A 72,089-nucleotide genomic window follows, 5' to 3' on the forward strand; every position below is an offset into this window, starting at 1 on the left:
ATATAACATTTTTATTTCTTTCAATTATTAATTAAATACAATACTTAGTTGCTATATATAATAATAATAGGGGTAATCGAACAGAAGTCAAACTTATTATCTTCAGCGTGTAATACTGATAGCCTATCACCGAACCACTTTACCATCATAAAATAAATTGAAGTTTTTTTCTCGGAAATTACTGGCTAGTGCACGCTGGAACCTTGCCATACGAATATCTACCGTACCACTACAAGAAACCACGTTACAACATCAATTCTCGAACCTGTAGCCTGTCCATGTAAAACGATTGCGTCGTAAATATAGTAGATTTTGCTTAAATGTTTTGTGACATTCATACCACCTTTATTTCATTTGCTACAAAGGAGCGTTTGGGTGTGTTGTTTATAAAGAGGCGGGTGGGGATTATATTTCTAATGCATATTGAACGATTTAAGGAACGAACTCGTGGGGTAGTGGTTATCGCACTGGGTTGTCACTGTAATGGTCGTAGGTTCAAATCCGCACGGTGGCAAAAACTTTTCGTAAGCTTTATTCGTTCCCATTGTTACTATTTGAATTAGTCTTCTTTGAAACTAACAACGAAAGATTATACAATTAACTCTCTCTCTTTCAAAATGGTAATATGAGGACAGGTTTCTTATTATAAGAATTGGAAATTTTAGTGGTCTCAACGCATCTAAAATCCAAAATACTAGATCGACGTTATTTTCTACTGAATTCTAAATCCACGTTATACACAGATAGGCTAATGGGGCCTGGACCTACAGTTTAAAGTGAGATACGAACCACTATATGTCTCCACTTGTTATCCTGCACTGAACGTAAAACAAACAGCTCCCCGCCCCCATTTTTAAAACAAATTTACATTAAATATGGTATTTATAAGATAATCATCATTGATTTGATTGTTTTTATTACTGAACGTCAAATAAAACAATTTCCACAATTACCTCTTCGTCCCATCTCTCCCAATATCTTTCTGCCCCTCTCTTTTCCCCCTTCCCCACCCCCGACACACATGTATCAAAATAAATATTTTCTTAGGTTTGTATGTGTATAAATATAACATTAAATACCCCCAAAAATACTATTTATTTTCTACTTTCCGTCACCCCTCTACCACTCCTACAACCCCTCATTATTATTGGCGTTCGCCAGACCAAGTGGTAATGTATCGACGTCTTGTAATCGGTGTGTCCTTTTCCGAGTTCCAGTCAGGTCGCATAATGTTTCAGATTCCAATTTAAATGTATCCCGAGTCGTGATTAGCCTATGTGTGCAAAAAGTGATGTTAAAACGAACTCTTGACCTCAATAATACAAGTTGTGTATTCTCTTTCAGCTGTGGTTCCCTCTTTTCGCGAGAAATAAAGAATTGACCTAATCATTAACTCAACAAATGAAAATGCATCTCTAAATTAATTAATGAAAACTGTTATTACACCCAAACCACTATTTTATCGTAAATGTAAATGAAATGCCATCTCACGTAGTGAAAACAATGTGAAAATTGTTTTAATGAGTGATATATCATTGTCAAACACATACATGAATACATTATATTAAGCTCATTAACTATAATTGGGACAATTTAATACTAATTTGAAACGATTAAAAGCATTAAAACGACAAAGTAAACTTTTGCGCAATCTTTCTGCCGATTCGCATTATTGAAACAATATTTAACCAATGGGGACGTTATCTGATATTTGGAAATGCTGCATTGGTTGAACTTCCTGTGGACAAGACCGTGAGTCACGCCCTCCTGCTCCTCAGAATCGAACTTCACTCTGATTGGAGGATCGTATATTTCACAACACTTCCTTGTTTCAGAGCTACCACCATAATTTCGTAAGACGTTGGACTTAGAAAAAATCCATGCGACAGATTTTTTGAACATGACTGTACCATTTCCACAATAACTTAATTTCCGTGTATATAAACTTCCCATATCTTTCATTTTCGGAATCTTCAAATTTACCTCTTTTGAAATAGTCAATTTAATTTTTATTGCTGAACAAGAGACAGGAGACAAGCCAGAAGAAAGGTGTGTTCAGATTAAGGCATCTTGTCAACTACTTGTGCTTCTCATAATTGGAAACACAGAAATGTCTAGTATATTCGCAATTTCTGTCTTTGCAATGTAATGTGTAAACAATCCCGGCAACGCAAGATTTCCTGTCGTATTCTAGAAAATTACCTTTTCTACGTTCAAAACTTCCTCATTCTCAAGCGATAAATTTAAAAAATAACACTTATTAAAGGTTTATCTCGAGATTTCGATCTAGGAGGCTCTACGAACGATTGTAGGGTATGTGGAGACAAATTTAGCTTCAAATTAGGCTTTTGTGAACACATTTATTGGTGTGTATGATGTTAATTGCGGTGGATAATCTTGTATTTATACTATGTACTAGTTTCGTTTTATTTTTATTAGACATTAAATTTTCAAGATTTGATTTATCTTGATTCAGTTGGTGCAGAAAGTCCAACTGAGACTTGACCTACAGTTTGAAGTGGGATCCCAACCACAATGTGCCTCCACCGAATGTCGAACCCGGGACCCTTGATTACAAGGCGACGACGTTATCACTACGCCATCGGGGAGACACCGCTTTATCTTGAGTCTTCAGTATTAATTAAACTTAACTTGAAGGATTTTACACTTTTCATTACAATTAATTAGCTGAATTCAAATTGGAACGAAAGACGATATTTCAGGAGCTTAGCAGGTAAAAAGAGAAGCTGCCGTGAGTCAGAAATGAGCAATTGTGTAGTTCATTAACGCATAACGCTTAGTTGCCGTGTTTCTTGCACATTGTTTAGTGTTTCTGCTCTTTGTATCTTTCATGTTATTCTCGGCTCTAAAATGTCCCGTTTCTGGGAAAGTTCGCTGCTGGTAACATCACATAAAAAATGTATACGTATTTGGCTTGCTAAATCATTGTATTGGCTGTGTAGTCTGTCACAAAGGGAACTCTGGCTTCTGACAAGCGAAAAGATGAGAACATCTTGTTGTACGAGACAACACTTGAAATTGAATTTTCTGGACAAGGCGATCAATTGTGATGTTCCCATTAACTATGCCAGTTTATGTCTCTCGTGACCAGTATGAATATTTAACATTTTCAGAAGAATGGGCTTCGCAAATGTTTTGCGGATTGAATTCGGTTAAGATAAATAGCCAGGATGAAATTTACAACGGAATTTAGTTTATCTAAATTTGTGGATCATATCGGAGAGCAGTATTAAATTTTAGATAAAACTTCAGCAAAACGATAGTTACATACGTAACTGCGGAGATACGTGGGTCGTTCATATGCTGTAAAAAAAAATATTTAAATACATTAGAAAACTATACATACATGTGTAGGAGGATCCTTCCTCACTTCTCCACATAATCCCCATAGAGATTCAGGCATTTGTTCCACCGTTGCACCAATTTGTCCATCAATTTGCAAGAAAATCAGGACTCTGGCTTTTGAGCACTATTCTCACATTCCGCTTCACTTCTTCATCTGTTATAACCTTGCAATTCAGACTTTAACTCCGGAAAAAGATGGAAATCACTCTGCGCTAAATCGGGGCTGTATGGAGGGTGGGGCAGCCATTCCCACTCCAATTCTTCAATTTTGTGTTGTGTTTGCACTGCTGAGTGGGGGCGAGCGTAATCGTCAAGAAGAATGACACCAGCGGACAGGAGACCTGGTCGCTTATGTCGAATTGCGTTTTTCAGTTTATCCAATGTTTGACAATAACGGTCAGCATTAATTGTTCTTCCTTGTTTCAAAAAGTCCATTAGCAGAACGCCCTTAGCATCAGTGGCGATTTCTCTGGGTGTGTAAGTCGTGTGTCAACGGCCAAATGAAAATGAAATTAAGAAGAAAGTATCTGTACTCTTATAAATTACGATTTTGAGCGTTTTTCTTTAATTGTCAGTTTCGAGCGGCCGGTAGTTTTCGAACGCGGCGCAGCGCGCAGTGGTTGTCAGGCAGGCAGATCGGTCCGTGACGGGCAGGGCGTTGCGAGGAAATCCAACGTCTTACCACTGCCAAAACATAGCATGACCGCGCATGCGCACCCTGCCACCCACGAGCATAGTTAGCACTGGTTAGCTTCTCAAGGCGTTGTATTTGTTCCCAACGCGTTGGCTTTCATTCACCCCGCGTTCCGCGTTGTTTTGCTCGTGATTGTTGTGCATTATTTTTTAAACGTGTGGTGTGAAGTGATGTGATTATTTTAAGATGAAGAATAGTGAAAGTGTTGTGCAAAAGTATTTAAATAATTCATTTTCTTCGTTTTCGTATTCAGAGAAGAAACAAGTGATTGACAATGGTCGACCACGTCCGAATCTCACGATGTCAAGATGTGTTAAAGGAAAAAGTGGTGCTGGAAAAGGTTTTGAGAGACATTTTCGAAAAGAAGTCTATGAAATTTCAGACTGGCTTTGCGGGTGTGATGTGGTGAATAAATTTTACCGTTGGACATATTTATTATTCTAGACTTAAAAAGGTGTTGGGAATTATCAAGGATATGCGGATTTGAATCATCTCAATACTGCAGTGAGAAAACACAGCGAGTCTGAATTGTATCTTTATAGTTTCTTTAAATTTAGTAGTTTTGTTGCCACCCCTACTAGAATTGGCGTTCTTTTGGATACTCAACGAAAAGCTGAAATAGTGCTACACGATGAAAAAGTAAAAAAGAACAGGGAAATATTAAAGAGGTTGATTATCGCCGTCTGCTATTTATCAAAGCAAGAATTGCCATTCCGAGACCATGAGGAAAATGCAGCATCTGTAAATAAGGGCAATTACATGGAATTCCTTATTGCAAGTGCCGAGTTCGATCCCTCATTAAAAGAACATTTATTAAATTCTACAGTTTTTCGCGGTACTTCGGCAGGCATTCAAAATGATTTAATAAATTCAGTTTCGGATGTTCTGAGAGATGAAATCTACAATGAAATTCAAAACACAGACTTTGTGGCTATCATCGTCGATGAAACATCAGACATTAGCAAAAAATCTCAGGTGTCAATAGTGTTACGTTGTTTTTTTCGGCCTCACAGAAAAAAAGTCATTGGAAGATTTCTTGGATTTCATGACATGAGCGCCGATAAAACTGCAGGAGCTCTTTTTAGTCACGTAACTGAAATAATGGATAAATATAAGTGTGGGTATAAATTAATTGCCCAGACATACGATGGCTATTCTGTAATGAGTGGTCATTTTAATGGCCTTCAAAGTAAAGTTTTGGAAAATTATCCGAAACCTTTTTTAACGCATTGTTATGTTCATGTCATGAACTTGGTGCTGCAATAATCGTTGGAATGTAACAAAGAGCTTAAGGTGTTCTTTTGTGGTCTTAAATCACTGTCTACGTTTTTCTTTCATTCTCCAAAGAGGTTTCACGAACATTCTGCTTTCATGTTCAGAAAGCTCCCGTCATTAGCTCCTACCAGATGGAATTTTACCTCTAGTCTACAGTGGACAGTCAATGACAACAGAGAAGCACTGCTTATGTTTTTTGAACATGTTAGTGAAAGTGGAGACTTCGATCATTTGACTGCAATGACTTCAAGAGGATTTTCTAGCTTCCTGAAGGATTTCGAAAATATATTTTTAAAAAAGGCTTTATCCAACTTGCTTGCCTTTTCAGACGTATTATTCAGTATATTGCAGTCCAAAAATGTTGATATTTTGTATTGCAGTAATAAAATAACTGAATTTCAACGACAGCTGGAAAAGGAAAGTGAGAATTTCGAAACACTATGGAATTTTATAACTGGTGCAGTAGAAGAGGAAGAGGTTGTTGAAATGAAAAGGAGGCGACTGAACAACGAATCACAGAAAGACCACTGCCGGAGGCTTTACTTTGAAATCATTGATAATATCAGCAACCAGATAACAATTATGATTCGCATCATTTGAAAAATTGCAATATTTTGATTTACTAAATCCCACAAAACGGGGCTACTTGAATAAAAGAGAGAACTTTCCTCATCATCTCGTACATAAATTGCAGGAAATTTATGGCAGTCTGTTTAATTTATCCAAACTGCAGAATGAACTTTATGTTTGGTATGCTTCCACTGAAGGATCAGAGAAAACACCAATTGAGATTGTAAATTATCTACTGGACACGAATCTGAGTGGATGGGTTTATGGAAATATATAAATTAGCAGTGTTGATCGCAACAATTCCTTCCACGACGTCATCTGTCGAGAGATTGTTCTCGTCACTGAAGAGGATCCACACATTCTGCCGCTCTACTCAAACTCAGAACCGGATGACGAATTTAAGTCTTATCTCCATCGAGAAAGAATTACTTCCTAAGCTGCGAGAAGGGGATAAATCCAAATTTTATGAGGCGGTGATCAGCGCATTTCTCTCTAAAGAAAGAGGAATAGAGCTGGAATTCAAGTAACTGTAAGTAATGAGCAGTTGATTTTTCAAAATTTACTTTTTGGAAGGATAAATTAAGGGTAAGGGGAAAAACCGGGAATGTGCATGTGCATTTTAGCGATTTTTCAATGAACGGGTCATTCTTATGTCCACGGTGTTTTTTCTAGGGGTGATGGGAGTTCCACCAACCCCTCTGGTTGCAAACTCGTGCTTTAAAAATTGATTGTATGGCGAAGTATTGAACATATTAATTTTCTCCTTACCCTTCAAATATATTAATACTTTAAATGAAGTATTTACTTCATTTAAAATAATTTATGTAATTTAATGTTTTTCTAAATATTTATAAAATTACACGAAAAAGGTACGGAAAAAATTTGTAATATTGGTTCACAGAAATCAGGGGGTGGAAGGGTTAACATTTCTTCTTTGCCAACGCCTGAAGCTCAGGGTCAGGAGACGCCACTGCTTAGCATCCATGCTTCTGAACTCCTTATGACGCGAGCCCGCGTTTTCCGAACAAGCATTTACTTTTCGCCCTTGAACGCATGCGTCTTCACGTCTGTTAACGAATTGATTGTTGTTACTTGTAGACGAAGGATGGCGCTTGTCAACCATGTGCTTCTTTTTAATGACATTGCTTTATACAATATTTTATAGCACAGGGAAACTTATATATTGAACGTCCCTAGTATGTTCAGAAAAGGAAAACTTGTCATCAAGGACTCCCAGGTTTTTCTGTGCGGCAACTTTTTGAACACAATTATTTTCTATGAAGTATTTTGTGTTTAATGTGTTTTTCTTTAAGGAGAAGCTTATCATAATACATTTTAGAGCGTTAAGTTTCTTAAGTTCCATAATTCACACCACGTTATTAGAAAATCTAAATTATTTTGCAGAAGTGTCATGTCACTGAAATTTGAGATTTTATATATTTTGCAATCGTCAGTGAACAAAATAAGGTATTTACATGGGTCGGAAAGATATTCTGCAAGATCATCAAGGTAGAGGATGAAGAGAAGAGATCCAAGAACACTGCCTTGGGGTCAGTGGCGGCTCGTGGTGAACCAAAGTGGAGGAGGTGATAGCTCACACATTTGCTCTACTAGTAATGTGAGTTTAAATGATGAATTTCGTATAACAGCCAACGTGATGAGAAATTGATATGTTCGTGTTTACCGAATATCATGTTTTGCACGTTTGCACATATTATAATAAATTAATAATTATTTAACTGTAATGCGAAGAAGATGGGAGAAGAAATAGAATTCTAACAGATTTAGACGTTAGATTAACTTAACAGAGGGGAAAACTCATAAGAAGGGATATCAATTTTTGCACAACTTGATAATCACAATGACGAATATTTACGTGCATTGATCCTGAATATTTCTAGTAAAAAAGTTACACAGAAAAAGTTTCCTGCCCAACATGACTAATTGATATGTGAAATAAGACACCAAAATAAATAGCTCACTGGAAAGGTGATATCTGCGTTACCAGAAGCTCTAAAGTAAAAATTTCAAAATTACCAGAAACATTCTTGAGATATGCTTGTAACTGAAATTCATCCTTCTGTCCAACGCGAAATTTGCGAGTGAACTCATGACCTCCCTTCTTGGACACTTGTTGTAGATTCAAATTCGGCCTAGGTTTTTTATGTTTATTTTTTCATCCAGACTTCTGGTAGAAAAACTTCGCACGAACAATTTCTCCACACTGTTTCTAGCGACAAATGCAAAATTACAGCACACAACTACCGAAAAAGCTTCACTTCTCCATGGAAAAGGAAGAAACAACAAGTGCCAATACTATCGTCTTTCCATCCGGTTGTTTTATTGCTTCTGGGTTACCAGACAATTTTGCAAATTTTCAGAAATTTGTAGTTTACAGGTACCTGTAGCGGCTCTTGGTGAGTTTAGATGACGAGTTTCTAATTTATTTAACAGAAATTGGACAAATTTTTCACATTATCAGAATTTTTTCAAACGTGCTAATCTAAACATGTAATTAAATCTACATGATGTACTCCACATCATTGTAATCCGAATGTACTTTCCACTAAACTCAGAAAAAATACAACGCATATATGCGATAATTTTGCGAGTAACATGAATCTATAGCCGACTTCTGTGGCTTACATACCGCATTACAAAGCCAGGGCTCCTGGATTCGAATCCCGGCATGGGTATGTGTGTTCTTTGTTAGTGCCCTTCCATCAGTTTCATTATATGATCACTCATCCTCAGCGTCGTGATTACCGAAAAGTAGCAGAAAGCGACGGTAAATGACAAATATCAGTTATCGATATTTTCTTTCCTAATTGGAAATTGCGTAATTTATTGCTCTACTTTTATGTCATAAGTGAATAAGATTATGGAATACAGAATGATTTTTTTTAAAGGTTGGTAATTTTCTATCTTCTGTTAACTTCATTGCTTCTGTCAACTCTTCATTGTTTACAATTCTCCGGAGAGAGAGGGCCAGTTTCGCCTAGGGGGTGGGTTTCGGATGACAAAACCCTCCACCCTCCCATGCACAGGACCTGTGCGTGTTATTCCCCCAGTTTCCTTGCCTTTTTCCCTCGCGACCGCGCCTGAGAATGCTCTACGTCTCGTAAAGTGGGAGGACGGCGCCCCGCCAGATTTTTCTCGAAGTTGCGTATTCGCCCGCACGATGGCGTGTAAACTTCACAATTGTCGCAGAAGAATTAATACAGAACCGACTGATCAACGATCTATAAGCAATGGAATATTTGCAATCCAGACAATGTTAAAGCTAATATATAAATGTTAATGTAATGTTTGTTCACTTGTGGTTACACACGGCAGTGTGGCGTCCGTATCATCCTTATGCTTCGGGTACATTAGAAGATAGAGCTTGATAAGAAGAAGAGGTTCCAAAAAGTACAACTTTTTTCCTATTTTGAAGATAGTGTTTCAGCATGGAGAGAAATTTTCCATGAATTCTGAATCGATGAGATAATTATTGCATGTAATTGTGACTTGCAGTCAAAAGTTAGCCCCGAGGCTAATATTATATACAATTTCAGTTTAACTTTTAGACCAGATTATATCAGATAGTCAGTTATGTATTTCTATTTGTACCACATTTAAATATAACGCTTGTATCATTTTGTGGCCATTTTCAAAGCAATTTTCCCCGAGGTACGTGGCACCCAAAGTATCACCTAAAATCGGGCCAGAGCAGTTATTTGTGTTTCCTCGGAAGCAAAATGCACGATGACCTAGAAAGCAATATAATAAAAAAGAAACGAAAGAATTACTAACTACTAACATTAAACTAACTAACTCTCTAGCCTTCCTAAACCAGAAAGATTATGGCTGCAGCAACACAAGCCTTCCATCTGTCCCTATCCTGGACAAGATCAATCCAATCTTTTCCATCCTTACCGATTTCCTTTAGGTTCATCTGAAAGTTAACCCTCCATCTTGGTCTTGGCTTTCTTACAGGTCTCCTAACAAGAATCCTGTAAACTCTTCTTTCCTCTCTCATTCGTGCCACATGGCCTGCCCACCTAAGTCTTCTTGATTTAAATATTCTAATAATATATGGACATGAATACAAATTATGTAGTTCTAAATTTTGTAACCTTCTCCATTCTTACGTTCTGTCTCCTCACCCCTTTTAGGTCCAAATATGTTTCTAGTATTTTGAAAATAAATTTTTAATACTCCATTAATTAATTAATACTAAAATTAAACAGTGAAAATATACTTGCTACTCATTTCATATATAATAGACGGTTATCGAGTTCCTCTGAACTTATTGAAAGGGATCATGCGACATTAGGACATTAATCTGGAACTTTCGTCAACTGGATCTAACATCCTTTTTTTTATTCAATAAGTATTCAATTCCTGACATTATTTTCCTTGCCAGGACAGTTGTCTTTACACAAATTTTGGCGATCTTAACAACATGTAAGCTACAGAGCATTCCCTGACATTCGCTACGAGACTCGGCGGCAAGCGGCCCGGCATCAGCGTTTGTCTTTCCCGGTGGACGGGTCCGCTACAGTTATCGTAAAAAAGTTTAGAGTAACAGGGTCAGTTCTGAATAAAAGTGGAAAGAAAAATGGGGAAATAAAGTATACAAAGACAATCCGCACACCATCCGTGAGTTAAAAGAGAGTATTGTACCAAAAATGGGGAGAATTACAGTAGACGAACTTGCACGTGTCAATGCCAATTTCCTTCTGAGATGCCAGGAATGTGTTGCAGCAGAGGGACATCATTTTAAACACATTCTGTAGTCAAGGTTAGTACACAATATGAAAACTGTAGTTTTAATAGCCGACTCTAGCGACTGTCGCTGACCCGTTCACCGTTAAAGACAAGCGCTGATGCCGGGCAGCTTGCCGCCGAGTCTCGTAGCAAATGTCAGGGAATGCTCTGTAGATAATTAATGCATGCTGTTATATCTCTATTCTTATACCGTCTTTTTTCCTCTTAATGTAATAATAACAGTAAAATATTAATTAATTTACATATTTTTAATAATATTATTTTAAATTTAATTTAATATAATTATAATAAAACAATTTAATTTTAACATTATTATTATCTCTGAGACACTTGGATAGGACACCACCGAAATACAAAGGATGTCCACATGAAACCTCCCTGATATCAAATTACAATTATTCCTCACAATTGTAATTTGAAATCAGGCAGGTTTCATATGGAAAGCCTATATATCTAGATAAGATTATTGTTTAATGATTTATCACGAAGGATGGAAGTGGCACACGTGAGGAAGGATAGAAAAGTATATGGGCTGCTTGTTATGAAACCTGATCGTAGAAACTTGCAGGAGGGCAAGACCAAGGTAGAACAATGGTGGTGTCAATCTGAAGGATAAGAGAAAGTGTGGTAAAGAAGGAGTTGATTTTCCTATGACTGGGAAACATAGAAAACTTATGTTTCTGTGGCAGTAATCGTCCGATGTATATTTTACCATTCAGTAAATGAAACTAGTGACTTGCGGTTAAAAGTATCTCAGAACAGAACCTTTGTTCTAACTTGGGTCATAAAATCTTATGATAACATTTACACGTCATTTTGATATTTTTAGTATATTTACATTCTAACAAAACCCAAAGAGTAACACCGAAAACTCGACCAAATCTCCTATTGCCAAGTTTAAACTTAATCTCCATCTAACCCAGGGGTCCCAAACTTTTTCGTTTCACGGTCCCTTAGTGTTTTGAGATTTTTCCGCGGCGCCTAAGTCAAAATGTATAGGCCTATCTAACAGGTGAAACCAGGGATGTTAAAGGTCAACGAATTTTATAATAAATTCTATTCCGGTCCAGGAGAGAAAATCAGCAAGTGTAAATGGGTTCTAGACCGTAAAGAACCTTATGTGTGAAATATTTCAATTCCGTACAGGAACCTTTTTCCCGGATCAATTTAAATGTCTTCCAGGAACCTTTCCTCAGGTTCAATTTACGTAAATACGGTCCTGGAACCTTTTTCAATTAAACAATATGCAACTTGTACTGAATTTAAATTGTTCGAGAAAAAAGTTTCCGGTCGTGCAGCGAAACCCAATAGAACCCATTAGAATTTTTGCGTTCCTGGGCGTTTAACAACCCTAATTAAAACGCTCAGTTAGTGTAGTTAGTTTGTTATTTAAAATTCAGAAACATTTTTCATGTAAAAAGTACTAAATGAGCACATATTTGTAACAATCATATCATTTCAGTGAAAATATTGAAACATTTCGCAGCGCCCCTGTAAGCCAGCCACGGTGCCCACTTTGGGAACTTCTGATCTAATCTACCTACAAGTTTATTGTTGAATACTTTAATACATGTAAAATATCAACACTATGCCAAGATAACGTAAGTGGATAACAGCCAACTGTATCTTAGATAGGTGAGGTTGTTCAGTTGCAGAATAGCGTCCTTCTTTAATCTACAAGGCTGCATACTTTTGGACAGATAAATCTTTGATGACTGGACTACTGAACACGAATGATTTTTCAGTTTAATAAATTCCCTCGGGTTATGGACCAGGTCAATCCTGGGAAAGTTTCCAAAACTTTCGAGAGCTAACGTCAATCTCAACTTATAGCCTGTGTAAGATTTTGGTTTCTCTCTCTCTGAATGAAAGAAGGTAAAAGCCAATAGATGGCACTGATCGCAGGTTACGTCATTCAGTTTGCCGGTTGGATGTAAGAATCCTAAACCGACACACTTCACTTCCAGCTGGCACACGTTCAACATCACAATCCAACAGGGCACTCGACGTGACGGGAGAGGTCAACAGGGGACTTAGACGAACGTAGTGGTGATGGTTTAATTTCAGTTCTTTTGTAGATAATTAGTTTAATATTATTTAATTTTGTAGAGTTGTTGGTAGTATTATATTAATTTGCTTGTTGATCTTTACCGAGTGATCGTCATTACAGACAAGTAGGAAAAGGGGGAAATTCAACATAGAAATATTCTCTTAGGCAATCATTTGAACATGGATGAATAATGAGACCAATTAAATAGTCAGCACAAGGAGAGAAAGCCAATTATTAGTTAAGAATAACTAGTAAAAATTATCGTGATATATATTGTTCTCGTTGAGGTCATAATTATTAATGACAGTTGGTGTATGTATCTAATGTTATTGTTCAATACAAATTTAAGTTTTGTTAAATAAACTGTCATTCAATCCTATCCAGTGAACTTCATATTCTATTAATTAAATTACTTGATGCATGGTGTACCACGTACTTATGGGGCTCCAGTATGCAGGTTCATAGCTATCTTCCATCTGTCAATCGGAAGGGTATGTTTAATCCCAATTAAAACAAATAATCTTAAATCCGAAACAGAGCAACAAAGAAAGGGCTATAAACTTCAGTATAGAAGGGTTAGCTCTCGAAAGCTCGGAAACTTTCCCAGAATTGACCTGGTCCATAACCCGAGGGAATTTATTCATCATTCATAACCAGGAAAGCTTTAAGATTTTTCAGTTGTCTTTGTTACATAGTTATGAATAGTGGCGGTGGCGGCGATTTGGTTCTAAAACTGGGGGGGGGGGGGGCGAGGTGCCAAAACGGGGGGAGAACAGTTTACTTTCAATTGATACATGAAGTTTAGCACAGTACGGGAGCGAAATTTGCAATAAGTGGGGGGCAACCGCCCACCTCGCCCCCCCCCTTAATCAACACCACGGTTTACTATGTGCTTTCAATTCCATTATCTTTGAGGGGGGTAGAAACATCCCTGGAAGGGATAAAAATAATTTTCATTTGCCGGGGATAATATTTTCTGTGTGGGGAAATCCCGGGCATACCCCCCCCCCCCTCCCCGTTAATTCGCACACTGGCTAGCCGCAAGCTAGCGCATAGGCTCATGGATGGTTTAGTTCAATTCTTGCTCCAACATGGCGAAATACTCCATTACTGCAATCATGAAGTTGGTCCGTTTTCCGCTAGATGGGAGATGAGTTCATTCGCAATAATTTTTATGCAGGCGGTCCCCACCGCAAGCAGCCTCTTCTTAAAAGGCCATGATATAACTCGTCATGCTAGAGTGCGCGTCAAATCTCCTGCATATGGCCTTGAACTGCTGAACAGCACCAGCGAATCGCAGACGTGCAGTGTTGCCTAGTTCAGAACCTGTTTCACCTCGCTACTAAATCGTGTACCTGGCGCTCGGATATAAATATATTATTTCAAGTGTCAGTAGTTCAACAGATGGAAAGATGATGAATTTGCGAGTATGTACGAAAAACAAGCGTGATTGTAGCTTATACCGTTCCCTCTGTAGAAGCAATGTCATTATAAACGTATTTGCATTGTATCGTTTTTGTTCTCCCTTCGTTCCTGTTGCATTCCGAAACTTTCCGATTAGCGAAGGGAACAGGGCAGGTTCGTTCCCAGTGATGGTAGAAGGAGAAATTGACGAAGAGGATTCCGTCACTGTTCGTTTTTCCCACGTTTTTAGTGTGTGTGTGTGTGTGTGTGTGTGTGTGTGCAGCATGTCGTTGAGTAAACCAAGTGGTAGTGATAGCGAGAGAAGAGAGAACAATACAGTGTTGTACGAAGCCAGGCACGACGGGTGATTTTTCAGGTGTACAATTTTTTTTAAAAAAAAATGTTCGAGTGAAGAAGAGAGAAGTAAAATTGACTTTAAGAAGTGCCAGGCTCTAACAGCTCAAGCGTGTGGTGTGAATCAAGCTACCGGTTCTCGGATATGTTCGGGGGCAAAACAATGTGGATCGGGGCCTGCTCAAATGTTTCAATCACCTAGAAAACACATTAACGTACCAAAAAAGAACGACAAACTTAGATAACTTTGAAAAAGACGTAGTTCGTAGAACCGTCTTTGAAATTTACGATTGTGGCGAATTTTCTACTGCCAAACGGATAACGTACTCTTTACGGGGCAAAATATCTTACAAAGGCTGTACAACTTCCACTTTGAGAATATTGAAACAATTATGCAGTCCCTCTGGCACAATCAGGTATGTTCTATTCTTCCATTAAGTTTATTATATGTTATATTATCTAATGTTCCGTGCTCTCCGTGACAAGGCGTTTCGCTCAACCACGCTGTCTCTTTTCCGTGTGAGATTTCGACATGGCACCGCTGCAGTGCGCTGCTATTGGCTATCGCCATATGCAGGAGATTTGACGCGCACTATAGTAGCAGAGCGTATAGAAGAGGAAGTGTGCGCACTTCGGTTTCTTCCCGTAAGCCAAGTGAATAGAGCGGTGCCCCACCGAAACACTGGCAGCACCTTCGCTTGCGACGAGCGTCTTCTGCTTGCAGTGCGGCCGCGCATTATGTAGAGCGTTGTGTTTTGTTGTGCTAGAATAACATTGTGTACTTTTATTAATGACAACGTTGTTACGTTATTCAGTTTAGTGTCGTTAGATTTGTGATTGATCCGTTGTGACTAGTTTGTGTTGTGTTCAACGCATTATTATTGTGTTTGAGACAGCAGCGAGCGAAAACTACAAGATGCCTACGTGTTTCGTACCCGGCTGTAGATCTGGATATGACTCCTGCACAGGCAATATATAAAGGATCAGAAGCACATACAACTTTAATAAAATGGAATGCTGTCCTTAGAGATAATCGAAATTCCTTCGCTTCAGAAAAAAAACGCTAGAGTCCTTAAGAGTGACTTTAGAAAGTACTTTAGAAGTGTCCGAATATTTGTGGAAGAACAATTACAAGTACGTTTTGACAGGAAAATTTAATCAAGAACCTCTAGAACGCCATTTTGGTATATTGCGGTCGTTCACTTGTGATGATCATCCCTCCACTGTGGATTTTCTGCACTTACATATGTGCAATCAATTTACGTACCAGCAAAACTTGCTTTATTTTCGGGCGGAAACTGTGAATACAGTGTCCTCTGACGTCTTTTGTTAATGAAATGCGAACTCTGGCAAGAGCAACCGAAAATAAAAATCTTTCGGTGAAGAAGCAACCTGCAAATAAAATAAGGGAAAAAATTTCCATTGTTGAAGATGAAATTCAAATACCGGACTGGGAAAGCAACATACCGTACTTAAATGAACAAAGTGTTGGTAAAGAATACTTGGTGTATCATTTGGCAGGATACACAGTGCGGTATATTTCAAAAGTGACGCATTGTAAACTGTGTACAACTTTTCTGCACGGGGAACCAACTAACGTACCTGCCTCACTTACGCTAATCCAAGACCATAGGCGCCGACTCCATGGGGCTTAATTGTGCCCTATGAACTTAACTTTAAATTCACATTTGAAATGTTCTAGACCATCAACGTTGGGGGGCTGAGACCGCTAAACCATCAACTTCGGGGGGGGGGGGGGGCTATGACCAGAGACAGCAAAACACATGACTTATATACTAAGTATGTAATTATTAATTATAAGTATTGTTAAAATTGATATTTTTGAGAAATTCATGGGCTTCTATGAGATTCCGAACACTGAGGCCAAAACTTAAAAAAGGGAGAGTGATTCATTCATTAATTTATTTCAGTGATCAGAGGCCCCCCCCCAATAATTTTGACAAGTCGGCGACCCTGTCCAAGACTATGGTTCGGGTGACGGCTGTAAATACCTTACCTATGCATCGAAAAGTGTTTATGATGTGCTGTTACGAATGGAAGATGTTGTTGCAGAGAAATTATCATGTGCTAATAGTTTATGGGGGGATATATTTTTTGAGTGTTGGGCAATTTAAATATAATTGCTGTAAAAACTTCGCAATTAGGATGCTGTGAAGATCATGTGCTGCGTACGCTACCTAAACTCGTATTTCACTATCTGAAATGTCGATTTTTCTTCCGCACCAAGGAGATAAGAAAGGAATTAAGTGCCTCGAAGACAGCAAAATCATCTCCGAAATTCTTCAAACTATCCAGCTGCTGAGCTCTTCTCCAAACGTAAGTAACATGCATTTTTGTTTCTTATGTAGTTAGCTATGTAAGCAACGCGAGCATCTTCCGCGCAGTCTCAAACGTCACCACTGCCATCTAGGCGGTGGACCACGGCAACTCAGGGAGTGCACACACTATTCCTTCTATACGCTCTGCTAGTAGTATCATGCCATTTAAGGTGGTACTTCATTTGTATCAATACATACTTTGAAACTGTACTCTATTTCATATTCATACAATGGTTGACAACCTGCTCACACTAGGGGGGAAACGTATGTGCTACAATTTTGATGTAAATAAAAGCAAAGAGACGCCTTTCAGAAACGAAGCCAGTGATTACATAGATACACATACACGTGCCCGAATATGTGTCCCGGGTTCGAATCCCGGCCATAGCATGGGATTAATAACGAGACATGCATCTTTGAGCGTGTGCCTTCATCAACTTCACCATATCATCTATTATTCTCATCTTCGCAACTACCCAAGAGTGGTTGAAATGTGAGAAAGAAACACGTACAGTCACAGGTAATAAAAATGGAACACCTAGATCCTGAAATACTTGCTTCCCTGCAATGCGTTACGTGTGTTGCCTAACTCTACGGCGATGAGTGGATTTTAATAGCAAATATTCAATTGTAAGTTCCACCACCGTCGTAAAGTTAGATAACACACATAACGCCACGCAGGGAAAGGATATTCCAGGATGTAGGTGTCCCATTTTTAATGCCGGTGACTGTACGTCGGTTAGCCATACGTATGAGAAATCGCTTGGTGGAAGCTACACGAGAAAGATCTGCTCAATTCTTAAGCACATTGTCTTCTAAAGCAAGAACAGTACTTATTTTATATTAATAAGATGGACACTCAAATAAAAAAGATCAGGTGATTGCAATTTTCTTTTCGAAACATTTTGGAGCAGACTGTTTTGCAAGAAAATATTTGTGGCGCTACAAAACATATTCTCGGCTACAAAATGTTGCAATGTACGTACTTCGTTATTTTTAGCCATCCAGTGCTCGAAATGAAGGGGGATTCGGGCGGATGATATTCTCACAGTTACCAAATTTTCGCAAGTTCTAAAGAGCCAACTACTCTTAATTTTTGTGTTATGACAACTAAAGAACACAGAAGTCATACTTCACACATACAGCGTGTCCAGATATTAACTCATCTTATAAATGTTGCCCATAAGAAAATATCTATGCAAGTAGAGTGGATGTCGTAAGTAATAACATGAGGAACATCTCAAAAATATATCATCCATGTACTTGGCAACACTCGGTACCATCATGCATTGGGGCAAAACAGTAACACCGTGATAATGGTGGCGCTGCAGGAAAAGGCGCAGTGTGTGGTTGTTGGAAACAAAATCTCCTGTTCAGCGTCGTTATAGGAAAGAATACAATAAGGACACGCCTACGAAACAATCACTGGGACGTTGGTTATAATAATTCCAGGAAACTGGCAGATCTTTACACCAAAATAGGACAGGTATGCCAAATGTTTTAGGTGTAACCGTTGGAAAGACACAGACGTCATTTTCACTAAGGGTGCCCATGTAGAGTTTTATTAATAATGAGAAGTATGTTCACCAAAGATTCCTTGATACAATGAATGTAATTCCATGTTTGTTGTTTTCGAGAAACATTTTACGTTAAAGATATTTTGATCTGTTCTGGGGATAATACCGTTTACTTATCAACAAGATTCTACTTAATTGAAATGCACCATGAAAAGGATAATTGAATAAAACGGAAAAGTAGATTCAACAATGATAACAAACAATAGAAGTATATATTTGCTTATGTGTTCTGCTTATAAAGTCTATCCTTCTACAATAAAGCTAAGATATGTCATTCAGTTTTAAGTCGCGACTTGGCTTCCCAATCATTCACTCTGTACGCATTGTACGCAAGATTGTGCGCATCGGCAGCATCGTGCGTCTTCTCTTGGTCTTGGAAACTCCTCGACCAAAAAGTGCCGGTGCTGTCCGCATGCAAGCCATGTCCCGAATGAATCGTGTGTCCACCAAGTCCAGAATGAACCGCGTGTCCAGAGTGCCCGGAGTGTCCAGAGTGTCCGGAGTGTCCGTGGCTGGCGTGGTGGTGAATCGGCGGTGGGTGCGCCAGCACCTCGTAATAGCTTCTGCCTAATATCTTCTTTATGCCGAGCACTGACGTCAGGATGAGGGCTGCCTTGCTCAGGATAAGGGCCTTGAAGGACATCGCCAGAAGGGCACCGAAGAAGATGGGTGCCAGGGTAGCCAACTTCAGTTTGAACCCAACGAGTAGTGGTACTAGGAACTTCTTTATGATTAAGCGACCTGGAACGGAATACAATAGATTCAATTACCCATCACTATCAGGTTTAAAGAGCTTAGTGTGAAATACATTGGAAAGATAATCTACAAGTACGATATCTGATTGGTAATATATATATATATACGTATATATATATATATATATATATATATATATATATATATATATATATATATATATCCCTGATAAAATGATATCTCACCAATTTGACCAAGATTTCAGTGGGTAAGATCTCTTACACATTTAAATTGGCCAGAACATCCATATTTTCTATATATTTCTTACACTAGTTTCTATGACGTGAAAATATAGAGTTAGTGTAAAACTTGTAATTCAACAATGTGCAGAGTACAATCACTGCAAAACACTGAAATTACTACAACTTACAAACTTACACCCCATCCTAAAATAACACATACATGCATCATGTATGCCTTTCGATTGCTTATCTACCAAAGAAACATAATTACTGGAATTACAAGTTGTTTTAAAGATTATACATATATATCAGTGTGTGGAAGCAACTAGTAACTTGCAACCTAGTTGCAAATAACAATCACTTTTTGGGAGAATTCTAACTGTAATTAGTTACTGTTACAAGTAAGTAGCGGCAACTGTAATACAGTTACTTTCTGCAATAGAAATACGCTGTGAACAGTTACTTTTACAGTTGCTCTACGACACTTTAATTGTTAACATTTAACACAGTGGAAGAGCAAAGTTTGGTAACTCTGTTTCCAACTAAGTTCTTCCCCTGGGTGCCAAGGTTAAAGAAATTTCCTGCAATCATTGATGCTTCGTTGCATCCTAAGTTTAGAACATCCACGTTTTATTGCAATTGTCACTTCTAATTGTGTTGGAGACTACAGTGTTTTGATTTAAGTTTGTTTTTAAGTCTACTTGGTGAACACAAAGGTTAATCGAGACTGGACCTACAGTTTAATGAGGGATACGAACCATTGTGCAAAGTGCGTTCAGGATTTTTAGTGGATTGCTGTTCTCATATGGAACGTGATAGATTGGTACATTGCACAGTGGTTCGGATCCCACTTTAGACTGTAGATCTAGTCCTGATTGACCTATTTGTGCATAAAGTTGACTTAAAACGAAAATTCAATCAATTAATAAATCCAATCAATCTTGTTGAACTTGGAATGAAAGAGAAAGAAAGAGGTGCAAGGAGAATGGATGTATTCACATGCAAATTACCATGGCATGAAAATGGTTTTAGAATATTAAAATCATTTAAGAAAAGCTGACTTACATGAAAACACATTTTATTAGAAAGATAAATTAGACTACCATAAAAACTAACTAAACTAACTCTCTAGCCTTCTTAAACCAGAAGGTTCACGGCTGGAACAACACAGACCTTCCATCTGTCCATATCCGGAGCAAGATCTATATATTCTTTTCCATACCTACCGATTTCCATTAGGTCCATCTCAACGTTATCCCTCCATCTTCGTCTTTGCCTTCCTACTGGTCTCTTACCATCAGGTTTCCAAACAACAATCCTGTAAACTCTTCTTTCCTCTCTTATTCGTGCCACATGGCCTCTCCCATTAGAGTACCATAAACATGGTAATATATTTTTCTGTTTACTAAGCATATTGCAGTAAACATAAAAGGTTTTAAATATAAGATAAATATTATTATTAAGTATTTAATTTTAATTAAATACTATTTCCTACATTTTAACTGAACATGCGGATAGGATTTTTTATATTTTGATGAAGGAATTTGTATATAATTTATTTAAATGTAGAGGATTATGTAAACATTTCGGAAAATAATCTGTAGTTCCTTTTCTGCATAGATATTTCATACAGCTTGATGGGGATTATCTTCTCCATAATAATTATTAAATGTACTAGCTATCATAGAACAAAAAATATATATAGTAATGAAATAAATATGCTCCCATTATGAATGAACAAATACGAAAATTATGCAAATACAAGGCACGTATTGAAAGTCGTGAGCCATCTTCGATTACTCTTAGACCTTGACCATTTTAGTTGAAACCACACATATGGCAGGTACAGCCACCTGTTGTCTACTGCATGAATCACATGCTGGTGCATGCGCACTTTCGCTGGCAGTGTTGTCGTTAGGAGAAAAATGGCATCCATAGAAAGTTTATTTTGTCAACGTGCTTGTGGAATTTCTTGTTAACGAAAACCTTGGAGCTGCAGAAATTCATCAGCGTTTACAGTACCTCTATAGAGATACCTGCATGAGTTACAGGACTGTGAAATGATTCGTGAAACTTTTTAGAGATGGTAAAACAGACATCGCTGATAAGCCTCGCAATGGCAGACTTAAACCACCTTGCACACGGACCGGATTGACGAGCTTATCCAAAGTGACAGGAGGATAACTGTATGAGATATTGCACATTATCTGAACATTGGACACATTGCTATACATGACATTATAAAGACTGTTGCTTATCACATTCAAAATGTCATTTTGCAACATGACAATGCCCATCCCCTTACAACTTGGCGCACAGTACAGGAAATGGAAAAGATGGGCCGGTAATTAATGTTCCACCATCCCTACAACCCAGACCTAGCCCCATCCGAATTTCATTTGTTTGCTTCATTGAAAAACAGCATTTAGGGTATCAAGTTTGACAACAATGACGAGTTGAAGGATGAGATTTGCAGCTGGTTACGTCGTGACGAAACGGACTTCTAAAAGAGCGACATTTTCCAGCTGTGTTACGGTGGCGCAAACGTGTTGGCCGATCTGGATGTTTTGTGGCAAAGTAACGACAAGGTCCAAATTATGTATTATCTATCATAGGTGGAATAAAACTCATGGTTTCTGACTGAATAATATCACTTGGTTCACTACTTTCAGTACATGCCTTGTAATTCCCAGTTTCCAAAATAGCAATAAATTTGTGAGGTCCTTTAAAACATTGCTCAATTTCTTCGATCTTGTTTACTTATTATTAATGCAAATGCAATGCAAAATGTATGCTAAACCACTTGGTAGGATTTGGACCCGTTAAAATCTTAATTCTATATTTTTGTATTTAAATGGAAGGCAGAAAGAATGAGTAGAGCCATCAAAATGTTCTTCCTTAATTAACATCTGCTATGGGCTATAAATAATTATGTAAATTTAGAATTTCGTCACCTAATGTCACTAACTATTAAACTGAGCCATAATGAATATCATTTGACCCAAAAAAATAAGAGGAAACCTGAATTTTCTGACATTTACATCCCATTGGAGGGAGTATTTTCACGAAAGTTACCAAGTGTTTGTACCTCAAGTGTTTGAGTACCTCTCTTACTTTGTTCTCTGCGTCCCTTCCCCCTCCTAGCCTCTTTAAAAATATAAGTTGCACGTTCTCAGAATTTTGATTATACTGTACTAGTGAGTAGGCATTTTCGTGCCTTCCCGTTTCGCCTTATGAGCAAATAAAAACCGGTTGATCCACAGTAGTCAATTTAAGTCGAGAAGCGAAGTGTCCTTTCGCCTTAAAATCGCAGACAATGAAAAAATTCATATGAGTGATATTCCAGAGATTCTATTCCATCCTTCATCAAATGTTCGCTTGTAAACGTAGAGTAAAGGAGGCAAATGTGTAATGTTCGGCCAAAGTGGAATACCATGATTTTTACGTACAACTACATACATCTACGATCTTTCGGGGTAGTTTAGAAATATCAGACGGTGTGTACAAATGGCAGCGCTGATGCAACCTACGCCGTCCACTGTGAATGTTTGTAGACAGAGTACATGAAAGCTGTCTTAAAGGGAAAGGACTTTTTTCGTTACCGTCGTTTTGTACACACAAAGCAAACACAAGGTAAGATTTCTGCAAGTGTTCTATGTATCATTCTTCACCGATGTCGTAGCTAAATAAGCATTATCAATTAGGTGTCCTGGAAGTTTCCGTTCCTATCTCATATAACATAAAAAAAGAAAAATAGTTGGCGGGTAATGTGGAATAGACGAGCGTGGTTAATGTAGAATGCTATTCCACATTATCCTCTCTTTTTCAGGCCTTGATACAATTTTTTAAAATCACATGTTTATAGTTTTATGTCTTCTTGCATGCTGTTATAAGGTACAACTAAATGCCAAAGAATGTTTATCATCATGTTGTCAGGTGAGTGTGTGTGTGTGTGTGTGTGTGTGTGTGAGAGAGAGAGAGAGAGAGAGAGAGAGAAAGAGAGAAAGAGAGAGAGAGTAAATGTTTATCCTTGCATAGACCTAAAGTATTCCTTCCTATCTAATTTTTAAAATTATAATCGTGTAACAATTTGTGCTAGTATGGTATATTAGTCTATGGGAAATAAAAAGTCTATTTATAGGTTATATTTGCCCTGAGTGTGATATAAATACTGGTGTTTAACATTCACCTGCCTATTGAAAAATTATGAAATTATGCTTGAAAGAACTAAAGAACAGCTTGATTTAAATGCATAAGATACATTGCTCAGCCTGTAATTCTAGATAAATTACGATTGTGCTGTTAATATAAACATTATTAATAGTCTATTCATGGTCATGGGGGGGGGGGGTGGTTGTAGGGGTCCAAGACACTCTCCAATTACCTCCTACTTTCATTTAGTTTACATTTAGAACTTTATTCAATAATGTTTTTTCATCAAAAGCACATTAATTATTTCAAATATTCTGAGTTGGTTTTTAAAAAAGGAACGAACGTGTATTGTATTTTTTTGTTGAATTTTCATATCAAAATGTGCAAAATTTAAGTAATTACAGTTAAAAACAAAAAGGATATTCCACATTTTCCTCTTCTACTCTATCTATCCACATTTGCACACAACCCGTAAGGCTGCAAATAACATTGGTTTACAACTACAATGAAGTTTTTTTGCATGTAAAATGTTCGAATATTTCATTGATTCAAAACGTGGTGGTAAAGAGTTCTGCTAAGAATGGCCATGTGTATCGCATTAGCTACTGTGTTAGAAACAAATCGTGCTGGAAATGTAACTATGGATACAAAGCTTTTGTTATTCTTGTTGGAGAGAAGGTGAAAAGACTACTGGTAATGTATGCACATGAACGACAGGCGGCATCAATTGTAACTAAAGGAATAATTAACCAAATGAAATAAGCGGAGCAGAAGAACAACTGGTTTCAAATCCAAATACATTTAGGTGAGATATAAATGTTTGGTTCTTTACTATAATAGGACTTTGTAACGTTCAAACAGTTTTTAAATTAATTTACTTTATAAACACACATTATTTTTAGTAACTTATTAAATTTTATTACGCACACAGGTAGGAAGTCGTTACAAGAAAGTTAAGCCACGAATAATTGGCTGCAATGCCAAGATATGCAAGGGTGAAACACAATCCATGTACTTAAAGCTCTACAAATCGACCGCCTATACCAGAAATTTAATATTGGGTATGAAAAGTAAAGACAAACTATGTGAGGTGAAGATTATCTTTAAATAATTATTTGATAATTGCGATGGACATGGTCGCTTATTTTCAGTGGCGTAGCATAGGAGACCGCCGGGGCCTCGCACCTGAAGGTGCCTCTCGTCCCATGGGGTTGATACGGCAAATGTAGCCTAATAAACAGAAACTAGAAAAATAGGTAAAATATTAATTTTTGTGGACGATAAAATTAAAACATTCTGTTTTTATTTAGTTTTAATTTCTAGTGAAAAGTTATAATTGGAATGAATATGTCATAATATGTAATATATGGCGTAATATACAGACAGGCTAAGCCTAAGGAGGGGTGAAGAAAGTAAAATTTATTGTCGTATTTCTCATATGAAACATTTACGCAAAATAATCACCGATAACTTGCTTGAACATTTATACCCATATATTCTTTCAAATTATTAATTAAAGAAACAAACATGTCTTGTGTTTTCTTCTTTCTCTTGACTTTGCACTCCCTATTTGAATAAGTGAACAATAAAGCCAGCTGTCACGAAGCAAGTGTGAGGCATTTAAATGCTTGCGTTTTTAACTTCCTTCCTACAGCAGGCGCTTACCCACGATTTTTTTGAGGGAAGGTAGGGCAGAATTCCTGTTGAATTGATTGAGTTACGTTATTTTACATCGATTTTCTGACACTTTTGGCTAATCGCGACGATGAGGATGAGTGATGATATGATGAAACTTATAAAGGAACACTTACAAGAAAAGAACACCCATGCCCAGCTCGTGATTCGAACCCAGGACCCATGGCGTCGTAGCGCACTGTACTAACCACTTCGGCACGGTGGTCGGCGAAATGCTGTTTAATATTAGATGTGACCACCAACGTTATGGTAATACCAGCTAGTGTTAAGTGTACACCTGACGGCAAAAGTAATATGTCCATTCCTATTTTCATTCAGTCTGTTTTCCACTGTGTGATGATAATGGGTTGAAATAAAAAAGACCACTAATCAGATGTCAACATCAGCTTCGCATCAACATAATTCCAACTCTTAGAACAATTCCAGATCTAGAGTAAAAACAAAATGAAAATATTGATAAACAATTTGCCTACTATTATCTTTGCAGCTACCTGTAGCCTACAATTGTAGAGTTGCAATGTTATGGTCCAAAGTAACGGAAAAAAACTCACCCATAGACACCCCCCTCCCCCGATTCGACAATCAACAACACAGTCTCTTACAGACAAAGGTTGTCACATGTCGTATAGCTTGGTGCTTATTGTTAACATTCAATTCTCAGTAGTATTCGAATTGTACAGTGTTTTGCAAATTAACATTGTTTTCCTTAAGAACAAATTATTTTATACCAGCACCATTGAACAGTCATGATAATTCTATGGTTAGAAATTAATATAGTTATGAATTAAATGATACGTATCAGCAATGATTATTAAAATGAAGAACATGTCTAAATGTGAGTTAACCCAAAAAATCGAAACATTTTCACAACACGACTGCAGTTTGAAAAAAAGTCGCAACAGGGATTAAAAAGAATGGACTCCCTGCCCGACTTGCATCAATTGTTATAGCTACGTAAAAAAACAACAACTCAGTTTTGCAGAAATGATGACTTCTGGAGCCTACTTCTTTCACCCCAAACAACCCATTCATACATGCAAAAACGGAATTGAATTTCTTGCACAATCTGAAAGATCGCCAATGTTATTTTATTAGGTTTTTATATCTACACATTATATTATTTCATAGTTCGGCGGAGTATGGTTCCTTTTGCCCCTACAATTTCAGATTTCAGATTTCTTAAAACAGAGAAATACATTTTTATGGTGAGTGACATTAAATATTATTTTTTGTCAGAAATTTTATGTATGATAATTTGTTGACGTATCCCTGAAGATTTTGTGTCGATTCATATTGAGATATCAAATTTCAAAACGGATGGGGGCCTTGGATTCTAATCTCGCACAGGGTCTTGCGATATGTTGCTACGCCACTGCGCTAATAGTAAGCTTACTATATGTGTTTGAGTTTCGTTTTAAGTCCACTTTTATGCACAGGTAGGCTATTCGGGACTGTAACTACAGTTTAAAGTGGAATCCGAACCACTATGTGCCTCCACCAGGTATCGAACCCGAGACACTTGGTTGCAAGGCAACGACGTTACTGCTACGCCATCGGGATGGCTATTATATGTGTGTTTGTATATGTGGGATGATATGTTGATTCGATTTCGCTGATGCAGTATTCTATTGTGTTAATCTGGAATATATATGTGTGTATGTGTACAAGGGTGTTCAAGTGCATCACTACTTTTTTAAGCAGGCCTACGTTATATTTATATTTGATTCTATGTAGTATTTACTTCAGAGACAAAAGTCATCTTGGGAATATCCTACGTTAATCGGCACAGGCAAAAAAAGATCCGACCATTCCAAAAATATATTGATATTTACGCAAGTGAGCCAAACATGTCATAGTTAAGCTTCTAGGGCAATTTACTAATCTCGAATAAGAGATAATTTATGAAATTTTAAGAAATGACCCTTACAATTAATTAATAACGTGTACCATATAAATATTTTGTAAAATTGCTTGTAACTTTTAGAAAAAAAAATAATTACAAATACGTAACATTTGTTCCCAAGGTGGCCTATGGGTACCGGCCCACTGCTTATAGTTTCGTAGAAAATGTTGCTTGTGCTCATGAAAACATATTGATTCATATTTTTATATATATACAAAGGCTGTCGCAGAGAAGGTGAGACTAATTCCTGTATAGGAAAACGGCGACCTCCATTGGCTAGCAAATGTACTAGGGTGAAAATTTGGTTTATTAGCTGCCGATTCAGACCAAACTGAGCGCAATAGGTCAAAAAGTCGTGACTGCGTAGCAGTTAAAAGACAAGCATGTACATGGACCCCTCCAAGAATCATTAAAATGAAACAAAAAAATTACAAACCACAAAATGTTTATTCGGAATCAGCCACATCGAGGAGACGTACATCTTTTTCAAAATAGGCACCATTGACAGCTAAGCAAGCGTCCATACGCTCCTGCCACTTTGTGAATGCCTTTGAAAATTCGTCGTCAGGTAGCGAACTGAAGAAAACTTGCGCTGCGGTGATCACTTCTTTGTTCGTCATGAAATGATGACCACGTAAAGCGGCCTTTAAAAGTGGAAATAGCCAAAAGTCGCAGGGTGCAAGGTCTGGGCTGTATGCTGAATGCGGGAAAACTTCAATTGTTCTCTTCGTCGCGTAATCCTGAAAAGATCGCGCGGTATGCGTTATCGTGGTGAAATATGAAGGAGTTCTTCAAATGCAGCCTCCTCTTTTTTGCTACGTGCTGGCGCAGAGTCTGAATGACTCCTTGGTAATACTGTGGCTCTACTCAATCTGTCTTGATCGGCATATGCCTGTTGAAACATTGCATATGTTTCCGTAGCACTTTTCCCTAAACGCCAACAAAAGTTTATGGCATGTCGCTGTTCATCTTGAATACTCATCGCGACAAGCAATGTTATGCACAAAAACCTGGAGCGGTAAACGAAACACGTTTCACGTAAATCAACACAGCTGCTCATTAACGTGGTTTCGCAACATGTGACAACTTGCTACGGAAACAGAATGAGTCATCCTACACGACGTGACTAGTGCCGAAACCATAGGCAGTGTTGCCAAGTCAGGAAAAAATCTGTCTCACCTTCTCTGCGACAGCCTTTGTATAACTTATCAGAGAAATTGCTAGTCTCAAACTTTTGATTGGTGCCATGCATAACCGACCTCCGTGGCGGAGTGGTTACTTATTAACCGACCCTAGTATGTAGAAATGTAGAATTATTTCCCCAAGCTTCCATCGTTTGGAATTTTCGATTTGAGTTGTCCTAACATTGGGGAACATACCTGGAAAAAATCTTTTCTGCGGTATTTAATTCCGGGTTTGAGCAAAATGTCAGCTAATTCCACCCTACTACTCGTAATAAAAGGAACACTTCCGCAAAAAAAAATATCACTGAAGGATTTAACATGTAAACCCAACATATTAATAACATTTAGTGATTCATGGAAGTCTGTGAAAATTTAACATTATTAGGTAATCTTTAATAATAAAACGTATTCTAATGTGAAAAAAGTGTAAATTCCAGAGGCGAGTGTAACGTGTTCCGAAGGTAGTCTGCAATGGGTCACCTTAGGAACCAGCCTCTGGACTACGTTTTTCAACAATTAATAGGTATCGTTCCTTTGACACAAAAAAGCAATGTTACTATGTGATCAGAAAGCTAATTAAACGAGCTTTCAAAATATGTATAAAATATTAACATTCGTTAATTTCAAGGACGTACACAAACAAATTTCTTACTTACCTTAAATTAACGACGACAACTAATCTGTTCGATCCCTGACACAAAAACTTACATAAAATGGGTGTTGGCAACCCGAGATAGTTTGTTTTCTGTATAGTGCACCTGAAGGGGACTGGCTACATTGATGGAGTGCCATTTGCTAACTTTTTTAAATACTAATATGATTTTCGTGAAGTGGGCCACCTTGGAAACTATGGCCATCTTTGGCTCACTTATCTTACACCTTTACACTGCTAGTAATAACTGAAAATATAAAGAAACACATTCTGAAGTCAATCCAATAATAAACATAATGTTATATATATATATATATATATATATATATATATATATATATATATATATATATATATATATATATATATATATATATATTCCTATCTGTAGTTTTAAGACAAAACGGAAATGAACCCCTGTAGATCAAAGGGTTCATGTGTGTTGATAAGACGTAAGGCGTAACGGGAAAAGCTTAAACTGACAGTAAAAGGTGATTTGCAGCAATTTATTTCATATTTATATTTTGAATAGTTCACATAACATTGGTATATTAGTCCAGGCAATCTATAGAAATTTTCCATCAAACCTGGGGAAAATTGTTTTAGAAGCTTTTTGTTCAATTTCTAGTCCAGGAATCATTGCTTAATAACATATCCAAAATCGGACCACGGAAAACCCTAAAAAACGGATTTCAAATTGGTGGACTGGCTATTGTGAATTTTCTAAGATTTTATGTTTATTTGTAAATAATTTTTAATATTATATGTATTATCACTTATAATTTGTGTTTTCTTGTTGTGTCTAATTATATTTTGCCTTTTAAGAATGGGAATATCTAAATTATGTGTAATTTGGGAGAGAAAATAGGACAATGGACAAGAGGTAGTTAAAATATGATCACCACGAATGACCAGCATTGAATGTAACTTGACAAAATCTGATAAAAACGGCTCGTGCACGATTTGCAGTAGCAAGCTATGCTTAAGATTCTCTCCATCATTGTAGCAGCCAGACATCACAATTACCTACAGCCCCTACACTTGTACTTGCAGAAAACATTGCTTGTCGTTTGAAAATCCAACCATGCTGAAAATGTTCCTGGGAGGTAAATTTGTGACAAAATGATGTGACAGATTATGGACCCGACTCAGATTATTATTTTTTTTGTTTTATGTCCACTTTATGTACAGAAAGGTTAATTGGGGCTGGACCTATAGTTTAAAGTGAGATCCGAACCACTATGTCCCTCTACCAGGTATCGAATCCTGGACCTTGGGTTGGACTCGGATCAGACCTCGTAATAGCATGAAGGACACGTGGCTGTTTTTCATACACTCGTGTTCCACTTACAACTTAGCAATTCAATAATACACCGGAGTTTTGTTCAAGAGTAGTGAACAACACAATGAAATGCGAGGAAGTAAACAAACAGAGACAGTAATAATATTAAAAAACAGTCGAACGACTGGTATCCATATCCCCATTCCATTTTAACTCAAGTTTCTGCAACACTAGTACAGCTGTCACAGTGGATCTAGGAGTTAATTTTGATGAATTGCATTACATCAGTAAGGACATCGTCTTCAATGTTATTGAGAAAGAGGTATTCAAATATTGTGCCAAAAGGTTGACAAAGTGAAAAAAAACCCTAGGTCTTGTTCCTGCTGATGTGTGCCCTATCGGATTCGATATACAAGTATATGCAGCAGTCCTTCAGAGAATGACGACTTCTGCTACTGGCGATTCCACTGTAAGATGTCATACCTTACGAACTTCGTGCGTATCCTCGTGCATTATTTGAATGACAAAGTATGTTGAGGAGAGCCGACAAATCTCAGTTAGGTCATGCAATACTCAAATACACCAACAAGTTGCGAATGGAGAAAGTTCAGTGTACAAGATAGTGTATTTTGGATGGTGGATCTATCCTACATTGTGTCCCATTGCGTAACAATGAAACACACAAGAACATTACAATCTCTTGTGTAGATTTCACTCTGAAAACAGATAGAAGGGCTAGATTTTTTCTGCTGGCTACAGTAGCATTCCTACGATCAAGGGCAGAACCCTCAGAAGATTCTACATCATGACAAGTAGAAATGTTATTTCAGCGCCGGCAAGGAATAACACTTGCTAGCTAATGAAAACAACAGCCAAACAATTATTTTCCTTAGAGGTGAGACGTGGAAGAAGCACCGGTCTGCTGTGTACAACGCAGGTGAGGATGCTCTTGTGAACATCATTTGTGCTGCAGTCTCATCACAAAATGCAAGTATTTGTTCACAGTAATAGAGGGAAGAAGCCGAATTGCTTCTCTACCAAGCGAGGGACAATGGTTTCAAGTCTTATTATCGCAGTGATATAAGGCGGGGAACATCTCCCAATACTGTGTTCGATATCCTCGGAATTCACTCATCGTGACATCCGCAAGCTGCTACTGTTTCTGTAGGTTTTATGGGATATAATACCATACCCAGAATTTTTATTTCCCCCCATGGCGTATTGATAACGTCCGTCGCATTGTATTTAATGGGCTCAATGCTCGATACCTGGTGGTGGCACGTAGTGATTAGAATCCCACTTTAAATTGCATGTCCAGTCCTGATTAGCGTATCTGTGGATAAAGTGGACCGAAAAAACTCATAACCACATCCAGAATGTGTTCAATTGGGATATCCTCAGCATTAGACAAACTGATGAAGGTTCTGCTACAAATGCATTTTGTTTACATTCCTGCCAAACTAACACGCTATCACCACACCACAGGGCCTTCTGACAGTCGGACAATATATTTGTCTCGTGAGTAACGCTTGCTAAGTTTCTAATCTTTGAAGCTCTTTTTTCTAGGAAATGACTGGCTAATGTAATTGTTGTTGTGTGTTCAAGGAGTTATGTTTACTGCAACATTTGAGCACACAATCGAAACATACAAAAAAAATGTTTGTTTTTTTTGCACATTATTACTTTTCTCTGACTTCAAAAAATATCCAGAGTCCAAATTCACTGCTAGTTACCGAATTATGCAAAACGTGCTAGGACTACACGGAGCATACGCTTTATCAGGGATGCGAAGGAACCTCAAAGGGTACAGTAGGTTCTCCGTGGTGCTGACGGTTGGCCGCGGAGTCACGTGGTATCTGCTTATCAGTCGAACATGACCTTTGCAGCACATTGAAGCGAGCAAAGGTATTTCATGTGATTTGTAAATTGGAACAAAACATATACACACGTTACAACCGACAGAGGTTTGTCTTCAGCTTACTTTTTAAGAACAGGCAAACCACATTAGGCATACAGAGTATAATGTAAGATAGGAGGCAATTATTACTCCATTTCCTCACACTGATAATTTTATTACCTTTTTTGGAGGTATTTGGCCACAGAAATGGTTCTTATTATTGAAGTCGTATTTCATGTGATGGCTTTGTTCAGTATGCTGATCAGGTTTTCTGACAAAAGCAGGACAGGCTACCCAAGAACAGTAATTTTCTACCTTTTATATCTGCTTCCTTCCTCACCCTGTATAAAGCATACGAGCACATACCACAATCGTATGTAAGAGAAATATTTGTTAATTTGGTAACTTGTTTTGAAATTGAAATTCTATCATGAACAGCTGCAAAGAAATAAAGTCTTTCCTTTTTAAAGATTACAATGTATAATTTATATTTCATTAGGAAACCAAAAATGACTTCAGTATTCTCATGCAGTACGCACGAGATTATAAACACACTCTAAAACATATACTGCTCTTTGCAACACATTACTTCCACAATGAAGATACAAAATTAAGTGCATGCTCAAGTATAATTTTATTTTTGTGATTATCAAGTGCTTTATGGGCTCAACGTCAAGATTGGATTTGCCGGTTATCCAAATATTATTAATTTTGAAAATTAATGTGCCTGAAATTGAATGCCATATTTTAAATCGTGAAAGTGTTTTGTTTCTTTAATTAAAGCTTAAAGTTTAAAATTTATTTCATCAAACCAACCTGTATTCTTCTCCCTTGTTTATTTATAATAATAACTAAGAGCACATTGAAGCATAGAAAAACCTTTCACTGGTCATAAGTCAGTCATTGTTCTCTGCAGTTTTCAATGCAACATTCAGGATGTCTAATCATGCATCTTACACCTCACATCAGAATATGATCATTTATAAGTTGGTTTAAGCTAAATTCTCCATTTTTATTCTTTCAATCTATGATATCAATATCACATTGCAAAAACCGTTATTTATGGTTTTAATTGTCATTTGCTGGGAATAAAACAAATCGTATTACTTTGATTTCGAACATTCAAACGCAAGTATCAAAGTATTTATTTTAGGCAGCACTCACGATTATGAAACGTGAAAAGGTAATCATTTTACGGGAAAAGTGAAAGTTGGTGTGTTGACAGAATGTAGCTACTGCCATATTAGCACTGACATCTAGGAAGCTATCTCAATGATAACTATGTTTTTCAACATATACACAAATACATCGTCGCTTCGGAACAAGTAATTTTCATCTTTGCTGCTTTCAGATTACCAACATACGAAGTGGCGTGTAATTCAAAACGTTTTGAAGAAACCTCCTTTTTATAAATAAGGTTGGAAAAAAAATACCTTGCGCTGGGCTCGAACTCAGGTTGCTCGCATACTAGTGAGGTACCCTAACCAACACTCCAAACGAGACAACACGAAACGTTTTTGCAGGTAGTCGACTAAACCGAACGTATATTTTCAGATTGCTAATCCCCAAGTTATAACATGCCATAGCCAGGTGTGTCTTGCATTTTCTGTACTATTGTCATTTGAGTAGCTTCGGTCTCTCCCTAGGCTAATCACGGGAATAGTGAGGAATGTTTTCTTTAGGCGAGGAGGATAAATAGACACACAGTAATAATAACCCTCGCAAAAAAAACAGAACTCGAGCCTGGAACCTTCGATGCGAGGTGTGTTTCTTCTTCTAACTATTTCTGTGTGTTTTCGTCAGATTCATGGTATTTCTTGAGTAGATATGAAGAACGTAAATAAATAAGACAAGTGGGCCGAAGGGACTGGAGAATCGTTGCTACGGAACCACTGAGAAGATATCTTTCGCCAAGATAAAGAATCTCTATATCCCTTGTGATAGAGAACCTATTAGAAGAATGAAAGGACAGATTAAAATATTAAATTTGATGTGTATCCTTTCGTCAAAATGCCTAGAAAGCAACATAATATACTTGTTCACTGTTAGAAAATAATAAAAAAAATTGTCCATGGTGGGGATCGAACGCAGGACTCGCTGATGAAAGCTCTACACGCTAACCAACACACTATCAATAGCACTGCATTTCTTTTTTCCAGGCAGTCTTTTTCCTTCCTCAGCACATGAAAAAGCAAATGCATCTTTATTCCTGATAATTGTTTCATTGTCTATTATTAGAAACCTGGAACATACTTTGTGAGGTACAGCCAACTGCAAATGAAATAGGAGAAAAAGATTTTCCCGACGGAAAATAAGTTGGCAATGCTGCGAACACAGGCATTCTTGATAAGGCGCTTGAGGAGCGTTCAGCAAACTTTCCTGAAAAGCACATCTCCAGTATCGAAGGACTGGCAACTCTCGGGAGCGTGCTGTCTGTCTACACAGTTCCCCAAACGCCTGTTTGAAGATGAATCTTCTGCTATAATTTTATTTTCCAAATGTAGTTCTGATATTGTCGTCATTTTACAAATATTTTTATTTTATCTTACTTTGCTTTGCTTTTATGTTACTTTTATAATTAATCGCAACTATGAAGATTGATAATAATCAGATTAAATTAATGAAGGGAAACTTAAAAAAGAAATTGCCAGACCAGGACTCGAACCCGGAATCTAGAAGACAGTTGGGGAAGACCGTCAATAACTCCCGGCCATGAACTGGCTTATAACATTTGTTATTCCCCAGGAGTATTTTTTGTTCTGTTCATGCGTAATACCTGCTTTCGGACAATTAATTTATAAATGAAAGTGACATTAATCCGCGCTTCGTTCGGTGGGGATAAGCCATGTATTGCTTGAGAGGAGGGACACATCTCGTTCATATACCAGATACAATCATGGCCTATACTTGAATTGATTTATTGAATTGCTTTATTTTACTTCGCTTCTTGTGCCACTTTTGGCTAATTTGCTAAGATGAGGATGAATGAGTGATGATATGATGAAATTGATGAATCTACACTCACAAACTTTCATGCCCATGCCAGGATTCGAACCCGGAATCCCTGGCGTTGTAGTGCGATGTGCCAACCACTCGGCCGGAACGTGCTAAACACTAATTTCGGAGATCATTTGGACATGGCAATTTTGATATACAAGTTGCATTTTCTCTACTTACATTCATTATGTCCAAATTTTATCCTAATAGATAATCTCGCAACAATGCAAAATGTTTCAATTGACTCGAATTCACAATGACTAATATATATTTGACCTACATTTTTTAAATTCAAAATCTGGGAGACGAAAATGTGCCTCAACACGAAATGAAAATGCAATTTTCATTAAATACACTGAAAATGCTAACCAAAGCAGACTTTATTATATATTATGAATACCAAACACTACACAGGTTTTTCTTCGGAATAAGATTCACGAGGGCTTAATAGGATTAAGTATAATTCACTACAAAGCAATAGCTATAAACATGAGATAAACCTCAAATGATGGGTTAGTATTCAGCATAAGAGAAGTGCAGCAGTTAAAACGAAATACATATGTAAGTTTCTATGTGAAAATTTACTGAGTGGTACCACTAGACGCTTTTACATCAGGGGTCCCAGGTTCGAATACCGCCCTGGTCATTGGTGTTATTTTTTAATGTTCTATTTATCATATGTTAACTCATCTTCATCGTCGCGATTGCCCAAAAGTTGCAGAAAAGCGACGCTAAATAACAAAAATAAAAATATATGTGAAAATTTAAAGGTGAATTAAGAGTTGATAATAAGATATATTTCATGAGCGATGTCGATAGAAGATCTGTTAAGATGTAAAACCTGTAGCAAGCATATAGCGAAGTTGTGTGAAGGATGAAGATAAGCTTCTATCTCATTTAATCTAAGCTCACACGAATAGCTAGAGCTATGTGTGAGCTAGAGCAATGCAAAGGACAGAAAGCACTTAATCATTGAGAGAAACAATGAATTTCAAGGCTGCAAATTTCAGCAACGTCAGAGTTTGAACTCTAAAATAAAAATTATTATGTGACGAGTAGTATCATGTTGTAAGCCAGTGGGGATTTGAGGCGCTTTGCGTATTGTTGCTCTTCGAAATCATTTTAGTTGTTACCATTCTTGATATAGGCAGCATTTTACAATAAGTTCTTAATTAGTTTGGGTTTTTATTTCAAGTCCATTTTATGCACTGGTAGGTTAATCGGAACTGGGCCTACAGTATAAAGTGAGATCCAAGCCTTCATATCTCTCCATCGGGTATGGAACCCAGGGTCCCTTGATTGCATAGCTTGACGTTATCACTACGTCATCGTGAAGGTCCTCCGTAATGGGTTACATCTGCATGGAATAACATAAATTCATTTTAAACATATTTCGGACACTAATTAGAGTTCATTATCACCACAGACTGGAAATTAGTTTTTTGCGAAAATACGAGGAATACCTATCGCTCATCACTTGTTACTATTCATTAGAAAATAAGTATTATTTCATTTCACTCTCACGGTCTGTCGTTTCTATTGATTGACGAAACAACAATGCTTCAAGCTCAGAAGCCGACACCGAAGGTTAGATTCTTGTTATTTCACGCCATTGTTCTACCAGTCTCCGTTAATTGCGATGATATAGATTAAATATGTGATAGGTGGAGGTGGGATGAAGACCAGGTTCTAAACTCAGCTATTCGACTTTGAAGCACGTCACGCTAACCAATTTGCCACAGGGTTGGTGTTCAGTTCATCAAATCCACTCTTCGTCATTCAAATTCCAGAGGCAGGAAAGCAACGTAAAATAACGAAAACAGAAAGGAAGAACATATACACTTATCATCATAGCAAATCCACACACAAACCTCTTCTGGCATTCGTTTTGGAGAATGGACTTGAGGATTAAAGATCGCCCACTTCCTGGTTCAGCTCGAGACAATTCAGGTGCCTTATCAAAGATGCCCTGAAGCACGCAGGGTTTCTAACCCACTTCGCCGTACGGTCTACTATTATCTTTGCCGTTGTTTGTACGTCTGTCAGACCGCTCTGAATTCTTTCACCTCTGCCTCAACATACATTACAAATTTAACTTCCTGATATTGAAGAAAAAATGCATTATGGGTATTAGAGTGTGCGTCAAATCTCCTGCATATGGCCTTGAACGGCTGAACAGCACCAGCGAATCACAGACGTGCAGCGTTGCCTAGTTCAGAACCTGTCTCACCTCGCTACTAAATCGTGTACCTGGCGCTCGGATATGAATAGATTATTTCAAGTGTCAGTAGTTCAACAGATGGAAAGATAATGAATTTGCGAGTATGTACGAAAAACAAGCGTGATTGTAGCTTCTGCTGTTCCCTCTGTAGAAGCAATGTTATTATAAACGTATTTGCATTGTATCCTTTTTGCTCTACTTTCGTTCCTGTTTTTAAAATAATGTTCGAGTGAAGAATAGAGAAGTGTGTAAAATTGACTTTAAGAAGTGCCAGGCTCTAACAGCTCAAGCGTGTGGTGTGAATCAAGCTACCGTTTCTCGGATATGTTCGGGGGCAAAACAATGTGGATCGGGGCATGCTCCAATGTTTCAATCACCTAGAAAGCACATTAACGTACCGAAAAGATAGACATACTTAGATGACTTACTTAGTGGTGGCCGCGGTGGCTCAGTCGGTAACGCGTCTGACTACCATGCTATAGGTCCCGGGTTCGATCCCCGGCCGGTTCAAATCCGGGAACTTTTCTAACGGTGAAAGCGGCCCCAGCGCCCACCCAGCGTCGAATAACATGGGTACCTGGGGGAAACCCTGGGGGGTAAAGGCGGTCAGGGGCGTGATGCTGATCACATCACCCTCACTCACGACCGGATCAAGAAAGTATGGGGCGTTACCCCCACACCCCCTATACGCCTTCATGGCGTGGTGCTATGCACAGGGGAACACTTTACTTTTTTTTTTTTTTTTACTTTTTTAGATGACTTTAAAAAAGACGTAGTTCGTAGAACCGTCTTTGAAGTTTACGATTGTGGCGAATTTCCTACTGCCAAAAAGATAACTTACTGTTTACGGGACAAAATATCTTACAAAGGATCTACAACTTCCACATTGAGAATATTGAAACAATTAGGCTTCAAGTACAGAAAAACCAACGACGGTCGTAAATTGCTGATGGAGAGAAGTGACATTGTTGCGTCAAGTGTAAAATTCCTTCGTGCAATGCACAAAATTCTAGTATCTGGTGAATCGAGACCAATCATTTACCTTGACGAGACATGGGTAAAACAGAAACAGGACGACACAGAGGACGAAAGTACTGCGGTCAGTGACGATGAGGACAACGACGGCAGTTGTTGGAGTGACGAGGAGCCTCTCTCTGGCATAATCAGGTATGTTCTTTTCTCCCATTAACTTTAATATATGTCATATTATCTAATGTTCCGTGCTCTCCGTGACAAGGAGTTTCACTCTTTTCCGTGTGAGATTTCGACATGGCACCGCTGCAGTGCGCTGCTATTGGCTATCGCCATATGCAGGAGATTTGACGGACACTCTAGTGACTGATTTGACAGCAATTAGTGCCAGAACGTAAGTTATATAGCTACTATATTTATTAGTGTATTCATCTAGAAAAAAACTATAAATGTTAAATATTTATTTCACTTGTCGTACTGTCAAAAATATACACAAACATATACAAAGAATAACCTTTTACGATATATTTAGCAACTAGTAAGTGCAATTTAACTACAGAAAGCAAAAAGTGTTCTAAAATATTTTTAGTTTTTCATTTTCTAATAGAAGACTGCGCGTCACTCGTCATAACGCTCCTTGTGAGGTACGTCAGGCAGACCGCACTTGGCAATAAACAAAGCTTCACTCCTTACATGCGATAAGCTGGCGAGAAGCTGATGCTGCGAGGAGGGCCAAGGACACAATTGCGCAAGGTAGACAGAAGGTGGCGACACTAGCTTGAACGAAAGGCGGTAATCTGAAAGTTCCAGAACCTCAAGCGGTCTGTGAGACCTCACCTAACAAGTTAAGGATTAAGTTTCTACAATTTGATAAATTTGCAAAAGGTTAGTATATTTTTCTCTCTGTCGTAGTTTTTTCTTCTTGGATATTGTACTTTGATATCGATAGTTAACACGGACTAACAAGATTGTCAAATAGAAGTGAATACACAGAAAAAAATGACATTTGTATTACAAACCACAACTCGTGGTAACTTTACTGAATTTGGAACTTCTAGACAAATAGCTCCCATTTTGTACATTTGTACGTACTAGTAACAATAATTTGTTTGTAGCTTAATTAAATAAATATTTGGCCAATAACATAATTTTTTTCTTATCCCCAAAAGTACTCGTCGTCTCTCACTGGAAAGTGGTATCAACCAGTCCTCCATTGTCCGGATATTGGATACTAATCGCTGGCATCCTTATAAGCTGAACATGCAACAAGAACTATACGAGGATGACCCAGATCTACGGGTAGAGTTTTGCACATGGGCTACAAACCAACACGAATTGGATCCCTCGTTTGCACGTGTCATACTGTTCAGCGACGAGACCTATTTCTGTTTGAATGTGGAGGTCAATCGGCATAACTGTCGGTACTGGTGTGACAGTAATCCAAACTGGGTTTCACCGAGTAAGGAACATAGTCCTGCAAAGCTGATGGTGTGGTGTGCCGTATGGGACAGCCGCATCATTGGTCCATTTTTCATCGACACTGCCTTAACGGCGCAAGAGTACCTGACGCTCCTTCAGGAACATGTGTTTCCTTCCATTCTGAAACCCGACGGCAACTTTCCCTCTTATTTTCAACACGATGGGGCCTCTCCCCACTATGGCGTTGGTGTTCATGAATGGCTCGATGCACAATTCCCAGGGAAGTGGATTGGTCGCCGTGATCCCGTGGAATGGTCGCTCAGATCCCATTTAAAATTTCGAACCCGCGTCCAAGATGGCGCATTTCAAGATGGCGGCTATGGTCACCATGTACCCTACAAGTTGCGACCTTCCCTCTACTACCATCTTCCATTACCAAATTTCACCATGTCAGGTTTCAAAGTAAAAGGGTGTCCAGACTTTCGACTGACGCTGTATTTTAAGAACTAATATTATTAATGAATATCGAGAATATCTCTTATGTCTTGTAATGCAGCTATATAGCCTGACAAGTTAAGTCCCGATATGCGCAGATCGCTGCGAAGCACTTCGTATTACGTCATCCTCCCCACCACTCTTCTACTCACTGGTCTGGCGTTGAGAGTACCAGTGGTGCCAACTCAGCAAAATTAAGCTAAAACAAATATGACAAGCAATTTTCACTGTTTAGCGTGACGGTGCATGCAGACTCCTATTATATCAGTAGTTCATTTTATTTAATCCAGCTTTGAAAATGCGTGCGGTGCGCCGATCGTAAACTGTAGTATTACGCACGTGCGTTAAGGTTTATAACGAAGAGAAACTACAGGGCGAATGACTTCATTTTCTGAATGCGACATCGAGCAGTGTCCAGTTTTTTTGTGTTTATTTTATTTTATTTTTTTATTTTTTTTAAACCGAGTGGGGTGGTGGTTTATCGTACAACAATCACCACGAGAAGGCAATCTGATAACACGCTTGCCTGTGTTCTTTTCTAAAGCATTGAAATGTTCATGCTCTTTACTCTTGGCTGCAAGGTTCTTACTTTGAAAGAGATGGACTTATGGACGAGCGTGTAGATGAACTGATAATTAGACTTAGTGAAGCCGATTCAGACACGGACACAGATTCATCGGTAGACACAGACTCGGATGAGTGGGAGAGTGACACTGATTAAGGAGAACTGGAAAACATTTACAAGGTGAGCTCAGTTCTATCGTTTATATATTTTTCATTTTTCTATCGTTTTATTTCATACATTTGTTATGCTGGTAAGAAATATTCCTAATATAACTTAATTCATTTAAGGTTTAAAGGGAAAATATCAAAATGTATTTAGAATTTAGCGCAATCAATAGGTAGCGTAGGTGACGGGATACTAATTCATGCCTTTCACATTCAAATTTCGTTGAAAATTCTCAGAGGATTCAGCTCCCTCTAGTTTGCAACACTGCGAATGAACGTCGCCGCAGACAATGGAGTGGGGAAATCTGATGTGAGGTGCGCAAACAATGGATTGCAGCGTCTTGTTTTTAAACTTGTCAAGTTATAGTACACATTCACCTCCGTAAGGCGCCAAACACGCATTCTCGCAACATAGCACTGCGAGCGAAGCGAGCAAGAAATTATTTACATCAATTTATTTGCAGGCTTTCAAGAATAAGTTATTAATTTAACGGGATGTCAATACTTTCTTAGGATCCCGAGATGTTTAAACTTTTCCGGGGTCGAAAACGTGTGGATACCATATTGCTAAATACAGTCTGCAAAATGTATTTTTTGTTCGAACTCTCTCTCCACTACAGAAATTCCTTGACAATCTAAGATTTAACACTTTATCAAGAGCCATATCTCCCCCTTTAAATTTAATACTCGATTCTGCCACCAAAATTTCCGTGACAATTTTAGACTTACTGTTGATATTGAAGAGTGGATATTGTCTCCTCCAAAACATTAATTCTAAGTCTCCACACCAGAATATCCGCAACAGTTTAAGACAATAGTAATACACAAGAATTGGATACACCTCTCAATTTAATGCTCAATCCGCCTCTAACTAAATTACCCGCCATAATCAAAGACCTAGAGTTGGATACTGTGGCTCCCAACGTTTAATTCAGAATCCCCTCAGAACCCACGTGTCAATTAAGGCCTAAAATGTAAGAGTTGCATATGTCTCCCCCGCCTTTCGATAATACCCTTAAGCACTTTCTTTTCTTCATCTAATGTATTAAATATGGTGCATTTAAAGTGCAAAATTTTTACATATATTTTGGAAAAATATAAAAATATTGAATTTTATATTATTTGAAAGGAAACCACCCCCCAAATTTTTCATGGCGCACCCTGCACCATAATCCCCGCATGTAGACACCCCTGATTTTTATGACTATCCAGTACCCAATACTAAGAAAGAGTTATTTCACAAAATTGAACGTTTCTTTGACCAATTTTAAAGATCTGCAAATGAAAAATTGTATTTAAAATATTTCTGCACAGTATTAAAATTTCCTCATGATCTATTATTAATAGAATTTCAAAGCATTTCAATCGTTTTTTTAAAATTTAAAGAAGAATCTTTTTTGACCTCACGACAATAAAAAAATACAAGGCATACTCGAAAAAATATAACTCGATTTATGTAGATCTACTAATTATTTTTAATTGGAGACCAACCTGGAATATCCATAATTTTTAGTAGATCTGGTCATGAGAGACAACAGTCGGTCAGTGGGCTGTAAATATCTAGAAAAATAAGCAAATGTGAAGACCTGAAAGTTTTAGAAGTTCTGTTGATTGATTGATTGATTTGGTTTATTTTATTTCGTTTTCTGCCACTTTTGGCTAATCGAGAAGATGAGGATGAGTGATCATGTGATGAAATTGATGAAGAAATACTCACAAAGAACACTCATGACCAGGCTGGGATTCGAACCAAAGATGCCTGGCGTCCTAGTGCGCTGTGATAACCACCACGGACGCCGACATTTTAGAATTCAAAGATCTAACCAATGCTAATTTCACAAAACATACATTATCATTCCCCATCCGTTTGCACATGAAGATCAATCGATACATTTTTAATGTTGCGGTATCACTGAAATTGTTAATGCTATAAATATGAAATTTAGCGTGTTGAATGAACTGTGAATTTTTAATCAGATGCTAAGTCCGTCCTCTCGATACGAATTGAAATCAGTTGATACTTGAAACTCTGAGACTACTAAGGTGGAAACACAAATTAGGTACGAATGTATGTATATCTGAGGGAGTTAGTCAACAATCGTTATACATCTAAGTTTTTATATCTTAGAAGTAAATAAAGCTCCAAATACGAGGGTCGTTCATTAAAGATTTTCCCTTACCTAGTTCTAGTTAATGTAGAATACTGAATTTTTACGTGTGTAATGATACATATGTGCGTAGGTCATGAGGTAATTTGCAATTCTGAACTCCTCTTAGTTATTGTCTTACAAGTACTAAATTGAGACAAGGTGTAGTGATGGATCCAGTGGAATATTAAGCAGTCATCAAGTTTCTTTACTTGAGAGGCCGCGCACCAAAGGAAACTTTTGGTGAGATGAAACTGACCTATGGAGAGGATGCCCCATCGTATGACGTAGTGAAGCACTGGCATCGTCAGTTCAAGTGTGGTCGGACTTCAGTAGAAACAGCCCCCATCCTCGGGCGACCCCAGTCAGCCAATGACGAAGACACCATTGGGCAAGTGAAAGCCGCCATCTTGGAGGACCGCCGCATAACCGTTCGCCAACTAGCTGAAGATGTCAAGATCAATGTGGGGTCTGTGGAAAAAATCATATATGACCATGTGCACATGCGGAAGGTGTCTGCCCGATGGGTTCCTCGGCTACTCACACCTTTCCAAATGCAGGAACGAGTCACGTGCTCCCAGGCTAATTTGACCATGTGTCAGGAAAACCAGGAGGAATTTTTGGCAGAGTAATCACCCAGGGTTAAACGTGGGTCCATCACTATGACCCAGAGACCAAGGCCCAGTCAAAGCAATGGAAGCATCCTGACTCACCACCACCAAAGAAGGCCCGTGTCCAACCCTCGACGGGCAAAGTGATGCTCATGGTTTTTTGGGACCAGCATGGAGTAGTTATGATGGATTTCCTGGCGATGGGTACCACAAATACCAGGACGTACTATGCTTCACTGCTGCAGAAATTGCGGAAGGCCATCAAAACCAAGAGGAGTGGCATGTTGACCAAAGGCGTCCGCATCCTGCAAGACAACGCTCCAGTTCACAACTCTCATGTTGCCCAGACAAGGCACGGTCCTGTGGAAATGAAATCCTTCCTTATCCCCCATACTCTCCAGACCTCGCACCGTCAGACGTTCGGCCTTCCCAACCATGAAGTCATTTCTGAAGGGAACGCACTTCCACGACGATGAGACGTTGATTTCTGAGGTCAAGCCATGGCTTCTGGAGCAACCTGCAGATTTATACAAACAAGGTCTCCATGGGTACATAAAGCGATGGGAAAACTGTGTGGCCATTTGTGGTTCCTATGTAGAGAAGGACTAATGTCTGTACCAATTTTCGTTTATCTCCGTCCATGGGATCTGGTTCATGGGAAATCTTTAATGAACGTCCCTCGTATGTAATTATGTGAACCGAAAGATACATAAATTATCAAATTAATTCTACTCAGTATTAACGATTGGTCCATCCATTTGCACCTTCGTGTCAATAATCAAACCATTCGATATCTTATGATTTCTCATAAACTTCTAGATATATATTTTTTCAGATTGAAAGAAATACCATGTTCTAGTGCATAATGGGAGTCAACAAATTGACAACAATCGTAAAAAAATAAAAAAAATAGAAATAGCTATATTTCGTAGGTAAAACGGCGATAAAATAATTGATTAACTTCGCATATTCCGAAACCAAAGAATACGTTTGTTTTCAAATTTCATGTATATATACAAAAGTGCCGTGGAGAAAAGTAAATACTTTTAACATACACAAAGGTATTACGAATTCTCTGCTTTACTGCAACGTGTGAAGCAAAACGCAAAACTGCGAAACAAACGAGAAACGAAATGTAAGTTATGAAATTTTCACTGAAAATCTTACATCAAAACTACTTGCAATAATTTATGTTATACATAGTCTGCAAGAAACAGTTTTTCCAATTTAGTCAGTTTAACACTTATGTTCACACTGTTGTCAGAAAATCGCTTTGGTTGAGAAAGATCCTTTATATTACAAGTACTATTGTCTCATTTTAACATGTATAAGAGGGAAAACTACTTTACCATTGTAATCAGCAGAAGATACAGGAAAATTGGACATCCATCTCTCAAGAGATAAGGAAAGTTTTGGAAATAAACCTTTATTGTAAATATTACATGTAAAATGTATCATTAATTGATTCAGTGTGTGTTTTACGTCCACTTTATGCCCAAATAAGGGTAATCGGCACTGGACCTACAGTTTAAAGTGGAATCCAAACCACTATCGAAACCGTTATCGAACCCGGGAACCCTTCTTTACAAGGCGACGACTTTACCACTACGTCATCAGGGAGGCCCAAAATGTATGCTTAAAAGTAAATCAATTGCACTTGTTACAAAATATTATTGCATCCCCCTCTCTTTTGACTTGTTTATTCATTGTATTGTGGCTTAGTTAGATTCTAGCAAATACTTAATTTCCTCTCAGAGAACATTTTGTTTAGTCATTCTCGAACGCAAGAAAAATCATGCAAATAAATAACAGAAACGACCATGAACAAGTTCTATCATCCAGGGGTCTCCCCGGTGGCGCAGTGGTAGCGCGAGTTCCGGATTCGATCCCGGTGGAGTTCCAGTACATTGCATAGTCGTTTCGTTTGCACTTTAAACTGTTAGTTAAATCACGATTAGCCTGTCTAAGCACAAGGTGGACTTAAAAGAGAGGCAACTATCATCCGACCAGACATATTCAAATCTCCTTACGAGGAATGGGTAAGCGAGTGACCTTGATGACATAAAACATAGTTGTGGGTAGGGGTTTTAAGAAGAAAGCTACTTGAAGTGTTTCATATCTAGAAAATCGTATATTTAGCCAAAAGTAGTAACAATTGTTAAAATGTCTGTAAAATATGCACTTCATATGAAAACTAAAGTAATTTTAAATATGCAATTATGGTCAGATTTGTTAAAATATACCACATTTACTTGCGTTTATGTGAAGATTCATTGATGAAGGTTTTTCTTTAAGTATGCCTTTCCAACAGAAATATGAATTTGAATATAAATTATTCGTTTAATTATGATATATAACCCTCATATTCGCTATAAAATATATAACCAATAAACTGAAGGTATGCTAATGTCGTTATTAGTTAGTACCTGTTGAGCATATCGTGGTCACATACTAATCGCAGCTTCAACTTGTTTAATGAGATGTATTTACAATATTTTGTAATTCAAATATTTTAAATTTTATTTTAACTTTGCAGATCTCCGATAGTACGACGTGCTACGATATAAAGGGTCCAGGTTTCGAATCACGGCCTGGCCATGGTTGTTCTTTGTAAGTGTTCCTTCATCAATTTTATTGGATTATAACTCATCGTAATCTTCGCAATTAGCCAAAAATGGCAGAAAAGCGACATAGTATCAACTAAATCAATCAATCGATCATTTTCACTACATATCCATTTGTATTACATGTTACATATTCATTGAATTGAGTTGATTGGCTGATTCATTGATTTGGTATATTTTTACTTGAGTGATAATACGATGAGGCTGAGTGATAATACAATAAATTAATGTACAGACACTTACCAACAATACCAATGACCACGCCGAGATTCGAACCATACATGGAGTGCGGCGGCTATGTTGCATATTATAAGATCAACGTAAGGGAGACTTCTGTCCTATGATGAACAAATAAATGAATATGAACATTATGATGATGTGTGCATAATTAGAAACCCCCTATGAATAAATAAGAAATATTCAACAAGCGTTTATAACGTACACACATCATAAGCACGCACGCATGCACGCACATATACATATATTGCACAAACTACGAATGAAAAATATTTCGCCCTCACCTGTTCCCATCTGCCTCTCATCTTCGTGCCTGTCCAGCACAAACTCCACAACCCCCGAGCCGTGGTCGTCTGCCCCCAGCCGGAGAGCCACCCCCGGGATGAACCTGTTGAGGCTCCACTTGAAGGTGAAGATTTGGAAGAACCTGGCGGTGGTCCTCAGCAGGAGATTGTCCAGGCGGTCCTCGTTCACAAGATCGTCCGGAAGAAGAATTTCTTCTTTGGGCGATGCCCGTCCTTTACTTTTGCTATTGGGTGAGATCAAATTTCGATAAAGAACCAGCCCGCTGCCCAAAGTAACGTGGTCCTTCTTCATGAAGCTTCTCATTCTTTTCAGTATGTTAAGTTTCATACACATCCGAGCGTCCATCTCCCCGCAGTTACTGAGCATCGTGTTAAACGTGCCTTCATTGTTGTCCGTTTCGTTATCGCGTGTCTCGTTATCAACAAAATTGTCTGTATCATTGTTGTCTTCAAACTTCACAACGGTTGGTGAATTTTCAGTACCGGATTCTTCAGGAAAACGTAGCTTGTTTTGTACACCACAGCAAAGTTGGATGAAAATGGCATTGATCGCAATAAGAAGACACTGACGCCCAAGAAACATTGTGGGTAGCTGGTTTCACGAGGTTCAACACCATTCGACCCTAAGGACTATCACAGCATCACTGACCAAAATTCAAAGTTCGCATGAGTTCTCGTTTTTAAGTCCTCCGAGAATTCGGAGCAATATGGAGATTTAAACGGAGATCTGGAGCATTGAGAACCTTCTCCGGATGCACGGAGGAGTGGTCGCAATGCGTCTTCAGAGATGAGTAAACAAAAGGTCAATGGATGATATGTCCAAACAATTATCTGTTATCTAACATGATCTTTCTTCTGTTCATTTTTTCAGGCGCTCAAAGGATTCCAGGGAGCGATACTTGAACCAGAACCAATTTCTTTGGACTCGTGTCTTTCTGCGGACGTCTTTACGGCCATTGCTCACGTGCCTTGCCGAAGAGCAATTGGAGTGTGGTAACATTGCGTCTGGATTTTTTTCCATGCTAATGAGGGCAGTGGTGGTTTGACACACCTCTTCGAATTTCAAATCTTCGCAGAGAACATTGCATTTTCACTTTTCCTTCTTTCTTTTGCGTTCTTTCTGATCCACATTTTAATTATGCAGATTCTTATCCCGCGTCCATCTATTCTGATACACTTTCGTTTCTCCCGAAAACATCCTCAATGCTTACCGGGACGTTAAATTCTTCGAAAGCAAGAGTTCAGTTTCCCTTTAATTAGAAAGTATAAATGTTCCATTGTTTCCTTTCATGCACGCCTAAACATTAACTGCAATAAATCTATAATTTCTATTCCTATATTGGTAGTTTACCTTTGCTTAATAGGTTGTTCTATACCATTTCGACTAATTTTGAATTATTTTGTCGCTTCTCAATTACTTAAAAATATAATTAATTTAGCCACTATCATTCAAGTGTTAAACATCGACATGGAATTTTTTTCAGACTTGCGTTGTGATCTGGAGGCCAATTTCAATAATTCGCGTGCAGTGATTTTAGCTTTTTGAAACACTTATTGAAATCCTCTGTTCTATAATTCCAAATCTACTTTCCATTTACTTTAGAAATAAATATTATATCATTTTCTTAATCATCATTTTTGCTCTCACATTAGTAGTTCCTATGTTGTACTAAAATGAATAAGATATATAAATATATATATATATATTCATAATTACTCATCTTTGGGGTTCAATGTAACCAATGAAGAGGGAAACAAATTAACTATACCATTATATGTAGGGGAGACCGGGACATAGCGATCCCCTGGGGCAAAGTAATCCCTCGAAGAAAATAAACTTTGCAGTCCTGCTTCCAAGCGGGAAACATATCAACTGCAGAGCAGCCATCGTGAGTTGTGTTGTAGTCGATGAGTGTTGCGGAACGTGGGCTGTGAATTTGATATTACCTCTCCCAAGCTTACATTTCTCCAGTTCTTTAAAGCTATGCAAATCACAAAGCTTATGCATGCTATAAGAAGTTGCAAACATGTCAACATTAACAGGAACTGCTTTACAAATATCGACCAGAAATATTTTGAACGCTAGTTGTACTGAAATTATGTACTAATAAAAACAATTTTCACTTGAAGTTTAAACTCATGAGAACAAATCTAAACATTTCTCTTAGAGTACATTTTTCACTTGTGTTTATCATGAGTTTTTGATCTTTCTGACTGTATCTTCGTTTACATGTAATTTCTACCATTTTGTATCATTTTTTAAAAATTCCAAGAAGTCTTGACTCCATACGAACTTTAAAACAAAATTAATATCGATCAATGAAGAATCCAAAGATATAATATGTAGGTATAATATTCTTTAATTTAAGTTAAATACATATAATGTACAATAAAATCGTTTTAAAACATTGCCTCAAGACAAATTAATTATGTTCCTGATAAATGATGAGAAGTAATACGTTCACAGCAGAAACTAATTAGTTGTGATAACACTAGAACTTCCAAGGAAAGAAGGATATTCTGGGATACAATTGTTTCGTAGGAAAATTACTTATATTGAGACTTACTTCGTTAACATTTTAGAGTTAAAAAATTGTTTTCTATGTTAGGATCTAGGAGCCTACCCCTTGGGAGTATTAGTGGTATGTATTCAAGTATGTAAATTGTATCCTTCTCTATGAAGTAAGTGATAACAACATTAGAAGATTATGTTAAATGAAGATAACCTTGAAGAGTATTAAAATTTAATGTGTATCACGTTTACTTTACTTTCGATGTCCTTGTCCATAAACTAAGGTCAACGTGACATTAAAAACATGTTTTCACAAATTATCCTTTGAAACATAAATAAATATTATACTGAAATAATCTAACATTACAGCGAAATATCGACGTAAATATCTAAGCCACACATGGAGTATTACAACACATTTAAATCAGATCTCGTGTAGAATATATAAGAACATTATACAAAGAAAAATGTATGGGACAACATGAAAGTTTTAACATATAAATTTATATCTTAGCATGCCATTTCGAAATAAAAAAGTTTAGTAATAAGATGAATTGGCCAACGTCTATTGTAGCATGTGTGTAATTACTAATAATGGAATTTCAACGAATGATCAATATATGCTTTGTTATTATATCTTTGAAATGAAAAGTATATAAAACTTTAATAGTTCTAACAACTTACACAAATAACATCCTTATTTTTTGTAAAAGAATTATTAATTAGTTGTCTAGAAAATATATTAAATATCGTTATATTGATTTCATTTCATAATAAGGGAAAACTGTTCAACTTAGAATGCAGCACACTGGTTAATATCCTAACAAGTCTTCAATCCAATTATAGACACTTAGAAATCTGTTCTTCATATCGTTGTTCACTGGCATGCATATATCGACAAACAACCCCCCCCCCCAACACACACACATAGGTGCATCGAAGTTCAAATTGGCGAGCACATACAAATACACACGCATACACAAGCACATAGCACAGTGGTTAGGGTCCCACTTTAAACTGTAGGTCCAGTCCGGATTAGCCTATATCTACATAAAGTGGACTTAAAACTATTATTCAAACAAATAAATAAATACACACACACAAACACACAATCGTGTGCATAAGTTACAAATCGTTAATTAGAGTGTAACAGCCAACTTTTAGGAAGATGTAGTTCTTGTTACGTACGTTGATGTAAACAAAAAGAAAAAGCACGTGATATTTGTGACTATTGTGTGATAGATACAAACATTTGAAATATTAATAAATTCAATATGTAATAGACAGTGGCGGCGATTAGGGGGTGAGGGAGGGGCAGTTACCCCCAACTTTTTCCTACTTTTGACCCCGCACTATGCTAAATCTTATCTACAAAGGGAAATATACTGTCTTTTCCCCCATTGTTTTGGCACCTTGCTCCCCGGTTTTGGGACCCAATCGTCGCCACTGGTAACAGACGGTATTAACATTATTCTAACCTGAGAATTGAATTATATTTAAAACAAAATAAAAGCATAATGAATTGCTAAGTTGAAAAATGGCCAGAAAAGTTTCATCACTAAAACTGAATAGCTTCTATATGAGCAGAGGAAATACTGAATCAATACAACAGAGAAAATACACTAGCAAGATAGAAAATAAGACTATTTTCGGAATATGCAGGCATTTATGAGTACTTATAGAACGGAATGAGCCAAAATAGGTAGTACTTAAGATGCAATTAAGTTTGCATGTTAAGAAATCACATACCATTAGGCAACTTAGTAAGGAAAAGCTCGCTATTCACTACAACTGAAGTTGGTAGTACGTTCACAGCATACAAGAGCGAATACAAAACGTTTGGCACCATTATTTCTTTACACCACAACAGGAACATATTTTATATCTGCTAGAACCTAAGGTTTCTTGGTAGAAGTCGTGCCTTTCGCCTGGTGGGCCTTGTAGGCCAATGAGTGTGGGTCATTGTTCTTTCCTTCCAGATCCTGGAAGCTTCGTCTGTGGGGGCCGCCGGAGTGGCCGTGGTGATGGGGTCGTACTATCTCGTACGATGGCTGGGAATCCTTACTCATGAGCTTCTTAATGCCAATAACTGCTGATAGGAGAAGGGAGATCAAACCTACCATAAGAGCTTTCCCTGCCATAAGGGCTAATGTTCCAAGGGCCATTGGTATGAGGGTACCTAACTTCATAATCAAGCCCATCATTAGTGGCATCATCATCTTCTTGATCTTCCTACCTGAAAAACAGGAAAAAATTCCTATCAATCATGTTGATTTTCTTACATTAACACTATTTATACGTATACTCACAGCAGACGAAGAACCCCTCCCTCAAACACACACATTCAGGGAGCGTATTGGCCGAGCTTTTAAGTGGTCGAGTACCGGGCTGGACATGGCTGTTCTTTGTAATTGTCCTTTCATTAATTTCATCTAATGATCACCTATCTTCATCGTTGCGATTAGTCATAGTGGAAGAATATCTATGCTTAATAACAAAAACATACACAAAAAAGGTATCACTGTACAACGTTAATAAACATTTATATAGTGCAGAAGACTATAAATGAAAATGATGTTAAGGAGGAAATAATTCATGAAATGCGTGTTACTTTTCTCTTCATAAACTTTTATCTTCTCGTATAATATCTAAGAAACTAAAAGTTAAAATATACAAAACAGTAATTTTGCCAGTAGTATTACATGTACCTATGTGAAACTCTGTCCCTTACATTTAAAGAGGAACATGAATTACGAGTATTTGAAAATAAAATCCTTAGAAAAATATTTGAGCCGAAAAGGGATTAGGAGACAGGTGAGTGGAGAAGGTTACATAATTTAGAACTGCATAATTTGTATTCATGTCCAGATATTATTTGAATAATTAAATGAAAAATACTTATGTGGGCAGGTCATATGTCACGAAAGGGAGAAGAATGAAGAGTTTACAGGATTTTTGGTTGGAAACCTGCAGGAAGACCAAGACGAAGGCGGGGGGGGGGGATAACGTTGAGATGGAACTAAAGGAAATCGGTAAGGATGGAAAAGATTGGATTGATCTTGCCCAGGATAGGCACAGATCGAAGACTTGTGTTGCTGCAGCACTAAACCATCTGCTTTAAGAATGTTAGAGAGTTGCTTAGTTATAGTGTAGAAGACACGAACGAGAGCAACGTTTGATTGTGGTCTCATTTCGACACCATGAGATTTCTACAAGCAGTCTCTTTTCTTGTATCAAGCAAGCAAAATATACTCATCGTTGCCACTTAGGTACATTGATTTGAATTAGATAAACCACGATTCCATATCTAGGCCTATATGAGCACAGAATTTCAAAACGAAGATCTAATTTAAAATTTGAAGCACAAAAGGACATTGGGGTCCAAGAAAATTCGTGTCAGATACATACGAAACAAAAAATATGTAAAAAATGATTCAAACTTATTCACATAAGTCGTTCAGCAAAAGATTTCCAACTAAAGCAATATTTCGCAACTATAGTAGCACCCTATATCCATCCAAAATATAATTCTACCTACGCCAAATTTCATGCAATCTAGTTTTTGAAATAGCGTACAATCCTCAAGATGCATTTGGTTAATTCACCACTAGTGGTCCAACCTTTCCAGACTGCAGAAACAACTTTATCTTTGGATGGTAATCCCTCTAATCAAATCGCCACTTGTTCCATTCTTAAAAATGTGGTCCCTGCAGCCGGCCGGCACCTGCCAACTTCCTCCATTTATAATTAGTAGGAAATACTGAGCACTTAGGTTTTCTTGGATTGATTTGGTGTTTTAAGTCCACTTTATGCGCAGTAAGGCTAATCGGGATTGGACCTACAGTTTATAGTGGAATCCTAACCACTATGTGCCTCCACCGGGTATCGAATCCGAGACCCCTTGATTACAAGGCAACGACGTTACCACTGCGCCGTCGAAGAGGTCACTTAGGTTTTCTGACAACATTGTAATAATTAGGGAGAACCAAATGAAAACACATATTTGCATTCACATACACACAGAGCGAACATTAATGTTCATCGCTTGACAGGAACATACCAGTTGAGATTACTTTTATATTTTCAACTGTCGACGTGATTTCAATAATTTTCGAGGGAATGAAAATTGAAAATTGTGTATACCTTAAAGCTGTTCATAAACTTTATGTGGTGAATACCATTCAATTATTTCTTTTTTAAAATGTAAAACCATGTACGAAAAGCCTTCAAATGTATATTCTGTTAAATTAATATTTTTACAATAATCTATTCTCTACAATTTTATCAAATTAATCAAACAATAATAGACTGAGTTTGTGTTTAAGTCCACTATATCCACAGATAGGCTAATCGGGACTGGACCTACAGCTTAAAGTGAGATCCGAACCACTATGTGCCTCCACCCGGCATCAAACCCGGGAACCAAACGTTACTCGAATCACGCTGCAAGAGGAAATTAATATTGAGAACTCCAAGAAAGTATAATATACGAACGCTTTCAATAAGTATCCAAGGAGAACCAGACGATAATAACATTCAAGTAGTTCTTATTATTATAGCATTCACCCTTACGAAATTTCAGATGTGAGTATTTTAGTATTGTAACTACGAGAAAGTTTGCACAAGCTACTTTCACATATCACTTCTACTCAGAACATCTATCTGCTTCACTTCTCTGTTGGTCATATTGAGTGATTGGTTCATTTAGTTTATTTTGCTTTGCTTTTCTGCTACATTTGGTTAATCTTAAAGATGAAGATAAATAGTGACAAGATGGATGAAGAGACAATCACAAGCATATAAGAATGGAAAATCATGAGCTACCCTGGGCCATACCGGCTTTGAGTAAAGACGCCAGAGACTCGTTAGTCTGCACCAGGGTGTTACGATAACTTGAATTTTGTTTCTTGCTTGTTTCTCCAAGTTCTATCTTGGCAGCTAATTTCAGCAAATTTGAGCCTGAATGGGCATGTGGAAAATACCTTATTAATTTTCGTATATCTTGCCATCTCACATCAATCGTCATAAACGTCCTTATATCTAAATAAAGGAAAAAGTTCATGACATAATACACTCCCTTTCCTCCTCATTAATCCCTCCTTTATTATATTCAACTTCGTACTTATTTAATCGAAACATCAAACATGTAGACCTATTTAACATTTTGACCATTTCCAATTCTCGAAACACCTACTGTAGATACTGAGCCATTACTTGGTACCTTGTGTATAACATTACCTTATCATGAAATAAAAATGTACTATATATAACCGATTTTAAGAAATAACTTCAAATTAATTGAGTTATTTAAAGCAATAAAATTAATTTATTGACTTCGCGTCGTTTACTTTTTTTCCATTTTTCATTTCATTGCTCATTTGGCTGCCTCTTTCTCCAACGGTCAGTGCGGCCACTCCTGTGAAATGTAGCTAAATTTGTTCGGTGGTTGATTCGATATTACCACACTAAAACTTAGAGGGCTTTGGACTTGAGATTTTTTGTGAACGAGTATACAAAGAAGGTCACCCTGATATTGCCTAAATATTTTCACATCAAGTTCGGGTATGAAGACATGAGGAGTTGCTTCATTGCAATACTGGCCATTGAATTGTTATCTATCTGTGTAACAATTAGTTAGTTTCATCCCACGTTTTTTGTACTGTCCACTTCTAATAGACTTTCTCTTCCAAATCTTCTAAAAGAGTTAATTAATATACAGCGTGTCCACTTTCCACCCCATAAATGTTGTCCAAAAATAACTTTCTATGCAAGTGATTTCGAGGTCGTTAGCATTAACATGAAGAACATCTCTAAAATAAAATCCATAAACTTGGCAACACTCGATACCATCATGCATTGCGGAAAAACAGAAACAGTGTGAATGGCGAGGCTACAGAAAAGGGCAATGTGTGTGTTGTGATTTTGGGAAACAAAATCTCCTCACACTCGTTCTATATGTTGGGTTACACGAAGGACATCGACTACAGCAAGAAAGTTATGGAGGTGGAATTGAAGTCCAGGATCGAGGAGGTTGTGGTATCAATCACCATGGCTATGATCCGCAACACGTGGAGTGAATTCATCAATAGACTTGATATTGTGAAAGTCACTCAGAGTGTCCATGAAGAGGTGAGAAGTATGTTTAATAAAGATTATTTGAATGAATGAATGTGATTCCATGCCTGTTGTTTCCGAGAAACGGTTTACAGTAAAGATATTTATATCTGTTATGAGGTGAATAATTTATGGACACCCTGTAATGTTAACTTTTTGTGCTACATTAGGTGATTAGAGTGGGTAAGAATGTATTGTTTGGGCATGAGCTTCAAAGTAATTAATCATCATTAGTATGCTTCAAGTTTATTTACTTCAAGTGTAATAATGTGTAGATTGACTGAGGCTAGTTTAAATTGACTAAGTATATCAATCACTAAACTACCACTAATTTACTGTTCTGCAGGTATACGATTTGAAAAACTATATTCCAACTAATTTCAATTATATAGCCCTTCATGTACGACAAAGATCCGCACAAACGTTTACGAAATAACAATATTATAATGTAAAAATGATTTCGAAGAGGATGCATTGAGAAACTTCGATAAAATAGTTTTAATTGGGTGGTTGCCGTGCTCTAAAACTTACCTGTTTCTTGGGCTTTCATTTTGTCGTCAACTTCCAAATCCAGCTCCAGAAACGTCCTTGGATTCTCTGCTGGAGCTAACTTTATGGAAAACCCTGGAAGGTACTTCGCGATGTCAAATTTCAATGCGCGGGAGCGGAGGAACTTGGAGATTCTGTCGAAGAGAAGACTTCGAAGTCTGAGGTGCCTGGCCTGTGCATCGCTGGGAAGAAGAGTTTCGATTTCCTCTTCACTCAAAGTTCTTCGAGGACCAGTCGACTGTCGCCCAGAATAGGTGCTTTCCTCCCGTTTGTTTCTGATCAACTTCACGCCATCCCAAACTTGAATGTTATCAACTTCGAGCGATCTTTCCAAATAGGTCAGTGTTTTCAATTGCAAGCAGTTGATTGAGTCTTTTAATATTGCACACTCGTCATAGATGTATTCCAGCCTGTCATCTGCTGTCATAGGCTCTTCACTAACAACAATACCACACATAGATAAAATTAGCACTAGAATTGACACTACTAAATTGTTCATTTTTACTTTCTTTGGATTTAAGATGAATGTATAAGTACAGATCACTTGGAAAACGTACGCACAAGCACTTCACAAGCAGATTTCAGCTGAAGCTTACATGTTCAGCGAAATGCGACACATCGACAGCGATAGAAGCTCTGGTAGAATTCAGGACATAGACCACCTTTTAAATCAAGAACCAGTAGTCTAGTTTTAATTTTTTCTGCTTTAAAAATCCTTCCTATTCGTGCCATGCTTCTGGAATATAAAGCTTTATTCCCTTTTGGAGACTCGTGAAGGCTCAACAATTGCAGCAACAATGGAAAGAGGCGTGAAATAAGATTATTAATTGTCATCGCTTAAGTTGAACGTTGACGCAAAACATGGCTGCCTTCAGTAACAGGAACCAAAGAAAGCTACCACCTTCATTTCATCGTTTTATCATCATTGCGACTACAATTGAATTCTTGAACATTACATTTTGCGCAGCTGCTCAGTAACCTACTCTCAGCGCTGACAAAGCACTTTTCTGCCCCTGTTTTGTTGCTTCAGCCCCATCAGACCTTGCTTCGTTCTTGTCTACCTGTCATTCCTAATAACCATGTACAAAAGTGCTGCGTAATGCACGGCTGCACGAATATGATAGGCGTTTGTGGATCTTATTTGTCAGATACGACCAACTGCGTGAGTTACGACTGTTTACAACGCCTTGTCCGAGTTACGGGTCACATTATATAGCACAATTGTACAGGTAGGTGGTTGCAGAAATAAACGCTAATACAATATGTAAAGTTTGACCATTGTGAGTGACAGCCCCAAAATATTCTTAATCCCAAAGGCATGTTGGTCTGAATTCTTCCCATTGTTGCTGTGATATTTAGGACTGAAGACGGACCTAGGTAGGGAGGGATAGGCAGCCTGTTGGGGGGGGGGGTTGATAATGGTCCTTTAATTTGTTTGCATTATTGTCCATCTACCTTTATTTTCATGTTTGATAACTATGACTTCCTTATGTATTTCGTTTCATTGTTTTGCTGTATGTGTTTATGTGGTAATTCCGTGATGTATTGTAATACTGTAAATAATATGGCGATATAGTAAAAAAGTGAAAATTATTAGGAAGAATACAAAAAATAACCGTATAATTTTTTTACATTTTTTTACTTCTACATGAACAATGGTTAAATGAACACACCAAATTAAGTTGAAACTTAATAATGGCTATTAATTAATGATATTAATATTAACAAAGAATTTATGAGTTGTCCTTGTTACACTCTCTATTACTACGGTATCTTTAATCCTAGCTTACCCGTGCCATACGAGAAACTCACTTACCTCACAGGACCACATTTTTTATCACTAAAACTCAATCATCTATTTTGTTTCCTTTGTTGTTTATACAGGTGTCACATTAATTATAATAGTTACAAAAAACATCATGCATAAAAGATAAGAACCAATTATTGCACGAGTGTCACGCACATAGTTCATCATTGACAAAACCTCGAAAAAAGCATATTTATTTTGCATCAAATTATTTTTATATATACGTTCAGTTATATTGTACTTATATAATTTCATAAAATAGCATCATTACCAACCAGTTTCAGATATGAGTGTCATGACGAAAAACACATCCCGTTTTCTCTCTCCTCTCTTTCTCTTTCCTCTCCCTCCCTCTCTCTTTCGTTCTCTCTCTCTTCTCTTATCTCCCTCTCTCTCATCCCTTCCTCTCTCTACCTGCTCTTTCTATCTCTCTCTCCCTCTCCCTCTCTCTCTCCCTCTCTCTCTCTCTCTCTCTCCAAATGCTTCCCTCTTTCTTTCTTTCTCTTCCCTTTCCTCTACAGAAATACTATTGGGAATACCCTAGGCAACAATATAACATACTTTCATTTTTTTAAAAAATTTTAACAATTAAAAAATCGAAAAAAAATAGGTGTAGGGCAGAACAGGCTCACCCGTCGGGTAAGCTAATATTGTTAACATCTACGGAAGCTCTACTCGTCATCAAGTTCTTCCGCAAAAACTGAAGACCATATGTGCCTGTGCATAAAATATTAGTCGATGATGCACGCATCATAGACTCGATCCATTCGGCACTAGTAAGTAGTTCCACATCAGGGAACAAGAATTACAATCATCATCGGATGCCAATAGCTGGGAACACTGTGATACAGAGTTGTTAAATTCCAGGAATTTTAAATAAATTTAATTCCGGTCTAGGAAAGAAAATCAGTGAGCGTAAATCGGTTCGAGACCGTAAAGAACCTTTTTATCTGTAAAGTATTTCAATTCGGTCGAGGAACCTTTTTCCAGGATGAATTTAAATACGGTTCAGGAACCTTTCCTCTGGATCAGATTAAATAGGGTCCAAGTTTCGTATTGAAATGACACAATATGTAACTTGGACCGAATTTTTAAATTGTGCGATAAAAAGGTACCGTTCCTGTTACGAACCCAATAGAACCAATTGAAATGTATGGGTTCCAAGATCTTTAACAGTCCGAGAGTTGTTAAAGGTCCAGGAATTGTAAATAAATTCATTTCCCGTTCGGGAGATAAAATCAGCAAGCGTAAATGTGTTCTGGACCGTAAAGGAACCTTTTTATTTGTAAAGTATTTCAATTCGATCCAGGAAACTTTTTTTCGATCAATTGAAATACCGTCCAGGAATCATTTTTCCGGATCAATTTAAATAGGGATCCACGATCCGTATTGAAATGAAACAATACACAACTTGGACCGAATTTAAATTGTGCCAGAAAGAAAAGTTCTGGTCCTGTTGCGGAACCAAGAAGAACCCATTAGAATTCATGGGTTCCTAGAATTTTAACAACTCTGCTGTGAAACCCATCTCTTGGAGGTTAAAGGAGCACGGGTTGGATCCATGCATTCTTTTGTATTTGCTCCTGTGGTGAGAGCTTAGCTGAATCTGAGCTCTTGCATGCTGATTAAGACATACAGTAGACTCGCGATTATTCGAGCTTATTAGGACCGAGACTACCTCGGATACGGAAAACTCGGATAATACGGAGATACGTAATGTGCTAATTGGTTTTAAATGACGAAACAACACTTACAACTGTATACTAATTATTTATTACTAGTACAACATAAAAAAGAAGATTACTTTTTCAAAAATTCCTTCATAGTTTTTTTGAACTGCTCATATTCACCTTTCTTCATCGTTTTCCGCGCTAAACTACTGCCCTTGCTCACACTTTGACTCACCCACTTTTCAATGTCCTTCCGCTTACGTCTCCAATCTCCAACAGTCACTTCCCGGACTCCATAATCAGAAGCAACCTTTTTAATAGACTCACCTTTATCCAACCTTTTATTGCGTTGAATTTTGTTTCCAGAGAAAACACACACCTTTTCCGTTTGCCATTCATACTACATTACTCGCTTACAATAGGCCTCCACAGATTTAAACACCACCGTAACAATCGGATAAACCAACATAGTAAGGACGGTGACTTGACTCCAACTTACTAGTAGTAAACAAACGGGGGGGGGGGGGTGCGTTATGAAGCGCGATGTTTTTCAACCACTCCCTCGGTTAACCGGGACTCGGTTAATCGCGAGTCTTTTGTACCTCTATGTCCTTTCCAAGTGCGAATGGACCACCTCAGGGGGTGCTCGTTCGGCGGCGCAGATCGTATGCGCAGTTGTCCGTGGATGCATGACGTCATCGTCGAAACGCTCGCACGGAAAAGACTGGTTTCTTATGCAAATATTGAGATATTTGACAACGAATATCTTCTAATATATAGTAGCAGGGGAAAAGTTACAACTTTTACTGCTAAGATTCATCCTTTCTAATAAATTTATCACAAAGTTGATTCAAATGTGTAAAATGATTTTCAAGAAATCGTGTTACGAAGGAACCCCTCTTTTGTTCTCTTCAGGCTTCCAATGTAAGGGAGTTTTAACTTAAGCGCGTTGGATTTCTTTTTGCTCTATGTTTTGAAATAAGATTATTTTGTTCTTGTCAACTGAAATCTCTTGATTGATATAAAAAATTGCGGGATTTCCCATTTTTGTGAAAAAGGCATTGTGCGAGATCTAAAAGCAGAACTTTTTAATATTGTATGTAAATGTAAGGGTGTAATAAACGTGACTGCTTCGTAACTGCGCATATTTCCTTAGTCTCGTCCTCTGTTTCCATGAACTATTCGCTACTGATTATTTGCTTTAACATTATACACAACACTATATTTCAATATAAGTCACTAGTAATATTTCGTTAATTCGGGAGCATTAGTCTGTATTAAAATATCTGTTTCCAGATTTCTTTTAAAGTTTCCTTCAAAATGCTTTCTTAAATATGGATCCTTCCAGACTTATGTGTGAACGTATACCCTAAGAAATTAAGAGGAAAACTTACAATCGCTTAGATTACATTCTTTGTATTTCTAGAGATATCAAGCATTATTCGAAACAGAATACTCGTATTTACGTCTAAGTATAAACTCTGTGTTAGAATAGGTAAAACTGAATTTCTACACAAAAGTACAAGGATGAAATATTAGACCCTGTGAATAACGAAGTTTATTTCTATTCTTATGTTAATATTTGAACATGAATCCTCGGAAGTTGATGGTATACATAGCATATTTCTTTATAAGAATCATGTTAACATTGCATACTGTGATAGTCTAAGACAATCATTAAGAACATTATGTAAATGACAATACCGAAATTAGTCACAAATAATGTTGTTGCTCATATTGACAGAGGAGTGAATCCAACTGTTTGCAATTAGATATCATCACTTTCGATTACAGCTGTTTAAGGTATGAATAAGGAACCTGTTTTATATTTAATTGCCTTGTATATTTAATGATTGTCCATACTGCGTACGGTACATCACTGCTTTATTCTTTCCAAAATTATTGGAAACACTTGTCGTGGCTTGAGAACTATTTATTTTTTAAAAAATATGATTCCAATTTTACCCTTCACCAGTAATGTGGATGCTGTTATTATAAAAATAATTTATGCTTTGAAATATATCGATTGCTAGTGAAAAAATAGACATATTTTTAAAAAATGATATAAGCCATTAAATACGGCACAGGAAATATTCAAAAAGCTTGAACTTCATTCTTAAAGATTTGAAATAATTAGTATACAGTTTCTAATAACTAGATTTAAGCTTAACACACACAGAATTATTTAAAATACTTTCTTAAATATTGATACTATCCTATAAATGTGAATATTCAGACGATTTATATCCTGCCCCTTTATATTCAATTCACAAATTAAGAAAACATACACACACATAAATAGATTATATATAGCCTCAGATATCTGATTTTATTTAATGACTAAATCAATTATGCTTTTCAACAAAGAGAAAACGAATACGTTTCCCCTCTTATTGATCTTTGCTGTTTGTCTACAAATTCTGGACAACTAATCGTGAAGGTGGGAACACTTTTCGAAGCCCATTAACAATGAGTGGATTCAAGAGCCTAAAGTGACTGATAAATGTGGAAAGTAAAGTGTAAATTTACAAGCATTTATTTGACATCTCGGTGCCTTTACAAGCACATCACACTTGTTGTTGTCTTGATGAGAACATCTGCAGCACCTGATGAGTTAAAGTCCAGATTTCGGCCTTCGAGGACGACTTATGTTGCGAGAACTCTCTCTCTGTCTCTCTCTCTCTCCACAGAAAGAATAACAATTGAAATGTATTAAATTACATTCAGCGTGTGTTGGAATCAGCAATCAACCGTAAAGAAGTAGGTTCTAATCACAAAATAGAGTTGTAAGGCATAGTGGCTAGATAGATCTACAATCGTACATCTCTATAGTAAAGAATACACACACACACAAACACACCATCACACACACACACACGCACGCACGCACACACCCCCACACACGCACACACACACACACACACACACACACACACACACATATATATATATATGGGTACAAGCTAAGTTTCCATAGATATACTACTTGTCTCGCCTCCAACAGTGAATACATATATAGTACTTCATATTATATTTGTGTAATACGTATACGCGTCTAATTCTGTCAAAAGGTTATTAAACTTGATAAGTGCAATACTACTAAGTACAATGTTTTTTGGTGGCTGCACAAAATAGATTGTTAAAGGGAATGCCAATGTTACTACACAATGCCTAGGTATAAATGAATCGTGTGTTTCAAAACTCAAGGAATATTAATGTCAATGAGACTTCTTCTACGTATTTCTAAGTTCGAACCATTTTACTTCTATTGAATTTTTACTCGTTTGTTAAAATTCTACATAAAACAACAAGACTTACTTGCACATGCTGCTTCATTGACCCTAGCTGGCTTCAGATTTGACGCAGATCGCTCTCTAAATTTTTATTTTTTCTTTATTTTTTTTTTATTTTTTTTTTCGTATACCACACGGACTGGAGTAGCACTCTTTAAGAGGTGGACTGACCATACCTCCCACCCTGGGCTCTTCGAGCTTCCTATTGGCCTTGAGGGCCTCATGGGTTCTTTAAAGCCAACTTTGGCCCTTTAGGTTCCTTTTTGTCCCTTTCAGGGCTCCGCCGGGTCCCTTTGAGGACCCCCGGTACCCCTTGGAGCCCCCAAATGCCCCTAGGGAGAAAGCCAACACCGCAGAAGAGATCCTGGACAATGGAGGAGCCCAGGTGAAGGGGACGTGGGGTACCTCCATACCTTCCGCCCTCCTTCCCGCCAAATCCCCCCTCCACGTAGGAATGAACCCCCCAGAGTTCCCGGACGCCGTAGTGATGGTGCAGCAGAAGAGGATCTAGGGATCAACCCGCCGTAGTGAGCGCAGAGAGGGACGAGAGAGGCACACAAACACGCACATGCACGCACGCACACGAACACACATACACATACGCAGGCACACACAAAAATAAGAATCTATTAGTTATTAATCTAAGAACTGAGGGGGCAATTGGAGGGTGAACTACGGTGACTCCGGCCACCATACAGCAGCCAGAGATCACCCTTATATAGTAATGGTGTCTCCGGCCGCTCTGACAGCCGGAGATCACCTTTAAATATAACACAGGCATAAAAACCCATGTACTACCTTAGCAATAGCGGTAGCACGGAAACTCTATGAGTGTGGAGATAGTCTTTCTGTAACAGCATGTTTAGGCCCAGCCTTGTCACCGTTCTCCCTTGTCTCTCGTTGCCAGGTGAAACTCATGTAGTGATAAAGATGAGTGATTGTGGTTCCGACAGAATGGATCTCTTACTATCATTCCCTGTCTGGAATCCTCGAAAACTTTTAAACACTGTTTTCACACTTCCAAAGTTTTGTCTTTGTGCACTGAGCATACCGCTCTGTAATCTGGTTTTGAGAAAACAGTTTGATAGTTTGATATTGATAGGCTATCATTCTATTTTTCTCATCATTGCACAAACTCCTAATAAATATTTCCTGTATATTCTCTCAAGAGAATTTTCTGAATTTGGAGAAATGCGAAGTTCACAAAAAATGAAATTTCTTATTTCTTACGGTAGCTTCAAGAAATCAGTAATATTTTCCTAACTTCTCCTAAAGAGCACTTCTTATTTGATAGTAGAAGCAATGAAACTATGTGCTTATTTTATCTATTGAATGAACTTGCTGTTCAATTACATGTACTTCAATACATAAAACTATCTTCACTCCTATCAGAAACTTTCACCTAATACATATTTCTACTTCGCGTAGAAAACGCTTCTTATCTGTTAATACTAATGCATAATTGTGTGATATATTTGAAGACCATATATTAAGTCAAATTGCTAAGTGTTCATATTACCCTAACTCTGACATTTTTTATTCCACCTTCAATACATAAGTCTTAATAAGTCTTAGTTTTCTGCATTGCTTGTTGTATTACTAATTATCTGTCCATTGTGGCCTATCTATCACTTAACTCATATGCTATCTAGCTAAGCCTTAATAAGTCTTCGTTTTCTGCATTGCTTGTTGTATTACTAATACGTATCTACCCATTGTGGAATATCTTTCATTTTCCTCATATGCTATCTTGCTAAGCCTTAATAAGTCTTCGTTTTCTGCATTGCTTGTTGTATTACTAATTATATATCCACAGTAGCCTATTTTTCACTTAACTCATATGCTATCTAGCTAAACCTTAATAAGTCTTTGTTTTCTGCATTGTTTGTTCTATTTTTAATTATCTATCCACAGTGGCCTATATTTCACTTAACTCATATGCTATCTAGCTACGCCTTAATAAGTCTTTGTTTTCTGCATTGTTTGTTTTATCTATCCACAGTAGCCTATTCTTCACTTAACTCATATGCTATCTAGCTAAGCCTTAATAAGTCTTTGTTTTCTGCATTGTTTGTTTTATCAATCCACGGTAGCCTATCTATCACTTAACTCATATGCCATCTTGCTAAGCCTTAATAAGTCTTAGTTTTCTGCATTGTTTGTTCTATTTTTAATTATCTATCCACAGTGGCCTATATTTCACTTAACTCATATGCTATCTAGCTAAGCCTTAATAAGTCTTAGTTTTTCTGCATTGCTAATTATCTATCCACCGTGGCCTATCTCTCGATTTTCTTATATTTGCTGTAGGTTAAGCTAAAGGGTGTTCTCTAAAGCTGAAGTTGTTAATCATTTAGCCCGTATAATCTCATAAAGATGCGATTAGTCGGAACTGGACGGCAATTTTCTATATCCTGGAAATTGTAATATTTTTATATAATTCCATGATGAGTTCTTATCAATAACGTCATGAGATATCATAACTTATCTGTAATTAAGCATAAACCCTGCTGTAAATCACTGTTTTCACATTTGTGATTGGTTCACACTAGTCGCATTAAAGGTAACAAAAATTACGGGGGTGGGTACTGCACGACTTTCCCCTATGTGGTTGTTAGGTATGACGTGTACAAAGACTAATGAAAATGCTTGTAAATTATGTGATGCAGAATCAAATTGGAAATTGTTAAGAAAGATGCATAGGTGTAGTAGAAATTGGTAATGGAAGAGATATTGCCATGGTTAAACATGGCTTCAGTAAAAATAGAAAAATGTATGTGGAAAAGTCCCAAAACATGGAGGTACAGAGAGAGAGAGAGAGAGTAAGACCGAGAAGATGGCAAAAGAGAGCAAGGAAGAAATATAGAAGCAGTCCGATATCCTCTTTCATCGTTTAAAACTGAATGTAACGGCTGCCTCCGTTGCGGAGTGCTTGGCACTACGAAGCCAGAGATCCTAAGCTCGAATCTTTGATAAAACGTGTGGTTTCGTGAATTCATGATCCATCCTCATTGCCGCGATTAAACTAGAGAAGTACAAAGCGGCGTAAAATAACCAATAATCAAATACAATTAGAATGTAACAGGAAAAGAGCAGGATGGTAGGAAAGCAAATGAATGCGAGCAAGATAGAAAGCAAGAAGTATGAGCAGAAGGACCGCGGGTGTAAAGCTGTTCGTACACGATTCAATTTGTATTGAAACATTAGGTACATAAAGTTCGCCGTGCACATAGCACCATGCCATGAAGGAACATTTAGGGGATGTGGGGGTAGGGACACTTTGGAGGTGATATGATCAGCACCAAGCTCAGGCCGCCTGTACCCCCCAGACACCCATTGATTATTGATCTGGGTGAGCATCATAGCCGCTTTATGCGACCTTAGATCACCACCCCGAAAATCGAACCCTTGTCCCCCGCGTGGCAGTCAGACGCTGTAGTTCCGTTTCTAGGATCTTTAACAGATACGACGACGCATAAATTAACAATAACGACTATTTATTACTGCCAAAACGGTAAGATACAAAATTGTACAATTTCTATAACGTCTTCACCCCGAGACCGCCATACTACCGGATACACACAGACTATTCAATCCCGCGTAAAGTGAGCATAGTTGCCAGTCCGCAACATTCCCCCCTTTGGGAACATTACGCGCTAACAATAGTATTTCTACTTTTACACATTTACTAGCTAATACTAAATTATTTTACATGAATATCCCCTTACTTATTTTCTCCATTTTTGATTTAGTCACATTTTTAGTTAGTATATCAGCTTCTAGATTTTCTGAATTTATATCTCGAAGATACACATTCCCATTTGCTACATCCAGTTTTACAAAATTATATTTTCTATTTATATGTTTAGTTCTTGCCTTTACAGTGTTACTTGAGATCCAATCAATTTCTGATTTACTATCAGTTTTAACAATCACTGGTCTATTTACAAAATTTCCAACATCAAATTCTGATATTAAACTTATGACCATTTTATATCACACAAACCTTCACATAATGCAATCAAGTCTGCCTCACAAGTAGACAAAGCAACCAAATTCTGTAATTTGCTTTTCCAGCTGATGACTGAGTTTCCAACCTTGACAAGATAGCCAGTACGTGATTTTGCTTCTAGTGCTGTACTCCAACTTGCATCCGTGCATAATTCAAGCTTACCACCTTCACTTGAAAAATTTAATGCATAATTGCACGTACCTTTCAAATATCTATATACTCTTTTTACTGCTGCTAGATGTATTTCCCTTGGATCTTTACTATACCTTGACAATTGACTCACACAAAAAGCTATATCTGGTCTTGACCCTACAGATAAATACATAAGTGAGCCTAACATTTGTAAGCACTTTGTTTTATCAACTGGTTTTGACTCTTCAAAATTATGCAAATCTTGGTTCAAATCACCTGGTGTTCTCACTGGATTACAATCATGAAGTTCATACTTCTTTAATATTTTTTAAATATAACCCTTTTGTGATAACTGATAACCTTCTTCAGTTACAATTATATCCATACCCAAAAATTAACTTAAGCTATTATTCTCTTGAATTACAAAATATTTCTGAATTATTTGCATTATCTTATCTATGTTTCATTATTTGGACCCACTACCAAAAAATCATCAACATATACTCCTATGTACAAAAGTTCTTGTCCTTTCAGTTTATAGATACAAGAATCACTTTCTAGTCTTTTGAAACCTATTTTGGTGAGAACTTCGTTCAATGAATTGTCCATGATCCTTTGCGTGGTATGTGATTCCTAGTAGATTCATTTTGAGAAAAATGGGAGATAGCGATGACGAATATGACCGTGAACGGAGAGACAAGTTCCGTGGAGAAAGAAATGAATATAGGGATGGACGTCGTGATGACAGGCGAAGAGAAGACTGGATTGAAAGAGAGTCTTCATGGGGTAGGAATAGAGGACGAACAGATTACCGTGACTACCGTACCAGGGACAGCAGGAATAGTCCGGTCCGAAATCATGACATATCTCCTTCAGTAAAACGTATGAGAACAGATTGGGATGACCAGAGATATGGTCATGATTCAGGATACAGCAGTTACAATAGTTGGTCTGATGATAGTTACAGCACTCAGTCATCATACTCAAATCAAAATAACAATCAAAGGGATGATGATGTGTGTCAAACACAGCCACCGATGATGTCATTTAAAGCCTTTCTTCAAACGCAAGATGATAATATCACTGATAAAGATGCTATTAAGAAGTAAAATGAATACAAATTGGAGTTTAAGCGACAACAATTAAATGAATTCTTCGTTAATCACAAAGAAGAGGAATGGTTCAAAATAAAGTACCACCCAGAAGATTCAGTGAAACGGAGGGAAGAACAGCTTACAGGTCTGAATAACCGAGTGTCTGTGTTTATGGAATTCCTGCAACAGATTAAGTTTGATGCTGTCCCGATAGATGCAGACCAAACAGAGCAACTTGTGAGGCTATTGGATGCTGTTGTGATCCGACTTGAAGGTGGATCGGATTTCGATCTTCAGGCCCTGAATGAAACTTCGGAGAAGGAAGAGGAAGCTCCCGAAAAGGCCTTCGTACCTGGGGAGGAGAAAGATGAGAAGAAGAAAGAAAGAGAGAAAGTTCCATCTCCTCCAGAACCAAAGAAAGATCCCTCGCAACCACGCTCTGCTACCACTGTAGTTCCGTATCTAGGATCTTTAACAGATACGACGACGCATAAATTAACAAGAACAACTATTTATTACTGCCAAAACGGTAAGATACAAAATTGTACAATTTCTATAACATCTTCACCCCGAGACCGCCATACTACCGGATACACACAGACTATTCAATCCCGCGTAAAGTGAGCATAGTTGCCAGTCCGCAACAGACGCCCTACCAACTAGGCCACAGCGATTCGCATTTATTGAAACAGAGCATTCGTGACCCAACAAAATCGACAATGGACTGGCTAAGCGTGACGTCACCAGAGCCAGTGTCCCGGATGCATGTTTCCCAACAAACTTCCACGTGGCGAAGCCACTATGCTTCGGCATAGCAAACTGATGGCGAAGGTGCAAACTTTTATTACAGTGACAGCAGTTAAGAAACAGAAAGATGATGTGCATCATACGTCAATGTAAAGACTAGATTCTGGAGAATACCTGGATATTTTGCTCTTTCCTCACGGATAAGGGGGTTAGTGAAGAAATAACGTAAGAAAATCGGATAGTTTCTCAAGAAACATGTTAACAATTTACTACAGGAACGTCGATATAGTTAGTCTTTACACTGACATAGGATAGACATCAGTATTTGTTTCCTAACTGCTGTCACAGTAACAAACAATACCATTCTGCGATCCGTTTTCACCACGTAAGCGCTAAAAGCGCCTATGTTACGAACAGTGACGGCGCCAGCCTAAAATAAGTGGGGGGGGTACAGATTTAGAAATCAAATTCTCGGGGAGCTAACTAATATTGGCTAAAACGTAATAGTTTACTTCTGTGTAATTTTACCAGTGACATATATCAGTCAAACACTGAGATGCTATGCTGCATTGTTTTTTAACCTTAAAAAATATAATTATTTAACAGGACTGCGAGTAATAAAGTTGCCCAAGCGTGCTGATCTTCGCACCTTATTACAATGATTACTTGATTTCATTTGTATTAAGGTACATTATATTCACATGGCTAATCGGGACGAGAGCTACAGCTTCTAGTGGAATTGAGTTATTTTTGAAGTCCACTTTATGCACAGATAGGTTAATCGGGACTGGGCCTACAGTTTAAAGTGGAATCCGAACCACTTAATGAAATGTTACCTACACCAGGGATCGTACCTAGGACCCCTTGATATCAACGCAGCAATTTTATTGCTAAGAATATAGGGGCTGGGAGCCCAAATTTAATCTTTCCAATGCATAGCATTTAAGAATTAGGTAGTTTGTGTACTCTTTGATTCTTCAACTTCGTATTTCTCCTTCTCGAATATTTGCAGCGATAAGGATAGGAATGCTTGTGTTGCTGGAGTCATAAACCTTCGGGTTTAAGAATGCTGGAGAGTTAGTTAAGAATAGATATAACATTGAGACCAATAAGAGAACTTCATTAACACTCAATTGTCAGTACTCCAATTAGAAACTGCCGGACCCTGTGGCCTAGTGGTTAGCACATCGCGCTGCGACGCCAAGGGTAACGGGTTCGAATCCCGCTCGGGCTTGGTTGTTTGTGAATGTCAATTCATCAATTTCATCATTTCATCACTCATTCCCATCTTCGCAAATTAGCCAAGAGGCACAAAACGCAAAGTAAAATAAACTAAATCAATCAATCATTCAATCAAATCCAATTAGAAACTAACCAACATATATTGAACGTTTTTCACACCTGTTAGACCTATTCCGAAAAATAGTGATATGATTTACAGAGCAGCCGGCCCCGTGGTGCAGGGGTTAGCACATCGTGCTACGATGTCAGGGGTCGCAGGTTAGAATCCCGGTCTGGGCATGGATGTTTGTGAGTGTCCATTCATCAATTTGAACCCATCCCAGTTACAAACAGTATTTGTTTTTTTGTTTCTCTTTTTGTGATTGTGTATGAATTTGTATGCTTGGGTTTCTTCCATGGTTCTGTGTAGTTTATAAGAGCCAATAAGGTTTGAACTTTCAGCCCTCCCCCATGCGACGCGGGAGGAAGTATAAATATGGCCTCCGTCAGAGGACAGGGAGAGTGTGTTTAGGAACTGGATAGCAGAAGGGAGAGCGATCTTCGTGCTCCAGCGGCCTCCCATGAGAAAAGCATCCCGAGGCAGTTCTGCCGATGCTTAGCTAGCTTCCACTTGGCAGTTCTGCCGTGGGGCTCAAGTTAGAGGAATGTAAATAATGTAAATTAGAGAGTTATTGGAAGAATTCGAGCCTTGTTTTGTTAAATTGTAAATAAATGTATAAAGCCCATTTCTGCGAGTTTCAGCAATCACCCTGCAACATTAATTTCAGTAAGTTCTTGCCTGTGATTGATTCTTTGGTTCTGAGCGCTCTGGTGAGGACTAACGAGCCTATTCAGTTGTTTATTTGGGTTTTTCCTGCCAGAAGCGGCCAGGTAAGGGTGGAGTGTTGCGGAACATTTAATTATTGGGGTCTCGTTCTTTGATTTTTTGTGTGAAAGAACACAGGCAAAGAAAGGGAAACGGTTGCTGTAAAAGGGTCGAAATGTTGACAAGGGCTCAATCTGCATTGTCGTCCGTTAATGGGGAAACGAGTTCGACGCAAACAATGGGTACAGAAAATAATGCAAGAATAACAAACAGGCCGAGGATTCTTCCAGACGACATTAGAGTACAGTTACCGACTTTTAATGGGGAAACAAAAGGGATGGAAGTTTATAGCTTTTTGGATGAACTGGATGCATACAGGGATCTTTTGGGCATAAATGAAGAGGAATTATTGCTTTATCACCTTCCGTTAGCGTTAAAAGGAGAGGCGAAGGAATTCTTTCATTTTTCAAGCCCGTTTGAAGGATATGTGCAATTCAGGGATTTGTTGCTCAAGAATTTTCATGGGTTGGATCACGAACGAGAATTAGAGCGATTCTTGGATTCTCGCTTTCAGCTAAAGAGCGAGTCATTGGCAGTCTATATTCGCAAGATAGATAGATGGTTCGAGAGGGCAAAATCCACCGCTACAGTCGAAGAGAAGTTTAATTTTATTCGGCGTAAATGTAACCCTGTGTATCGTGAGAGATTAAGATGTCAGAATTTCAACAGCATGAAAGAGCTTCACGCGGATGCTTTGAATCTGCAGAGAGAGATGTTGGAAAACTCTACGTTTCGTCAGTATGAGACAGAACAGGAAATCATTAACTTTGCCTTGAGAGGCGCCACACCTCCTCAGTCCGAGGGGCTGGTGGCCGTTAGAGGGGCGAGTAGCGCCACGGGGGAGGATCTATTACATGTTCTGGATCCTGCCAAATATTCTAGGTTAGGGAAGAAACCCCCTGCTGTTTCGAGGGAGACAAAAGGGACTACTGACCCCCCAGGAATGTCTGGCAAAGAACGCAAGTGTTACGTTTGTCAATCAACTGCTCATCTGGCAAGTTTCCACAAAGTTGCAAGGAAAGATATTGTTTCGGAGTCAAAAGAACGTCATGGACATGGCGTGACCGTGAGACGCGCCTGTAATTCGACAATAAAGATGTCAAATACTAAAATTCAGGAACCTTTCGTTTTTGGATAAATAAATGGCATTCAGATCCCTATGTATATGGATACCGGTGCTAATATATCCT

General features: G+C 37.8%; 2 protein-coding genes across 2 annotated transcripts; both read right to left on the minus strand.

Annotated features, from left to right (window-relative positions):
* Positions 1–18,592: 18,592 nt before the first annotated feature.
* On the minus strand, positions 18,593–47,513 carry LOC146003097 (uncharacterized). Its single transcript, XM_083141269.1, has 2 exons — positions 46,842–47,513; positions 18,593–19,143 (listed from the first exon to the last, which is right to left on the minus strand). The coding sequence occupies exons 1-2, from the start codon at positions 47,443–47,445 to the stop codon at positions 18,674–18,676; spliced, it is 1,074 nt and encodes a 357-aa protein (XP_082997395.1). The 5' UTR covers positions 47,446–47,513; the 3' UTR covers positions 18,593–18,673.
* A 3,756-nt stretch (positions 47,514–51,269) lies between these two features.
* On the minus strand, positions 51,270–56,494 carry LOC146002974 (uncharacterized). Its single transcript, XM_083141130.1, has 3 exons — positions 56,020–56,494; positions 54,211–54,333; positions 51,270–51,610 (listed from the first exon to the last, which is right to left on the minus strand). Exons 1-3 carry the CDS (start codon positions 56,492–56,494, stop codon positions 51,270–51,272), a joined length of 939 nt encoding a protein of 312 aa, XP_082997256.1.
* Positions 56,495–72,089: the final 15,595 nt, after the last annotated feature.

Source organism: Lepisma saccharinum, chromosome 19 (genome assembly GCF_977018435.1).
Source record: "Lepisma saccharinum chromosome 19, izLepSacc3.1, whole genome shotgun sequence".
NCBI classification, from domain to species: Eukaryota; Metazoa; Arthropoda; class Insecta; order Zygentoma; family Lepismatidae; genus Lepisma; species Lepisma saccharinum.

Bases quoted from the DNA above. Each gene is read 5' to 3' on its own strand.
- LOC146003097 (XM_083141269.1), bottom strand. From the start codon at position 47,445: ATGTTTCTTGGGCGTCAGTGTCTTCTTATTGCGATCAATGCCATTTTC. The intron at 19,144-46,841 runs GTGAGGGCGAAA...ATTCCGTTCCAG, and splicing joins TGAGAGGCAGATGGGAACAG to GTCGCTTAATCATAAAGAAG.
- LOC146002974 (XM_083141130.1), bottom strand. From the start codon at position 56,494: ATGTGTGGTATTGTTGTTAGTGAAGAGCCTATGACAGCAGATGACAGG. The intron at 54,334-56,019 runs GTAAGTTTTAGA...ATGCCCATTCAG, and splicing joins AATGAAAGCCCAAGAAACAG to GCTCAAATTTGCTGAAATTA. The intron at 51,611-54,210 runs GTATGGCCCAGG...CCTGTTTTTCAG, and splicing joins GGCGTCTTTACTCAAAGCCG to GTAGGAAGATCAAGAAGATG.